The 72,089-nt window shown below is 38.4% G+C and overlaps 2 protein-coding genes and 1 pseudogene across 2 annotated transcripts; 1 reads left to right on the top strand and 2 right to left on the bottom strand.

The window, feature by feature from the left end:
* Nucleotides 1-29,462: 29,462 nt before the first annotated feature.
* LOC109238798 (NF-X1-type zinc finger protein NFXL2) lies at nucleotides 29,463-38,030 on the bottom strand. The gene is made up of 13 exons (XM_019405277.1): nucleotides 36,760-38,030; nucleotides 36,547-36,660; nucleotides 36,410-36,465; nucleotides 35,370-35,436; nucleotides 34,370-34,462; nucleotides 34,107-34,192; nucleotides 33,860-34,022; nucleotides 33,536-33,709; nucleotides 33,150-33,340; nucleotides 32,788-32,869; nucleotides 30,312-30,518; nucleotides 30,040-30,129; nucleotides 29,463-29,959 (listed from the first exon to the last, which is right to left on the bottom strand). Exons 1-13 carry the CDS (start codon nucleotides 37,903-37,905, stop codon nucleotides 29,804-29,806), a joined length of 2,625 nt encoding a protein of 874 aa, XP_019260822.1. The 5' UTR covers nucleotides 37,906-38,030; the 3' UTR covers nucleotides 29,463-29,803.
* Nucleotides 38,031-45,257: 7,227 nt separating this feature from the next.
* LOC109238786 lies at nucleotides 45,258-46,690 on the top strand (annotated as a pseudogene).
* An 18,163-nt stretch (nucleotides 46,691-64,853) lies between these two features.
* Nucleotides 64,854-71,506, bottom strand: LOC109238797 (phosphoinositide phospholipase C 2-like). Its single transcript, XM_019405276.1, has 9 exons — nucleotides 71,067-71,506; nucleotides 70,250-70,446; nucleotides 67,750-67,885; nucleotides 67,505-67,675; nucleotides 67,179-67,402; nucleotides 66,568-66,685; nucleotides 65,729-65,881; nucleotides 65,536-65,622; nucleotides 64,854-65,324 (listed from the first exon to the last, which is right to left on the bottom strand). The coding sequence occupies exons 1-9, from the start codon at nucleotides 71,367-71,369 to the stop codon at nucleotides 65,031-65,033; spliced, it is 1,683 nt and encodes a 560-aa protein (XP_019260821.1). The 5' UTR covers nucleotides 71,370-71,506; the 3' UTR covers nucleotides 64,854-65,030.
* Between the last annotated feature and the right edge of the window lie 583 nt (nucleotides 71,507-72,089).

The following is a 72,089-nucleotide window of genomic DNA, read 5'->3' as shown; positions in this document are numbered from 1 at the left end:
GGTCCCTTGGATCGAACTCTTGCCTTAAGGATGTTTCTTTTTATATCACTAGGGATAGCAATTGATAATTTAGTAAGATCCCATTGATGATCAGTGTATATATCTCCGATTGTGAGGAAGTAGTCATTAACTAATAGGGGACCCTCAATTGACTTCCTTAGATATTTTGTATTGGGGATCCAATTAGTGTCCCTATATTCATGTTTGAGTTGTAATGGAGACCAAGTAATCCCTTTTGCACATAATTCTCAGCCCTTTATAATGGCCTTCCAAATGAAGGAGTGATTTAGTTTAGAAATATTTCCCTCGTATTTGGTAATAATAAGTCTTGCCCATAGAGTTGTAGCATGTGTAGTAGTTGACCATACTAGACTTGCCAAATTGCACAAATTTTTAGCAATTGCATTATGGATTCCTAAGCCTCCAGTGGATTTTGGTTGGCAGATTTCTTTAGTTGTACCCCATATAAAATCCCTCTGGATTTTATCAATGTTTTTAAGGGTCTTTTTTGGCAGTAGAGTGTATTGCATATAATGGTTTGGTATGGAGTTTAGGAACGATTGGGCTAGAGTAGTTCTCCCTGCTATATTGATAAATCTCATCTTCCAGGATGCAAGTCTTGCTCTCATTTTGTCAATTATAAATTGATAATCCGTCGGTTTTGGATTTTTCATTAATATTGGATAAACCTAGATAGTTTCCAAATGTCTCACTTTTTTTATTCCTAACATATATGTTTTTGATAATGTTAGGAGAGCAGTTTTTTGAGAAGAGGATTTTTCACTTAGTATTTATGCTCTGACCTGACAGGGAACAAAAATAATCAAGTCCTATTTTAATGGCTTGACATGATTTGTTATTGGCCTTGGCCATTAGTGTCAAGTCATCAGCAAAAAATAAATGGAAGAAACTAGGGCTTTTTCTTCCTATAATGATAGGATTCCACTTACAGATATCAACTTGGTGATCAATATATCTAGACAACATTTCTAGACATAGGATAAAGATATAAGGTGATATAGGATCCCCTTATCTTATACCCCTACTTGGCTCAAAAATTTTGTGATGGAGCTATTAACAAGAAATGCAATAGAGCTTGTTGAAATACAGCCAAGAAAGAATTTTGAGAATTTAGGGGAAAACTTAAAGTATCAAAGGGTGCGGTAGACAAAGGACCATTCTATACGATCGAAGGTCTTTTCCAAGTCTATTTTTAAGATCATATGGCCTTGTTTGCCTTTTATTCTCTTAAGATTTGAAACTAATTCTTGAATGATGATAGCATTATCCGAGGCTCTTCTATNTACTGGCATGGTCTGGGGTACGAACCGTGGCAAAGGACTGGGGAAGGGATCTCCAGGGGCATTACTAAAACCGATACAGCTGAAACGTCACGACACAACTTTCGGGTTGGGGTACCCGGTATACATGGCAAGAGTATAATGATTGGTCGCCACCACGGGCTGGGTCCTTATTACCCTCTCGAGCAACCAGTGCCACGTCTAGGTCAGACCTTTCATCAGGCCGATACAATATGGGGGACTGTAGAAGAAGAAGCTTTAGCTGGGCTGAGAAACTTGTTCCTGGAAGACGAGGATATGGATTGCAGTGTGATAATTGAGGAGGAGGAGGAAGAAGGCCTCACCATTCAGACTATGGAAAAGGGAGCTGTTCTCAGGAACTGGACTACCACACCATCCCGGGCCCTCCGAGTCCCTGGGTAGCTTGGCACTTAGGTCTCACTTTTTTATTCCTAACATATATGTTTTTGATAATGTTAGGAGAGCAGTTTTTTGAGAAGAGGATTTTTCACTTAGTATTTATGCTCTGACCTGACAGGGAACAAAAATAATCAAGTCCTATTTTAATGGCTTGACATGATTTGTTATTGGCCTTGGCCATTAGTGTCAAGTCATCAGCAAAAAATAAATGGAAGAAACTAGGGCTTTTTCTTCCTATAATGATAGGATTCCACTTACAGATATCAACTTGGTGATCAATATATCTAGACAACATTTCTAGACATAGGATAAAGATATAAGGTGATATAGGATCCCCTTATCTTATACCCCTACTTGGCTCAAAAATTTTGTGATGGAGCTATTAACAAGAAATGCAATAGAGCTTGTTGAAATACAGCCAAGAAAGAATTTTGAGAATTTAGGGGAAAACTTAAAGTATCAAAGGGTGCGGTAGACAAAGGACCATTCTATACGATCGAAGGTCTTTTCCAAGTCTATTTTTAAGATCATATGGCCTTGTTTGCCTTTTATTCTCTTAAGATTTGAAACTAATTCTTGAATGATGATAGCATTATCCGAGGCTCTTCTATTTTTCATGAAACTAGCTTGGAAAGGACTAATGATTTGTCCTAAGAATGGTTTGAGACGATTAGCAAGAATTTTACAGATTGTTTTGTAAATAGTGCGACAAAGCCCAATTGGTCTAAAATTCTTAATATTATTAGCATTGGTCATTTTGGGGATGAGGCAGAGATATGTTTTATTTAGTTCACTAGGAATTTCTTCCCTTTTGAAAATAGCGTGACAAATATTCACAATAGATTGTCATATGATATTCTAGTACCTTTGAAAAAAAAGGGTGAAGTCCATCCGGCCCCGGGGCTTTGAAGGGTTTGAAGGAAAAAATAGCCTTCTTAATTTCACTGTCTAGAAATGGGTTGTCTAGTGAGGTGAGATCAATTTTGGGATGACTAGATTGATTTACTTTTATATAACTCCAAATAGTAGATGAGTGGGAAGTGGTAAACATTTTACTAAAGAATTAGCACGTGGGACATAATCAACTGATGGTCGTTTATCCAATTTTCAGCCTCATCTTTAAAGTAAGTAATTTTATTTTTCCTTTTTCTATTTGAGGCAGATATGTGAAAAGATTTCGTATTTGCATCCCCTTCATTTAGCCACATTATTCTAGATCTCAATTTCTAGTAATCCTCTTCTATCTTAACGATGTCATTGTAGTCTTTTTTAAGGTCACATTCTAATGTTTGAAGGAAAATACAATGAGAATAGTTTCTAGAATTTTGTATGCCCTGGAGCCTTGCTAAAAGATTTCCTTTCTTTCCCATTATATCACCAAAAGTCTTATCTCTCCAAGGCTTAATACTATCTATAAACAGTTTACAAGCACAACAATAGTCAACACCATGCCAATTATTTCTAACAAGAGATTTGAATTCCGGATGTCTACACCAATAAGTCTCTAAACGGAAGGGTTGAGTATGGCCTTGTCTATTTCTAGGAATTAGTTCTACTAAAATGGGATTATGGTCGGAATAAGTTTTTGGCGGCTGAATTATAGAGCAATTTGGAAACAATTCACACCATTCTTCATTTCCTAAGACTTTGTCTAATCTTTCCATAATAAGACCATTATTTCTATGTGTATTGTTTGACCATGTATATTTACACCCTTTGTAGCCCATATCCATAAGGTTACACTTGCTAATTTAGACAATAAGAAATGTGCCCTATTGTTATTTATAGGTCTCCCCCTGAATTGTTCGTTTGAGCCTAAGATGTCATTAAAATCACCTCCTAACATCCAAGGGCCTTTATTATTGTTACAAATATTTTCTAGATTTTCCCACATAATTTCTATATTAATAGTTAGTACTAGCATAAATAGAAGAAAATAACCAAGTTTTACGTATAGGAAGTACCTCAATTGTTGCATGAATCTCTTGGTTCTTACTGGTGAAGATATGGACAGTGACCACTTCATTATTCCACATAACGACCATGCCACCTGACTGACCTTCTGTTGGTACCTCTATCAGCTCCGAGAAACCAAAATGATCAAGCATTTGCTCATGGTTTATCATCCTATCTAGTAAAGTCACCATGCATGGCTTGTGAGTGTCTATCATTTCTCTAAGATTTCTTTTGAAGTTATCATTATCCCCCCCCCCCTTACATTCCAGATGACGAAGTTAGTTGGGCGATTCATTGATTGATTTAGGTTCATGTTCGCTGGTTTCCCATTCTCCCTCACCCCTCCCAGAAAGACAGGGTTCCTTCTTAGAGATGGTACTAGAATCATGGCCCCGTTGCCCGCTGTAGGATCCTGGGGTGGCTTGATATCCATTGAGCACTTGTAAAGTTCTAGGGGGAAGTTGAGCACATGCCTCTTCTCTTGCATCTCCGTGAAGAGATACACTTTTACCCCGTCTAGGTTTGAGAAGTCTAGGACTTGCTTTGAGCCTAGGTTGTGGTGTTCTTGTATCTCTTCCTCCATTACTGCTTCTGCCTGACCTGGTTCTTGCATTGCATGGGGTTGTGGTGGTGGTGCTTCTGGGTTCACTTGGTTGATTAGTTGTTCTTGTGCCTGTTGGGTGGTCTCCCAAGGCATGAAGATGGGGTTCAGGCGGGTTAGCATTTCTGATGGGAAGAAAGGAATGTCTGGGAGGATATTTTGTGATTGAATTGGGTTGAAATGTGGTGGCATGTTCCACTTATTTCTCATTGCATGCACTAGGTTTAGGTTCAACGATGGTGCTAATGGGTGTAGGATGTTGTTGAGCCAAACTTGGTTCAAGTAATTGCTCGTTGCAATCCACATTCCCTCGGTTATTAGTTGTGCTAGGTATTGAGTATTTTGGAGGATTACTATCGATTCTTGACCATTGACTTGGATACTGAATGAGACTACATGTCCCATTAGACCCATTTCCATCCATGAGAGGGGTTGGTAGTTCTGAGCCTGAGGGGGTTGGACAAAGATGATTTGAGGATTTTATGGATGTGGAGGGAATGTAGGTAATTTTTCCATCGTTGAACTCTGTCTTGCCTTAGAATTTGGATGATCTATGTCTCTTTCTTAGGGTTCATGGGATTCTTGGCATTATGAGAAGACTCTTGGTTATTGAAGAAGTTAATAGCAGGCATGGGATTAGGTTATCAGTAGGGAGGGTGAGATTGGTGGCTGGGGTAATGATTGGGATTTTATTTTTCATGCCCTCTGAGTGGCCAATACTTAGATTTATAGAGAGATAGTCCATGGGTGTAGTATCCTTTACGTGCTCAAGGAAGGAAGCCATTTATTCATCCTTGAATTCTATAAGGGACATTTGGAAAACATGCTTTGGGGGGGTAAAATTTTCATATCTTTGGGATATGTCTTTACTTGTAGAATCGGTGATAGGGTGATTAGTACTAGGCTTTTGTGTTGATTGGTTGGTATGCCGTGTAGAATTAGTATTAGTGGAGGGGGTAATATCATTATTAAAGTTGTCTAATTGCATGTCACAATTATCATTAGTAGTAGTAGTAGATATGTAGGAGTCTACTAATACCATGTCATTTGTTTGAGAATCCAAGTGTCTATTTGCATGGATATTTTTTGAATAATTTTTATTTTCATTATTGGTGGTTTTGTTCAAAACCATTTTCTCATGATCTAAGAGTGAGAAGTTGTTTTGGAGTGGTATGGTAATTTTGTCAAAACTCATTGTAGCCGAAATTTTCCTAACATTGCTAACTGAATTTTGAGTAGATTCTATCGCTTTGTATTGTAAGATTTGAGTATCTATGTACTTACACGTATTGGCATTGAATAACTTTACTGAGATACCTGGGCCATCAAACTTCTCCCTTGGAATGGTGTTGTTTGTTGGACTATTTTTTAAAATCTGGTTTTTGCCTTTTTTGAAAGAAACGCTTTTCCATTCTCCTTCTTGATTTCCCACTTTTGAATTTGGTTGATCATTGCTTGTGTAGGGGTTTTCTTTGGTATCCTTTTGGATGTAAATACATTGAGCAACTGTGTGCCTCAGTCGTCCGCAATTCTTGCATAGAAGATTTTTCCCTTCATAGTGTATATATTGTTTATGGTTACCAATAAAGATGAAGGGTTGTACTGGAACCTCCAATGAAATATCCAGACAAAGTCTAGCATAGTGACCCCTCATTATTGTGCAAACATCAATTTTCAGTAATCGTCCAATGGAGTTACCAATTTTTTCCAAAATTTTCCCGTCATAAAACTCCGTTGGTAGTTGTGGTAGCCTAATCCATATTGCTGAGGTTGTCAATTTTTCTTTTGTGGCCACGAAATTTGGCTTCCATTTGGCAATTGAGGTTCATTTGTGGCCATTAATGAACCATGGGCCTTGGTGAAGAGCTTTCTCCATGTTTTCTTTTCTTTTGAATTTGATTATAAAATAATCTTCCCCTAGATCAATCAATGAAAATTCTTCCGTTAGGCGCCAAAGCTCTTGAATTTTCTTTTTTAGGTATTGATGTAGTATACGTTTACCAAAGAGTTTAACAATGATTGAGCACTTCCATGGCTCGTAAATTCTTTGTGTATCCTCCTCTGTAAGTGTGATCAGTCTAATGCCTCGTGTGGAAGAGCTCATTAATTTGTCCAGTGACTCTTCTTCCTCTGGGACAATCTCTGATACCTCGATGTTAGATTGGGTCACGTTTAGTGCAAAGTTCATAGGGTCTGAGGATATTAGCATATCCCTTTATTCTCTATACCAAACTGTTTTGGTGTTGGTTGATCAATATCAGGTGGTTTAGGTGGTATTGTATATAAAGATTCATAGGGTTGAGGGTTCATTCTAGAGAGTAATATTGAATTTAGAACTTATTTTTTGAGAACACTTAAGTTTCGAATCAGAAAGAGGAAGAGAAAGGAGAGCGGAGTTGGGGATACAGAATTATAAAAATGTATAAAAAATAACAAAGTAAATTACATGTTAACTTAAAAAGATTTTTAACTGAGAAAAATCATAAGGTATAGATACCCAGCTTATTATTTAGCTTTTGAGTATTTATTTGAACAGGGCTGGATATCCAACCAAATGAGAGAAGCAACTGGCTATGTAAGTGTGATGACTCGACCGGTCGTTTTGAGCTCTAGCACATCGTTTGGCGGTTTAAGGCCCTGAGTAGCTTCACTTAATGTATTATGACTTGTGCGTAAGGTCGGAATTGGATTTCGGGAAGTTCAAAGTGGATCCCGATTGAAAGATTTAATTTCGGAAGCTTTAAGTTGGAACAATTGACTAAGGTTTGACTTTTGAGTAAACGACCTCTGAATAGAGATTTGAAGGTTCCAACAGGTTCGTATGATGATTTCGGACTTGGGCGTATGTTCGGGTTGAGTATCGGGTAGTCCGGGAGCATTTCGGTGCTTATTATGGAAAGTTGGCATTTTGAAGGTTTAAGAATTTCCTATGTTTGATTTGAAGTGGTTTTTTATGTTATCAATGTCCGTTTGAGATTCTGAGCCTTGGAACGGGTTTGTATTATGATTTATGACATGTACGCAAAGTTTGGCGTCATTCCGGAATGTTTTGGTATGGTTCGGACGCGTTAGTCGAAATTTGAAAGTTTGAAAGTTAAAGAAGGATTCCAATCATCAAATCGTAGTTCCGATGTTGTTTGATGCGATTTGAAAGCTCGACTAAGCCCATGTGGTGTTTTAGGACTTGTTGGTAGGTTTGGTTGAGGTCCAAGGGGTCTCAGGTTGGATTCTGGATGGTTACATGATCAATTTTTGGACTTAAGGAGAAGCTGGAAAATATGGTTGCTGGTGTAACCACTTCTGCGGAAGATTCATCATAGAAGTAGCCTCGCAGATGCAAAGTAGTGGATCACGGAAGCGGAAGGGAGTGAATTAGGCAGAGGCCGCAGGTGCAAAGGATTTCTCGCACCTGCGAGATCGCAAATGCGACCGTTGGAGCGCAGAAGCAGAGGTTGGCCAAGAAGGCCTGGACCGCAGAAGCGAAAAAGGAGGCGCAGGTGCACGAGCGCAGAAGCGCTTGAGGCCCACAGAAGCGGAAGCGCAGGTGCGCTACTTGCGGCGCAGAATGTTGGGTTGTGCTGAAGCCGCACCTACGATGGATTATCCGCAGGTGCGGAGCCGCAGAAGCTGCTATTGTTTCGCAGGTGCGAAGGTCGGGTTGGCAGTGTGTTCTTTTAAAACAGCGGTTTGGCCCATTTTCATCTCATTTTGCCCCTGGAAACCAATTTTGGAACATATTTGGAGTGCCATCTTCATCAACTATAATGGGGTAAGTGATTTCTTCACATTGTGAGTTAAATATATGGTTTTTACATGGATTCAAGCATAAAAATTGGTAGAAATTGTGAGATTTTGAAAGAAACCTAGAAATTGTTATTTTTGGATTTGACCACGAAAATGGACATGGAATTGAGAATAAATTATATATTTGAGTTCGTAATATTATGGGTAATTTTTATCTTCTAAAATTTTTGGAATTCGGGCACATGAACCTGAGGGTTGACTTTATTGTCTTTTCGAGCAGAGTTGGAAATTATTATAAATTTAACAATTATGGATATTAGAGTATATTTTTATTGGGTTGCACATTGATTGACTAGTTTTGGAGCGACGGCATCGGTTTGAGGTTGTAATGACCCGGCCGGTCGTTTTGAGAGTTATAGCCCTGATCCCCTATTAACTGCTTCTCTCGTATCTTTTTCTTCTTATGTGACTCGATGGGAGGTTCCGTTTTGGTTTTTGGAGTGTTTTAGGAAACTTTGTCCCCAAATAGAGGCTTAAGTCGTAGGAGTTGGACCGTAGTCAAAACTGTGTGAAGACGACTCCGGAATGGAGTTCTGTCAATCCCGTTAGCTTCCTTGGGTGATTTTGGACTTAGGGGCATGTCTGGATTGTTTTTTGGAGGTCTGTAGCTTATTTAGGCTTGAAAAGGCAAAAGTTGAATTTTTGGAGATTTTAACCAATAGTGGACTTTTTGGTATCGGGGTCGGAATCCGATTCTGGAAGTTGGAGTAGGTCCGTAATATTGAATATGACTTGTGTGCAAAATTTGAGGTCATCCGGACGTGGTTTGATAGGTTTCGGCATCGGTTGTAGAAATTTGAAGTTCCAAGTTCTTAAAGTTTGAATTGGAGGGTGATTTGTGATTTTTGGGATGTTTGATGTGATTTGAGGGCTCGGCTAAGTTTGTATGGTGTTTTAGGACTTGTTGGTATATTTAGTTGAGGTCCCGGGGGCCTAGGGTGTGTTTCGGATGCTTAACAGATTGAGTTTTGGACTTATGCAATTGATGAAGCTATCTGAGTTCTGGTGTTCTCGCACCTGCGGAGGGGAGACCGCGGGTGCGGGTTCGCAAGTGCAGAGAGGCAAGTGCAGAATCGAAAAGGAGAGGAGTTACCTGGGGTCGCAGGTGCGAAGGATGTGCTGCATCTGCGATGCCCGCAGAAGCGCTCAACCAACCGTAGGGGCGGAAGAAGACTGCAGAAGTGGACATGGGTCCGCAGGTGCGCACACGTAGGTGCGAACCCTTGATCGCAGAAGCGGACTCTAAGTTTTTAAGTGGAATCCGCACATGCGATGGCAATTCTGCAGGTGCAGTGACGCAGATGTGATGGCAGGTCCGCAGATGCGGAATAACTAGACAGAAAAGAGAAATTCGAGGGTTTGATTCCCATTTCGATTATGGGACTTTGGGAGCTTGGTGTGAAGCGATTTTTCAAGGTTTCTTCGAGAAGATTGTTGGGGTAAGTGATTCTAACTCGGATTGGGCTATATTTCATGAATCAATTGCAATTTTCATCTTCTAATTAGGGATTTGAGTTGGAAATTTGGGGGAAAATGGTAGAAACTTCATAGACTAAAATTTCGAGTTTTGGAAGGCGATTTGAGGTTAGATTCGAGTAATTCCTGTATGGTTAGACTCATGAGTGAATGGGTGTTCGTATTTTGTGACTTTTACCCGATTCTTAGACGTGGGCCCGGGGAGACTTTTTAGGGCGATTTTCCAATTTCTTGATTTAGCTTTTATTTCATTAGCTAGAATAGTTTCTTGTAGTTATATTTATGATATGTAATTGATTTTTGCTAGATTTATGCCATTCGGAGTCAGATATTCGTGGAAAGAGCATTGTTACGAATTTATTTGAGCTTGGTTCGAGGTAAGTGGCTTGCCTAGCCTTTTGTGGGGGAACTCCCCTTAGGATTTGGTACTGTTTTGATATGTGAGTGCCGTGTACGTGAGGTGACGAGTACGTACACAGGCTAATTATTGTGAAAACCCGATTTCTACTAAGTAATAACCTGTCTTTTTTCCTATTTGAGTTTTATCAGCATGTGTTGTATCCCGTTAACTTAGAATAGCATGTCTACTTGCCTTAATTGTTTATCTGAATTCTGTGCAGCATGTTTAGTGAATTTCCTATTTTTCCCTTGACTTGAACTTAGTCCAAACTGTAGGTTTACTTGTTGTAACTGTTATTTCTGTTGTTTGAGCTGCATATTTACTATAGGACTACGGAACGGTATTCCGGGAGATCCCCCTGCACATTTACTTTGGGACTACGGAAGGATATTCCGGGAGATCCCCCTGCATATTTACGTTTAGGACTACGAGACGGTATCTTGGGAGATCCCCAATTGTTATCTCTACGTACTGAGCTGTTACCTTCTATGATTTCATTCTTGTTAAATTTCAGTCTTTATGTTAGTGCGATATTTCATTCTGTCTTGTTTTTATTATATATATACTGGTAGGGCAGTGACCTGACCTCGTCACTACTCGACCGAGGTTTGGCTTGGCACTTACTGGGTACCGTTGTGGTGTACTCATGCCCTTCCCTGCACATGTTTTTCGTGTCCAGATCCAGGTATCTCCAACCAGCCTCGTTTTGAGTACATCACTATTCCTGAACAAAAGGAAACAATGGAAATAAATACAATAGAAGGTGACTTCGGTACCTGCGAACGCCTAGTAGATGTACCTTGAAGTCTCCAGCCACACCAAGCATAAGTCTCAAATCTAACCCGTTCTGAAGTGCCTGGTTCTGCACAAAAAGATGTGCAGAAGTGTAGTATGAGTATACCACGGTGGTACCCAGTAAGTATCAAGCCTAACCTCGGTAGAGTAGTGACGAGGCCAAGTCAAGACACTACCGAATATATAACCTGCAGGATATGACTTAAATCTAACAAGAGAGGACTATCAGAGTAATACCAATAGCAGAAGGATATCAAATTGCAAACAACGATAAGAGGAAAACACGAATGACAACGAGAATTAACCAAGTAACTAAACAACAACTTAGTTGGGGTCCGGATGAAGCATAAATGAGTTCAAGTAGGGAAAACGATGTTAACTCAACCAATTGAATCGTTTCTAATACACAATTCCAACAATCCCAATCCTCGTAATCTCATATCATAATCATAATTTCCAAACCTTTAACACACATGGCACCTTGTGCCCACGTATTTCCATCTCACTTTGCACGGCAAATCCACGTGCTACTTAGTACATAATATCCGTATCACATGCTAATTAAGGTGTCCGGGAGATTTTTGCTTATATATCATAAAGTAATAGTACAGTTTCTAGACCAATTAGGAAATCAGTGAGAAAGATGGGTTTATTTTAGAAATCATTTGAGTGAAGAACATTTCAAAATAAAATACAACATCGAATAAGCTATTGAATTTAACATAGGGTTTATTAGATTAAGACATAATAAAGATTCCTTTTTAAGTGAAATAAAAACCTTAGACAGGTAAGGATATTAAGTTGAGAAATTAATTTAAATAAAATGTAACAACTATTAGAAATAGTAAATACCAAAATATACGGCGAGTCTTAATCTAGAAGTCACACAAGGTAGCATGATATTAATTTTTTTATTTTATATTACTATATTACTAACAGCTAAGTAGGGCAGGAGGTAATGACTCAACATAGTAAATTCACTTTGAAAATCAATTCACTAGAATAATGGTGTTAGGAAAAGAGCTCAAGAACTGACGGCAAGGGAATAAGTCAATGACAATAACTCGATCCTCAGAACACGGTGAAAACTAGAAATACAGATTATCAGAGTCTCGTACAAAGGAACTGAAGCCAATACAGTAAAACAGAGGATACCAAAATACAAGATATGTTGCAGCGCGCAACCTAATCCCACCATATAATATCAATTTCATAAGTCAGCCTTATTCCACCATATCGATTCACCCTTATTACACCTGTTGTGGCGTGCAACCCGATCCTACCGTACAATATCAATATCATAACAATAAACATAATATGTTGCGGCACGCAACCCGATCCCACCATATAATATCAATATCATAATTTACCCTTATTTCACCATAACAATCCACCCTTATTTTACTTGTTGCGGCGTGCAACCCTATCCCACCGTACAATAACAATATCACAACATGAATATCCTCCCTTATTCAACCACCTCCATTATTTCACCTGTTGCGGCGTGCAACCCGATCCCCCGTACAATAACTTAAATCAACAACAACAATTCAATAACTAAATTTACCAGAATCTCTACAATCAAGGGTATGGGTACACGGCAACAAAGGAACCACGTGAAATCAAAGGAATACAACAACCTTTACAAAATGACAAGACATGTAAGGCACATGATAACTAAGCAAGCAATCACAACAATTTCGACATGTAGCAGATATTCACATAGTCGTAGAAGAACTCAACAATTAAGAGGTAACAAGACAATAAGGAAGGAAATTACTTCAACCAACGCATATAGGGGCCAAATAATAAGTAAGAGGTAAATAAGTGCTAACAACATCATATAGAGCATGTAAGAGTAGTCTAACAACGAGATACCACATGTTATGACAATTTAATCAAAAGCATGGAAAGAGACTAGACAATCTAAACCGGTCAATACTACATATAGGCTGTGCCACTCGTCATCTTGCGTACACGGCTTTAACATAACAAGATAACACAATTAACTCAATTCTTATGGGGTGGTTTCCCCCACACAAAGCTAGACAAGACACTTACCTCAATTCGGCCAACCCAATACTAAATTTATCTTTTCCTTTACCAATTCACCATCGCTCGGTCCAATCTAGCCAAAGAATACTTAAATACATCAAACAATGCAAGAGAAAATAATTTCAATTAACAAAGCTATGATCCTTATATAATTTGTAAAAAGTCAACAAAAGTCAACTCTTCGGGCCCGCACCTCAGAACTTAACAAAATTTACAAAATCCGAACACCCATTCAATTACAAGGCCAACCATACTAGTTTCACTCAAATCCGACTCCGAATCGATATTCAAAACTCAAAATTTCACTTTATGAAATTTTAGAGAAAACCCCCAAATTTCACTTTGAAATCATCAATCAAATGCCTAAACCGAAGTTGGATTTATGAAATATAACCAAAACTGAGTATAGAACACTTACCCCAATCCATATAGTGAAAATATTCTCCAAAAATTGTCCGAATGCTCCCCAACTCAAAATATGAACAAATGAACAAACTTTCGATATTATGTATTTTTGCTCAGTTGTTCTACCTCGTTTTGCATGCCAAATCATCCTGAAACTCGCTTTTGATGTCTCTAATGGATTCCTTGTGAAATTTCATTTAATCTAGGCTTTCGAATCATTCCATTTGACCTTATAATGAAGGAGATATGTTGCTTTCAATATTTGAAAATAGTGCAGATATTTAAATACGAAGTCAGTGGCAATTTCGTAATTAATCTAAAAAAATCTAGCACCCCAATTCTTAGTAAAATGACCATACAATCCTCATACGATGTCCAAACTTGACGATTCTTTTTGCTATGGATCTTTAATTACGATACGGATCTAATGCTTCAATCAAAATAGAAATCGGAGCTCATTTGTTTAATGAGGTACCATTCATGCTTGAAGAAACGACGTCGAAACATAAGAAAAACGAGTGCAACACAGCCCAAACCTATCTGAAACTCACGCGAGCACCTCGGGACCCCTTCTGAACATATCAACAAGTCCCATAACAAAACACAGACCTACTCGAGGCCTTAAATTACACATAAAAACATTGAAACGACGGAACGCACCTCAAATCAAACTTAATGAACTTTCGACTTCCAAAAGCTCGCGCCAAAACATAACAAATCAACTCGGAATGAACTCAAATTTTGCACACAAGTCCTAATACATCATACCAAGCTACTTGTGCCCCCAAACTATCGAGTGAAGTGCAACCTGATCCGAAGTACCTGGTTTTGCACAAAAAGATGTGCAGAAGCGTAGTATGAGTATACCACGATAGTACCCAGTAAGTATTAAGCCCAACCTCGGAAGAGTAGTGATGAGGCCAGGTCAAGACACTACCGAATATATAACCTATAGGATATGACTTAAATCTAACAAGAGAGGACTATTAGAGTAATACCAATAGTAGAAGGATATCAAATTGCAAATAGTAGTAATGATAAGAGGAAAACACGAATGACAACGAGAATTAACCAAGTAACTAAACAACAACATAGTTGGGGTCCGGATGAAGCATAAATGAGGTCAAGTAGGGAATGTTAACTCAACCAATTGAATCGTTTCTAATGCCCAATTCCAACAATCCCAGTCCTCGAAATCTCATATCATAATCACAATTTCCAAACCTTTAACACACATGGCACCTTGTGCCCACATATTTCCTTCTCACTTTGCACGGCGAAATCCACGTGCTACTCAGTACATAATATCCGTGTCACATGCTAATTAAGGTGTCCAAGAGATTTTACTTATATATCATAAAGTAATAGTACAGTTTCTAGACCAAGTAGGAAATCAGTGAGAAAAATGAGTTTATTTTAGAAATCATTTGAGTGAAGAAGAATAACATATCCAAAATAAAATACAACATCGAATAAGCTATTGAATTTAACATAGAGTTAATTAAATTAAGACATAATAAAGATTCATTTTTAAGTGAAATAAAAACCTCAAACAAGTTAAGGATATTAAGTTGAGAAATTAATTGAAGTAAAATGTAACAACTATTAGAAATAGTAAATACCAAAATATACGGGGAGTCTTAATCTAGAAGTCACACAAGGTAGCATGATATTAATTCTTTTATTTTAAATCACTATATTACTAACAGCTAAGTAAGGCAGGGGGTAATGACTCAACGTAGTAAATTTACTTTGAAAATCAATTCACCAGAATAATAGTATTAGGAAAAAGCTCAGGATATGACGGCAAGGCAATAAGTCAATGACAATAACACGATCCTCATAACACAATGAAAACCAGAAATACAGAATTATTAGAGTCTCGTAGAAAGGAAGTGAAGCCAATACAATAATAGGGGATACCAAAATACAAGATATGTTGCGGCGCACAACCCGATCCCACCATATAATATATCATAAGTCACCCTTATACCACCATATCAATTCACTCTTATTTCACTTGTTGCGGCGTGCAACTCGATCCTACCGTACAATATCAATATCATAACAACAAACATAATATGTTGCGGTGCGCAACCCAATCCCACCATATAATATTAATATCATAATTCGCCCTTATTTCACCATAACAATCCACCCTTATTTCACATGTAGCGGCGTGCAACCCGATCCCACCGTATAATAACAGTATCACAACAAGAATATCCTCTCTTATTCCACAACCTTCCTTATTTCACCTGTTGCGGTGTGCAACCCGATCCACCGTACAATAACTTAAATTAACAACAACAATTCAATAACCAAATTTATCAGAATCTCTACAATCAAGGGTATGGGTACACGGCAATAAGGGAACCACGTGAAATCAAAGGAATACGATAACCTTTTACAGAATGACAAGACATGTAAGGCACGTAATAACTAAGCAAACAATTACAACAATTTGGACATGTAGTAGATATTAACATAGTCATAGAAGAACTCAACAATTAAGACATAACAAGACAATAAGGAAGGCAGTGACTTCAACCAAGGCATATAAGGGCCAAATAATGAGTAAGAGGTAAATAAGTGCTAACAACATCATATAGAGCATGTAAGAGTAGTCTAACAACGAGATATCATATGTTATGACAATTTAATCAAAAGCATGGAAAGAGACTAGACAATCTAAACCGGTCAATACCACATATAGGCTGTGTACCCACTCGTCACCTTGTGTACACGGCTTTCACATAACAAGATAACACATATAACTCAATTCCTAAGGGGTGGTTTCCCCCATACAAAGTTAGACAAGACACTTACCTCAATTCGGCCAACTCAATACTCAATTTAGCTTTTCCTTTACCAATTCACCATCGCTCGGCCCAGTCTAGCCAAAGAAGACTTAAATACATCAAACAATGCAAGAGAAAACAATTTCAATTAACAAAGCTATGATCCTTATACAATTTGCAAAAAGTCAACTCCTCGGGCCCGCACCTCGAAACCCAACAAAATTTACAAAACCTGAACACCCATTCAATTATAAGTCAAACCATACTAGTTTCAATCAAATCCAACTCCGAATCGATATTCAAAACTCAAAAATTCACTTAATGAAATTTAAGACAAAACCCCCAAATTTGACTTTGAAATCATCAATCAAATGCCTAAAACGAAGATAGTTTATGAAATATAACCAAAATTAAGTATAGAACACTTACCCCAATCCTTATAGTGAAAATCACCTCCAAAAATTGTCCAAATCCGAGCTCCCCAACTCAAATTATGACCAAATGAACAAATTTTCGATATCAAGTATTTTTGCCCAGTTGTTCTGCCTCATTTTGCGTGCCAAACAATCTCGAAACTCGCTTTTGATGCCTCCAATGGATTCCTTGTGAAATTTCAGTCAAGTTAGGCTTTTGAATCACTCCATTTTACCTTATAATGAAGGAGATATGTTGGTTTCAATATTTGGAAATAGTGCAGATATTCAAATACGAAGTCAGTGGCAATTTCGTAATTGATCTAAAAAAATCTTACAGCCCCAATTCTTAGTAATATAACCATAAAATCCTCATACGATGTCCAAATTTGATGATTCTTTTTGATATGGCTCCTTAATTATGATACGGATCTAATACTTCAATCAAAATAGAAATCGGAGCTCGTTTGTTTAATTTGGTACCATTCATGCTTGAAGAAACGACGTCAAAACATAAGAAAAACGAGCGCAACATAGCCCAAACCTATTTGAAACTCACCCGAGCCCCTCAGGACCCCGTAAGAATATACCAACAAGTCCCATAACAAAACACGAACCTACTCGAGGCCTTAAATCACGCATAACAACATCGAAACGATGAAACACACCTCAAATCAAACTTAATGAACTTCCGAAGTTTCGACTTCCAAAAACTCGCGCCAAAACATATCAAATCAACTCGGAATGAACTCAAATTTTGCAAACAAGTCATAATACATCATACGGAGCTACTTGTGCCCCCAAACTATCGAGCGAAGTGCAAATTCTCAAAACGACCGGTCAGGTCGTTACACCTTTGCCTCATATTGATGACCTATTTGATCAGTTACAGGGTGCCAAGGTGTTTTCTAAGATTGACTTGCGTTCAGGTTATTATCAGTTGAAGATTAGGAGCCACATATCTCGAATATTGCTTTCAGGACTTGGTACGGTCATTACGAGTTCCTTGTGATGTCGTTTGGGCTGACCAACACTCCAGCAGCATTTATGCATTTGATGCACAGTGTATTTCGGCCTTATCTTGATACATTCATCATTGTGTTTATTGACGACATTCTGGTGTACTCCCGGAGTCGGGAGAATCATGAGAAGCACCTGAGGACTGTGCTTCAGACCTTGAGAGAAAAGAAGTTATATGCAATGTTCTCAAAATGTGAGTTGGTTGGATTCAGTGGCATTTTTAGGTCACGTAGTGTCGAGTGAAGGGATCAAGGTGGATCCGAAGAAGTTAGAGGCAGTGCAGCATTGGCCCAGACCGTCCTCAGCTACAGAGATCCGGAGTTTTCTTGGTTTGGCGGGTTATTACCGTCGATTTGTTGAGGGATTCTCATCTATTGTAGCACTTATGACCAGGCTGACCCAGAAGGGTGCTCTATTTAGGTGGACAGAAGAGTGTGAGAAGAACTTTCAAAAGCTCAAGAAAGCTTTTACTACAGCCCCAGTATTGGTATAGCCTATAGGTTCGGGGTTTTATACTGTTTATTATGATGCGTCACAGATTGTTCTGGGTGTGGTGTTGATGTAGGACCGTAAGGTGATTGCCTACGCGTCTAGGCAGCTGAAGGTGTATGAAAAGAGCTATCTTGTCCATGACTTTGAGTGAGCAACTATTGTTCATGCCTTGAAGATTTGGAGGAACTATCTGTACGGTGTCCCTTGTGAGATCTACACTGATCACCGGAGTTTGCAGTATGTGTTCAAGTAAAAGGATCTCAACTTGCATCAGCGTAGATGGTTGGAGCTTCTTAAGGATTATGATATCACCATTTTGTACCATCCCGGGAAGGCCAATATGGTGGCTGATGCCTTGAGTCGCAGGGCGGGGAGTTTGGGGAGCTTAGTATATTTATTAGCAGCAGAGAGGCCATTGGAGTTGGATGTTCAGGCCTCGGCCAACCAGTTTGTCAGATTGGATGTTTCTGAGCCGAGTCGAGTTTTGGCTTATGTGGCCTCCCAGCCTTCTCTTTATGATCGTATTGGGGAGCGTCAGTATGATGACCCCCATCTGCTTGTCCTTAAATACACAGTTCAGCACGGTGATGCTAAGGAGGTCACTATTGGAGATGATGGTGCATTGAGGATGTAGGGCAGACTATGTGCGCCCAATGTAGACGGATTGCGTGAGCTGATTCTCTAGGAGGCTCATAGTCCGAGGTACTCCATTCATCCGAGTACCACGAAGATGTATCAGGACTTGAGGCAGCATTATTGGTGGCGTAGAATGAAGAAGGACATAGTGGAATATGTAACCAGGTGTCTAAATTGCCAGCAGGTGAAGTATGAGCATCAGCAGCCAGGTGGATTGCTTTAGAAGTTAGAGATTCCGGAGTGGAAATAGGAGCGAATCACTATGGATTTCGTTGTTGGGCTCCCACAGACTCAGTGAAAGTTTGATGCAGTTTGGGTGATTGTGGATAGGCTGACCAAGTCAGCTCATTTCCTTCATGTGATGACTACCTATTCTTCCGAGCAGCTGGCTCAAGTTTATATCCATGAGATTGTCAGGCTTCATGGCGTACCGGAATCTATCATCTCAGACCGGGGTATGCCGTTTACATCACGATTCTGGAGGGTCGTACAGCATAAGTTAGGTACTCGAGTGGAGTTGAGCACAGCATTTCACCCTCAGATGGAAGGACAGTCCGAGCGCACTATTTAGATTCTAGAGGATATGCTCTGTGCGTGTGTGATGGAGTTTAGAGGTTCTTGGGATCAGTCCTTGCCCCTTGCGGAACTTGCCTATAACAACAGTTATCAGTATAGCATTCAGATAGTACCGTATGAGGCTCTGTATGGTAGGCGGTGTCGGTCCCCGATGGGTTGGTTCGAGCCGGGAGAGGCCAGATTATTGGGTACGGACTTGGTTCATGATGTCTTGGAGAAGGTTAAGGTGATTAAGGATAGACTTCGCACAGCCCAGTCCAGACAGAAGAGTGATGCGGATCGGAAGGTTCGCGATGTTGCATTCATGGTTGGAGAGCGCGTCTTGCTCCGGGTTTCGCCTATGAAGGGCGTTATGAGGTTCGGAAAGAAGGGAAAGATGAGCCCAAGGTTCATTGGTCCATTTGAGGTGTTGTGGAGAGTTGGGGAGGTTGCTTATGAGCTTGCCTTACCTCCCAGTCTAGCAGGAGTTCATTCGGTATTCCATGTTTCTATCCTCCGAAAGTATCACGATAATCCGTATCACGTGTTGGATTTCAGATCAGTCCATTTGGACAAGGATCTATCTTATGTTGAGGAGCCAGTGGCTATTTTGACAGACGGGTTCGAAAGTTGAGGTCAAAGAACATTGCTTTAGTGAAGGTTCAGTGGAGGGGTCAGTCGGTCGAGGAGGCGACTTCGGAGACCGAGCAGGATATGCGCAACTGTTATCCTTATCTTTTCACCACTTCAGGTATGTCTCTATGCTCATTTGAGGACGAGCGATTGTTTTAAGAGGGGGGGATGTAACAACCCGGCCAGTCGTTTTGAGAATTATAGCCCCAATCCCCTGTTAACTACTTCCCCTGTATCTTTTTCTGCTTATGTGTCTTTCCAGGAGGTTCCATTTTGGTTTTTGGAGTGTTTTGAGACATTTAGTCCCTAGACGGAGGCTTAAGTCTTAGGATTTGGACAGTAGTCGGAACTGTGTGACGACGACTTCGGAATGGAGTCCCGTCGATTCCGTTAGCTTTGTTGGGTGATTTTGGACTTAAGGGCGTGTCCAGACTGTGTTTTGGAGGTCTGTGGCTTATTTAGGCTTGAAATAGCGAAAGTCGAATTTTGGAGATTTTGACTGGCAGTGGAATTTTCGATATCAGGGTTGGAATCTGATTCCGAAAGTTGGAGTAGGTCTGTAATATTGAATATGACTTGTGTGCAAAATTTGAGGTCATTTGGACGTGGTTTGATAGGTTTCGGCATCGGTTGTAGAAATTTGAAGTTCCAAGTTCTTTAAGTTTGAATTGGAGGGTGATTCGTGATTTTAGCGTTGTTTGATGTGATTTGAGGGCTCGACTAAGTTTGTATGGTGTTTTAGGACTTGATGGTATATTTGGTTGAGGTCCCGTGGGCCTCGGGTGTGTTTCGGATGCTTAACGAATTGAGTTTTGGACTTATGCAATTGCTGAAGCTATCTGAGTTCTGGTGTTTTCGCACCTGCGGTGGGGAGACCGCAGGTACACGATCGCAAGTACGGAGAGGCAAGCGCAGAAGCAGAAAGGATAGGAGCTGCCTGGGGTAGTAGGTGCAAAGGATGTGCCGCATCTGCGGTGCCCGCAGAAGCGCTAAACCACCCGCAGGAGCGGAAGAAGACCGCAAAAACGGACATGGGTCCGCAGGTGCGACCCCTTGATCGCAGAAGCGAACTCTGAGTTTTTAAGTGGAATCCGCACCTGTGATGGGAATTTCGCAGGTGCGATGGCAGGTCCGCGGATGCGGAATAACTGGGAAGAAAAGAGAAATTCGAGGGTTTGATTCCCATTTCGATTTTAGGACTTTGAGAGCTCGGTGTGAAGCGATTTTTCAAGGTTTCTTTGAGAATATTGTTGGGGTAAGTGATTCTAACTCGGATTGGGATATATTTCATGAATCTAATGCAATTTTCATCTTCTAATTAGGGATTTGAGTTGGAAATTTGGGGGGGGGGGGGATGGATGGTAGAAACTTCATAGACTAATATTTCGAGTTTTGGAAGGCGATTTGAGGTCAGATTCGAGTAATTCTTGTATGGTTAGACTCGTGAGTGAATGGATGTTCGTATTTTATGACTTTTATCCAATTTCGAGATGTGGGCTCGGGGACACTTTTTAGGGCGATTTTCCAATTTCGTGCTTTAGCTTTGATTTCATTAGCTAGATTAGCTTCTTGTAGTTATATTTATGATATGTTATTGATTTTGGCTAGAGATGGGCCATTAGAAGTCGGACATTCGTGGAAAGAGCATTGCTACTGATCGATACTAAGGTAAGTGGCTTGCCTAACCTTGTGTGGGGGAACTCCCCTTAGGATTTGGTACTGTTTTGATATGTGAGTGTCGTGTACGTGAGGTGACGAGTACGTGCACGGGCTAATTATTGTGAAAACCCAATTTCTACTAAGTAATAACCTGTCGTTTTTCCTATTTGAGTTATATCAGCATGTATAGTATCACGTTAGCTTAGAATAGCATGTCTACTTGCCTTAATTGTTTATCCGAACTTTGTGCATCATGTTTAGTGAATTTTCTATTTTTCCCTTGACTTGAACTTAGTCCAAACTGTAGGTTTTCTTGTTGTAACTGTTATTTCTGTTGTTTGAGCTGCATATTTACTTTGGGACTACGAAACGGTATTCCGGGAGATCCCCCTGTTTTGTATATTTACTTTGGGACTACCAAAATGGTATTTCGGGAGATCCCCCTGCACATTTACTTTGGGACTACGAAACGGTATTCCGGGAGATCCCTCTACATATTTATGTTTGGAACTACGAGACAGTATCTCGGGAGATCCCCTGTTGTTATCTCTGTGTATTGAGCTGTTACCTTCTATGATTTCATTCTTGTTAAATTTCAGTCTTTATGTTACTGCGATATTTCATTCTGTCTTGTTTTTATTATATATATACCAGTAGGGACCTGACCTGACCTCGTCACTACTCGATCGAGGTTAGGCTTGGCACTTACTGGGTACCGGTGTGGTGTACTCATGCCCTTCTCTGCACATGTTTTTCGTTTGCAGATCCAGGTACCTCCTACCAGTCTCGTTCTTAGTTACACAGTTGTTGCCATCCCGAATACTTCAGGGTATATCTGTTGCGTCCGCATACCTCGGAGTCCCCTTCTATCCTTCCTGATGTTGCTTCCCTTTTATTTATTCTAGTACACATGTATAGAACAGTTAGAGATTCGTAGAAGCTTGTGACTTACGGTATTCCGGGTCTTGGCAGAGTTGTGTATATTTCGGGAGTTGATTATTGTATATGCCGAGCGCCATCTCAAAAGTTTAAATTATCTGTTTCTGATAGTTGTTGATTTTTAAGTTTTTCATTTTTTTCCGCAAATGTTAGGCTTACCTAGTCGTAGAGACTAGATGACGTCACGACAATTCACGGAGGGAGAATTTGGGTCGTGAAAGAGGTGTTAAGAGAGGCTTTGGAGCCGGTTATGGAACTTCGGAGCGAGGTAAGTCTCCTGTCTAACTCTGTGAGGGAGAAACTACCCCTAAGTGATGTATTTGATATGTGTTACTTGTTGCGAGGGCTAGTACGCACGAGGTGACGGGAGTCCATACGTAGCTAGATTCATGTTATTGTATGGGTAGACTTAGGTTCACACCATGCTATACTTGTACTATAGGGGTTATCTTTGCTCGTTTAATTCCTTTATTTCGTATTACGACTTGAGACTAGACTTACGTAGAGTGATAGACTTGCCATTGTAGAGATTTGACGAGCTTCATGATTATTCATAGAATAATTGTACTCCTCTTACGAATTTCTCCCGCGTTATGTGTCCTCATCGAAAGGTTTCCCCGGAGCTTCTTATAACTCACATGTCCCTTCGTGAGTGGGGTCAAGGACCCGTCAAAGCTCTTATTCTAATAGGATCGGGCCGTTCGCTTCGGCAGGATAAATACATCTATGATTCGTGGCATTCGACCCTCAGCAGTGCGCACATTATGATGGATCGGGTCATACGCCTCGGCAGGATTACGTACCACACTCTCATGGGAGCGGGCCGTTCGCCTCGGCAATGTAATAGATTTATCTATGATTATGTACTAGATTATGATGGGATCTAGCCGTAGGATCCGGGTCTGTTTGCTCAAAATGTTGATCGAAGTCAACTCAGATGGATTTTTAAGGCAGAATTTCATATTCTATCAATTTTTAACATAAAAGCCTTTCGGAAAAATACTCGGACTACGCACGCAAATCTAGGAAGACTTAAAGAAGCTATTGGAGGCTTCGAAACATAGATTTAAGATTTACAACTCTAGATGACCTATCAAGTCATCACATTCTCCACCTCTAAAACAATTGTTCGTCCTCGAGCGGACATAGAAAAGTACCTGGACTGGTGAAAAGGTGTAGATATCTACTTCGCATGTCCGACTCGGACTCCTAAGTAGCTGCCTCGACGGGCTGACCTCTCCACTGCACTCGAACCGAAGGATATCTCTTAGACCTCAACTGTCAAACTTGTGGGCTAGAATAGACACCGACTCCTCCTCATAAGTCAAATGCTTGTCAAACTGGACTGAACTGAAATCTAACACATGGGACGGATCAGCGTGATACTTCCGGAGCATGGAAACATAGAACACCGGATGAACTGCTGACAAACTAGGTGGCAATGCGAGCTTGTAAGCCACCCCACCCACTTTCTAAAGAATCTCAAAAGGTCCAATATACCTAGGGCTCAACTTGCCCTTCTTTCCGAACCTCATCACACCCTTCATGTGTGAAACCCAGAGCAATACCCTCTCTCCGACCATGAATGCAACATCATAAACTCTACGGTCGACATAACTCTTCTTCTTGGACTGAGCTGTGCGAAGTCGATCCTGAATAATCTTGACCTTATCCAAGGCATCCTGTACCAAATCTGTACCCAATAATCGAGCCTCCCTCGACTCGAACCATCCAACTAGCGATCGGCAATGCCTCTTGTATGATGCCTCATAGGGAGCCATCTGAATGCTCGACTGGTAGCTGTTGTTGTAGACAAACTCCGCAAGTGGCAAGAACTGATCCCACGAACCCCTGAAATCTATAACACAAGCGCGGAGCATATCCTCCAATATCTGAATAGTGCGCTCGGACTGTCCGTCCGTCTGAGGATGAAATGATGTGCTCAACTCAACCTACGTGCCCAACTCACGTTGTACTGCCCTCCAGAAGTGTGAGGTGAATTTCGTACCTCGATCAGAAATGATAGACAAGGGCACACCGTGAAGACGAACGCGCGGATGTAAATCTCAGCCAACCGCTCTGAAGAATAGGTAACTGCCACAGGAATGAAGTGCGCTGACTTGGTCAGCCTGTCCATACTGACCCAAACTGCATTGAATTTCTTCTGAGTCCACGGGAGTCCAACAACAAAATCCATAGTGATACGCTCCCACAACCTCTCAGGAATCTCTAACTTTTGAAGCAAACACCAGGTCTCTGATGCTCATACTTTACTTGCTGACAATTTAGACACCAAGCAACATATGCAACTATATCCTTCTTCATCCTTCTCCACCGATAATGTTGCCGCAAGTCCTGATATATCTTGCAACACCCGGATGAATAGAATATCTGGAACTGTGGGTCTCCTCAAGAATCAACTCACGAAGTCCATCTACGTTAGGCACACAAATACGACCCTGCATCCTCAAAACTTCGTCAACTCCAACAGTAACGCTTGGCACCACCGTGCCGCACTATGTCCCTAGGACAAGCAAATGAGGGTCATCATACTGCCGCTCCCTGATGCGCTCAAACAAGGAAGATCGAGCGACTGTACAAGCTAGAACATGATTGGGCTTTGATACCAACTTGTCACGACTTGGAATTCCCACCTTTGAGACCGTGATGGCGTCTAACATTTCACTTGCTAGGCAAGCCAGCGTTAGAGGATCTTTAAGGCAATTTTAATAAATTCAAATAAGTAAAACCAATTAAACTGAAATGAAACCAATATGGATTAAATAAATAAGTCTTAATCCATTGGGCTAGCCCATTTAATTGGGCTAAAGTGATGAGTCCACTTCATGAAGCCCAAGATATCATTTTCCTAGAGGCCCAGTTTGGTGACACGTGTCAAATGACATGGCGCGCCAAGTCACACGAGAGAGCCAACAGGATTGTGCCACGTGTCAAAATGCCAAGGCATGCCAAGTCAAATTAAAAGGCCAATGAAACTGTGCCACTTGTGCAAGTGACATGTTCTGGCCAATCAAATGCGGCCATGTCACACTTCAATTTGATTGGTAGGAAAGAGTTTGTTCTTATCATAACTCTTCTCTACCACAACTATAAATAGGGGTCTTCATAACCCAGAAAAGACACCAGAAGTTATAACAAAAAGCAAGAAAGAGCTCGTGGATCAAACGCTGCAAATTCCTCCACAAGTTTCAAGCTTCAAGCAATCAAGTTCAAGTTCAGGAAATCAAGTTCAAGCTCAAGAACGAAGAACAAATCAAGTTCAAGCTCAAGAACAAAGAACAAATCAAGTTCAAGCTCAAGAACAAAGAACAAATCAAGTTCAAGCTCAAGAACAAATCAAGTTCAAGCTCAAGAACAAAGAACAAATCAAGTTCAAGCTCAAGAATGAAGAACAAATCAAGGTCAAGCTCAAGAACGAAGAACATATCAAGATTCAAGGAGTACGAGTTCAAATTAAAGTTCGTGCTAGTTGAATTCAAGATCATCGTTCGTGGCAACAAATACAGATTCAATATGAAGCCCAAAGGCCCTTGAATTTATTTACTATTGGAAAGAAGAATCAGAGGATTCATAGAGATTGTACACTCATATTATTGGAAATCAAATACTACGATTGTTGCGATATTTTTCGATCTTGATTTTATTTTCTCGACGCAATTTATTTTCTACAATACCAATGTATAGTATACCAAGAACATTGAGAATACTATTTATTATACTCAAATAAAGTATATCATGATTCAACAGTAATCATGGTATACTACACATTAGACTAAGAATATTTGAATACCACTTAACATACACAAATAAAGTATACCACAATTCAACACTAATAATGGTATATCAATGTGTAGTATAACAATAATATGAAAATACTATGATTCAAGTAATCATGGTATACCAACATTAGGTATATCACTTAATATACTCAAACAAAATATACTATGATTTAACACTAATCATTACGTATATACCATGTGTAGTATATCAAAAATATGAGAAAACCATGATTCAACAGTAATTATGAGGTACTAATGTGTAGTATACCAAAAATATGAGAATACCATGATTCAATAGTATACTAGCATACTAAATATTATGTTATTCTTTTTTTAGCATAAACCTAACTCAAAGGTATACCAATATACTAAAATGGTATATTATTATTTAATTATGACAAATATTTTCCAATTTTAATAGTATACTGCTATACTAAATAGTATATTATTTGTTAAATATAAACTTAAATAAACTATATACTGAAGGGTATCATGCAAAAGCATTTTTGTTGTATCATGCATGTTTATTTCATCATCAACTAAGCTACTATAATTTAAAAATATGTTTAAAAAAAATTGCCAATTATACACATCATTTAACCTTATTAGCTTCCAATATTAATTACTAAAAGAATTTTCCACCAACAAAAATAAATAATAATGACCTTTTAAATATTTCACGGTTGGTCATATATTTCAAGTAAATTTTTTATCCATTCACAACACAACTCTTAAATACTCTGTTGTTTAAAATACATTTTCTACCTCAATTAAATATTGTCTGAAATTCTATTTTTTTTTTTTAAATGTTTTTCTAGTTAGGATAAGAAATGTTAAATTGGTCAAATATTTCAACAAAGAGAAAATTCGTGACAAATGTTTCTTTAAGAGTCTGTTTGGAAAGCCACCCTATAATTGGAATTGGTGTAATTACTAGGGTAGTAATTACACAGCTTAGTAATTACACAGTTGTGTAATTACGATGACCTGTTTGTTTGTCATAGTATAATTACAGTGTAATTACAAGTTTACTGTTTGGTTACACAAGTGTAATTACACAGTTAGATTAAATTTTAAATTAAGTAATTATCAAAACTTACAAATAAATATAATAAAGCATATAAATTTTTACAAGTATAAATGATATTATATTTGACATATAAGATGTATATTTTTTCGTGAATATACATTTAAAAAATAATATATATATATATATATATATATATTTATATATATATATATATATTATTAAATTAATAACATTTAGTTTAGATACTTACAAAAACTAAATATACGTTTTGTAAGAACATCATGGAATTCATGATTGATAAAATAAATTAATATTTATAAATATAGTGTCATAACATTATTCAAATGTTTGACAAAACTAATCTATCAATTCTAACTAAAAAATGAACAATATACAATGTGAACCAATACTACTAAAACAAATCAATTTGAACCATGAATATAACATAATTTCATAAATAAATAAAAAATAGTTTAACATATGTCAAATTCCAACATAATAATAGTAAGTCCCACTGCAACATAAGATTAGGAAACATGATAAGTTTGTGACCAAATTCAACAAAAAATTCCACTTTAATTGCATCATTCATTATATGCCAAGTTATTAATGATTCATTATTTTTAATATTAGGAGGTGTAGTTTCAAAATATAGAATAATAAAATAAATAAAAGATAAAATATAAGCAATTACATGGAATCACAAAAAGTAAAGATGGAGAAATAAAAGATAAATAATGTACAAAGAAAAATATATTTAAAATTTCAAAAGAAATTAAAAAGTAAAAATAAAATTAAAAAATTAAAATGATAGAAATAAAAAGTTATAAAGAAAATAAATTAAAATAAAAATAAAAAAGAAAGAAACTAAAAAGCAACCTTGTAATTACACAGTGTAATTACCACCAATTCTCACCTCCCCCTTGAGAATTGGAGAGTGTAATTACACCCCTCCAATTACATCCAATTCCATGCTGTCTAAGTAATTACTTGGTCAAACAAACATGCCAAACTGTGTAATTACACCCAATTACACCCAAATCCATTTTTAAGGTGGCTTTCCAAACAGCCTCTAACTGTTTCTTCATGATAAAATAAAATTTATTACTAGTACTTTATGGAACATGACAAGTGGTCTTGTCAGTTTTGAAAGTTCTGTAAAAGAACAATGTAAAGGATAGAGAATTACTACTCTTAATACAATTACAATGCCTCGGATTGGAGTGTGCAATGACAGATGTTCCAGCTTTTCTTTTGGCAAACAGGCGCACCAACCGTTATTATTTTACTCCGCCTGGGTATTTATTTGTCCTTCTCCCAAAAAAATCGTGTCTTTAGGCAGAATTACAAGTGCTAATTGAAAAATAGCCACAATTTTAAAAGTAATTAAAATTTAATCATTTTTCATATAAAGATAAATTTGAATGAAAAGGTTGTTAAAAATTCGGAAAATATGCCTGCATAATATACTGAAAATTCCAGCATAATATACTGGACTTCCAGCATACATACACATGTGCTCCAATCTCTAGTATATTATGTTAAAACTTTTCGTGTGTTAGAGTTCCAGCATAATATGCTGGAAGTTCATACACATGTGCACCAATCTCCAACTATTATGCTGAAACTTTCCATGTTACAGCAAAATAGTGGCTATTTTTTAATGACTTTGCAAACATTGACTATTTTTCAATTACCAGTCCGAAAACTGGCTAGCCTGTGCTATTTTAACCAATTTTCCACATCACTATCACACCTTTTTCAAAGATTATTGCAATTCAATTTCCAGACCGTTGAAGCATCACACTATTCAAATTACATCCAAAAAGAAATGTGAAAATTGGGAGAAATTCAAAAATAGCCAGATTTACAACTGGTCGTTCAAAAATAGCCCAATTTCAAAAGTAATCGAAATTTAGCCACTTTTCATGTAAAGATAAATCTGAGTGAACACTGTTCAAAACCCGAAAAATACGTCAGTATATTATGCTAGAGTTCCAGGATAAGTATGCTTGAACTCCAGCATAATATGATGGAGTTCCAGCATAAGTACACTAGAACTCCAGCATAATATACTGGAGTTCCACCAAGTATACCGGTCCAGCATAATATACTGGAGTTCATACACGGGTGCACCGAACTCCAGTATATTATGCTGGATCGGTCTCTGTTGCAGCAAAATAGTAGTTATTTTTCATTGACTTGGTAAACGCTCTATTTTTGAATGACCAGTCCGAAAACTGGCTATACCGTGCAATTTTTACGTGAAAATGATGAAAAACAAAATCCAATAGTGAGTAAGCCCAGCAATAGTAGATGTCAGAAAGTAAAAAGTAGCACTCCTATCCTACCATTTATCACAAACTCAAAACTTGTCAACTCAATAAATATCCCCATATTCAGAGTTCCCTTTTCCACAAGTAGTTCTTTATATGAGATCTATGACAAGCATAATCCCATAAGTGGATATATGCGTCCTTTTATTATTATATAGAAACCTTGACAAACTCTAGCTTACATTGATTCTTTTAAGGGAAAATAAAGAATTCTTCTTCCTCGCTGTTCAGTTCAACCAAGATTAAACAATTCTGTATGAAGTTGATTCTGACCAACTATGTTCGCGAGTATCTTCTTTGTCGTTGTATTTCAGCTTCATTCATCCAATCAGAGACCCACAATAGGCCTTTATAACCCAAATATACTGAAGCAATCAGAGCTATTATGACGATAACAAATAGAAGAAATCTCTTGATGCCAGCAATAATTCTCTGTCAAGTTAAAAATAACTGCAGTTAAGCATTTGAAAGCTTGAAAGAAAAACTGATGCATCATTAATTCTAAGACAGACCTGCAGTGTTGAAGTTTTCTTGTCTTCGAGCGCCCTTCCTTTTCTCCGCCTTCGCTTCGTCACATTATCTTTTGTTTCAGGTTCCTTTTCCTGACGAAGAGCAAATTTGAGTTAAATTTCAACTAATTATGGGGGATACTTTGGATCAATAACCTATTGAACGCAATCATTCTCATTCTCAAAAAATAAACTTATTCAACGCTAAGGCAAGAGAAGTAACCCTCTTTCTTGTTAAACTCCAGAAAATACAGCAGATCATGACATGCATTTACCTCGGGCGCTTTTGATTTACGATGTTGCAACTCCCCCTCAGCAGCTTTCACTTTGCTCCTGCAATCTGAATTGCAAGGAAGGATGCCAAGTCCATATTGGTTTCTAGATACATCTTTGGGATCAGTACCATTACTTCTATAGGCTGCTTGCACATCCTTACAGACCAACTCTTTTTTCAAAGTTTGGCATCCACACCGAGCAGTAACCTAATAAAAGAATCATTAAACGTTAACAGTAGATAGGCAGAAAATAGTGGATAGGACATGGAAAAAGAATTGATAAAAGTGACTCAGTAAGCTAAATAACTGGAACTTTTTTTTTTGGGCTCATCAACTATGAGCCTATACTATATGCCATAAATCAATGAAAAAAGAATTGATTTTACATTTTGGAATAATAAGTTATCTGGGTTAATAGAGCTAATAGAAAGGAGCTATCTGGCTCACTAGAAAATTCCTGTTCAACTTTCTGGGATAGAGTTTAGTTGTATTTCGGATGAGCTCATAGAAGTTGAAATCTTTTTTTCCTTTCCTGAAATAGTAAGTGTAGTCACAGAAATTAAATCTTTCTCTTTCTTTTCTTTTATCCAGTTTTTTCCTTTCTCACTGACAACGGAACTCTCTTTCTTTCGTGGTTTTTAAATATAGATAATTGACACATGCAAATAAAAAGTAGCTGATGAAAAGCAATGGCATCTCAGACAATTGGCTTTCATGCAGCTTCATAAAGATGATTTTCCTTGTACACACCAGTTAGTGGAATGTTTAATGGCATCGAGTGAAGCCCATTCAAATCCTAACTCGATGCTTTGATAGAATAGCGTGGCAAAGAAAGTAAAAAACAGAAATCAGTTTGTGAGCTAATAGTCAAATATTAATTAATTTGTTTATTCTAGTCCATAAGTAATAAACTTATGTAGATATTCCGAATCAGCATATACATAGTATAGACCAAACAGCCCTTCGCACATGGGTAGTATATACGTTGCTGAAACGTATCCCTGCTCCCTCAAGAATTTGTCGAATTGGGCAAAGATAGTTAAGTTAGCCAACAATTTGTGATAGAAAATGATTTAAAGCCCTTTTGTTTCAGCATAAAATAGAATAGTTTCAATACCAAGCTTGGTTTGATGCAACGGATATGCTTTTTTGGTCCTGGAATTGGCTGACTAACTAAAAGGTACCTTCAAGGAGGCTGCACACATATGCTTACTGTCGTGAATGGTTACCTAAGTTGCTCGGACACGGGTGCAGGTGTCCGACACGGGTGCGGATCTACAGGTCGGATCCTTCGAGATGTAAATTCTAAGATTCGGGGATACGGATCCTAGTACAGATACGGGTACGGGGATCTGGCTAAAAATAATTTAAAAATATAAAAATATCTCTAAAATATGGGAAATTTTATGGAATACTTGCGTGTAGCTTGTAAAGTGTGGATTTCTATTTTATTTTCAAGTTGTAAATAAGTAAAGGATTGATTTCCTAGGTAAAGTATGCTACTTTCTTCAACTTTACCCGAATTTTGGTTGTGAATTCGGGAATCAAGTTGTATCTCCTCTCGAATTTTTTCGTACGCCGTGGTCAAAGTACCCAAAGTTGTTTGATCAGAGCCGATACGGATCCCATATCCACACCCATACTAGTGTCGTGTCGACACGGGTGCGGCACCTAAATTGCCATGTCTGAGCAACTTAGATGGTTACTTTCTGATAATCTTTAAGGAAAAATGTCACATACGAGCAATGTTGATAGATATTGAAGTTAGATCCTTCCTTGGGCTCGAAAAGCATGTAATGAAGAAATTGAACAGGCAAATGATCCTTGTTTGAAAGCATCACGGAAATTACACCCTTTTACGGATCAAACAGGAAAAAATATTTCTTGATTTTGTTTTCTGTTTCTCCTTGCTCTATTTCATGTATACATGCATACATAAATACATACATATTCATATATGTATGTACAAATAAGTATGTGTTAATGTATGTATGTTTTTGTGTGTTTGTGTGTATATACATATAACACTTATATCACCCGAAGTTATACTTATTTGCTACTTCTCTGACCCAATGGCCATGCTCCGAGCAGGGAAAGGAGGTTTTCTCTCAATGTTGCTTTTCTTTTGTGGCGTTGGGGGTGGTCCGCCGATCTGCTCATTATAAGCTTCACAGAGTTCTTGGTCTGGGAGTGAATGGATATCAGAATGGGTACTGTACATCCCTGAACCAGTAATATGCCCTCCCCTCCCCCTCACGGGCTACTTGGCAACGAAAAGTAAAAAAGATTGAAAGAAAATTCACTTTCGTGGGAAATAGGTGCTATTTCCTACTTCAATATAAATATGGCCATAGGAATGATTTTGATTTAAAACAGGATGCTAAGAAACATAAGCTTTTTGTAATTCGGACCAAGTATAACTGACTGAGATAACTAGGTCAACAAATCATGCAGTGAGAGTATATCAATCAATTACCTTCTTGGAGCATTGATCAGGAGATGGACATTCACCAGGATGACATATCTCCGGGCAGAGGTGCGTACAATTAGGTAATTTTCTGCACATTTTGCATCCAAACAAAGAAGGGTTCATCAAGGTCAGTTAGAGAGTTTCAGGTGCATTTCAAATGCACATAATTCAACTTTATTATAAGCCTAAAGGGATGGGGGTTGTGCAAATAAGTTGATAAGCCAAATAGCCTCTGTAGCCATCATGGTGCACACCATTTTTGCTGAAGGTGATACAAAAAGAAATATAGCCTGCCTATAAAACAATGAAATTACAGCTTTCGTTTATCATAGATTTGAAGGAAAAGTGAGCAAAGTTCAATAAGCTACCTATGGCATGGTCCTCCACATGATCGAACAGTAAGTTGCTCTTTTGCGGATAAGCTGTTGTAGTATATGCACTCAAAGACATGAACCATGGAACCACAGTGACATGAACGCTTTATCAGTGCTTTGCAAGGGGGGCATTCTCCAGGATGACAACGCAAGGGACATGGATGAGGACAAGTAGGTTTTCTTTCCTAAAGAAGGATCAATAAAAGTAAATAGTTCATACCCGAACAACAAACTATAAAGTGCCAACTTATAAAGGAGTGCAATCATCAAAATGATAGAGGCACGAAACATGTCATCGGAAGTATTGATTGCTGAATTAGGCCCCAAAAGAAAAAACTAGTAAGTCCCACAGATGAGATGGATAGAAAATATATTAATACCTGTTGGCAAGGAAGAGTACACTCTTCACAAGATTCGGGTCTTCTACTGCCATATAATTTTGAAGTACTACTAACCAAGGCATGGCAAACTTTAGTGCAGTAGTGATTTCCACAAGGAAGAGGATTTCCACACAAATTGTCACAGGAAAATACTGTCCTGTCTGAGCAGACCATCTGAAACAAGAAAGAGCTCAAGTGAATTTCTGTTGGTAAGTAAATTTAAAGCTTTTGACAGAGACAAAAGAATAACAAATAGCTCCTGAAAAGAATATACAAAAGAAGATAATGTAAGTATTATCGACGAGTTGAGGATATGATACCCACCATTCTTTCTGCTCCTACATGATTACCCCAACAAGACCTCCATACAAGTTGTGGGCATGGGGGGCATGATGAACCAGGAGTAAGTTCAGTCTGATTGGTCAGTCTCCTTTTCTTTGGTTTCAAAGTGAACTCTGGAAGAGGAGGTTGTGTAGGGCCATGGCACCTGCTTAAAATCGACGATTAACAAAGATTCAGTGAATGAACCGGTATACAATAGTAGATATCCAGAAATGTAATAAAGGCAAACCTCAATTCACACTTGTGCCCACAAGGATATTCTTCATCACAAAGTAAACGACATGGTGGGCAAGCTCCATAGTGACACCTATGTGGCTAGAGAAATGAGTGCACACGTTAGCCTCCATGTTAAACAGTATTTTATTTCATGCTAGAAGTTGGATGAAAACCGAGGCGTCAAGTGATAACCCTGCTAATATTCCTAGAATAACGATATAAAATATTCATACAATCACCTAGTACATGGTAAGTAGTACATGCAACAAATACAACCTTGCAATTAGAAGCATGCCTGCATAAACGATCCACACGACATGGTTTACGACATTTTGGAGGTTTTTGTTCAGCTTCTGCACCACAAGGAACCTGACCAAAGTGAAGAAAATTACCAGAAACAAGTTAGCAAGAATCTTCACGAAAAGATTTACAATGTTAGTACCATAAAGAATCTTCTAGTTGTAATCTAGAGCCTTCTTGCTAAACTTTAAAATGATTTCTACTTCATTGCTTAAAGCATAAAAATTCCAGCAGAATTCGGAAAGAAGAAATCAGGCAGTGCTGAGAAGCAATGTGAGGATAGTAACAGTGCCATCATTAGAGAGATTGCAAGTTGATTTGTTTTATTGGAGCCGAGCATGGAGATGACAGAAATTTATTTCTTATTCTGATAAGGTGATGACAGAAAATTTGTTTACGACGTCAAATCATCTGACAAGATGAAAGAGGATAGATTGGGGAGGCTGATGTCATTTCAACAGAGGTAAATTGTCATGCTTTTAGTGTTGTGATTGCTTTTGGTGCATGCCAAGGAACATCAAATAATGAGCACCTGTTACCATCAGTCACTAGGCGCATCATGCTATCACAGAAGGCCACAAGTTATCAAATTAATGAGGGGATTATAAACAAGTGTAGGCAAAGAGGAATATAAGTAAGCACCATGAGTTACAACCTATTCATAGATCGATGTTCATTCCTAGGCTCCTTCTTCATCTCTTAAGCTAGAAGATTCAGATCTTTGAAGCATAAAGATATTTAAGTGAAAAGCTCAAGGATGTCGTTGACTCATCATAAAATACTGGTGAAGACTCCCAGTATAAAACAATGCTCACCAGACAGGAGGAAAGTCCTACGACTGGACAACAGAAAACTCGGCCACTTTTTCTAATCAGTAAAACAGAAAACAGATACTTATATAGAAAACACAACCATCTCTTCCACTATAGGAGATATAAAATTTCAAACAAGGTACATACAGTAACTGAACTCCTACCTCGAAATGTGTCACCCCGCATAAACATGAAATTGTGACCATCACTGGGCAGGGTGCACAAGCGCCTCTGCAGTAACCAAAGGAAATTGGTCACATATTTTTCAATAACTGATGCAAGGATTAAAAGATCAAGGACTGCCACAGTCACCCAAATATAAAATACATAAACAAGAATTGGATTATTTAGTTCATACAATTTTTTCTTTGCAAATCAACACTAAAGTAACAGCACTTTAAATCATAAGAGACCAACATATATAACTGTTAACTTTTCCTACATATGATCAGGCGTTTAGTTCGGCAGGCAATAGCATTGAAAAACAATAGGTGCCAAAATTCAATCCTTTTCCACGCTGCCTCCCGATGTCCTCATCCGAAGAGTCATGACAGGCTCCACTGTAGCAAGATAAATTATTAAATCACCCCTAGTATCTTTTTCTTTATGATGGTAGTGCCCAGGGCAGTTTGGGCACCAATGCAAATACCCGATAACCCAGCCACCAAGGCTTAGGAGAAGAAATCACCTAGCGGTTTCTGCCTCTACTGGGATTTGAACATGAGACCTCATGGTCCTCCTCCCATTTCATTAACCACTAGGCCACAACCTTGGGTGCCGAATCACTTCAAGTATCTTAAACTTCAAAAATGCTAAAGCTTATCCTTCTTAGATGATAGGTGTCTAATAAAATCCACGTGAATGATTTCTAATATTTACTTTTCTGAGAAAGGCAAGAGGAATGATTTCTAATATTTATCATGTTTGTCCTTCTCAGTTCTCATTTCACAAATTTGTAACGATTTTTGTTCCTAAAATATGGAAATATGCATCAGAGACACCACAAGTACACATATCCAACACACGTACATATTAGGAAAGGAGCTTCACAAAATGGTATACACTCTTTCATGTACTGAATCTACAAAAAGCTGATATATCAATAAGACAATAACTTTTCCTGTAAGAGGAATAGCATGAAAATTCTCTTCCATTTAATGCCTGGGAATCGCAACTCAGGAAAACAGAAAGAACTATATCAGACCTGTGGCAAGGAGCTGGACACTTGTGATTCCTACAACGGAGCTTCCTGTCACACATCTGTCACTTGACAGATTTAAGTACACATTAGGAATAATAGTAAGTAACAAAATTGTCAAAATATGAACCGGCCAAACACACCTCAGAACAAGGTGGGCAATCCCCATCACAGCATTTGCGCTTACAGGCATGTCTTCCACAGTCCCGCATTTTCTGACACTTCCTTTCACATGTCATATCTTGATAGCAAGGAACCTATTCTAAGTTCAATTTATTGTTGATAAACTTAGAACCGAAAGAAATAATCACAAAAGTTCAAGTAAATTAATCAAAATAAGTACAACTAAATCTTACCTGTTTCCTATAACTCCCACACCTACACGATTTAGTAACAACCACCCTACAAGTTTCAATGCAGGGGCCTCTGTGGCACCTTTCAGGGCACCTATGAAATCCACAGCTCAGCATTTTACCACACGTTGCTCCACATACCGAAACCGGAGCATCACAAGCAATCCCTTCATAAACTCTCTTCCCACAAGGACAAGTCCTCTTCCCTTGAAGTGGACAATCTCCACAATCACCCTCATGACAACCTCTCTCACACTTATGCCTCCCACAACCAAGTAACTTATCACATGGATTTTCACACCTAAAGAACCTATCAAAACACTCTCTTTTCATCTCCAACTTCCCACATTGACAGTTATAAATGCCTTTAGCTTTACAAGGAGGACAATTACCCTCATGGCAAGTTTCACTACACCTATGAGTCTTACAATCCAACAACTTTTTACAAACACCGTTGCACGAGAAATTCTTGAACCCGCATCGTTTGACATCTTCCACGGCCCCACAAAAGCACTTGGATTTCACCAATTTAGGACAAGCCGGGCACGGTCCCGGGTGGCACAACAATAAGCAATGGTGTCCACAATTGTACTTCAATGGCCTCCCACAAATTTCATTACAAGAATGTGGTAAAACCCAAGGATCATGAGGTGGGTCCGGGAGTTTCCCACAGAAACAATAGTAATTTTTAGGGATCTGCGATTTGGAATACTCTACTCGGCATTTGGGGCAGTGCCATAAAAGGGAACTGTCATTCGGAGTGGCGGCACGCGTGACAGCACGTGCGGCGGCCAAATTGGAGCATTGAACGCCCCATGATTGGATACAATGGAGATGAAAGACGGCGAAACAGCCAGAGGAACATGACCATGTGGGATCGGAAGGACGGATTCGTTCGAGGCAAATGAGGCATGAGAGGGCACCGGAACGAGAAGAAGTGAGGAAAGATTGGATTTTGATGAGGTCATGTTGTTGCTGTTGTTGGTTGTTGTGGTCGCCGCTGGAATGTTCGAGATAGGATTTGAAGATGGTGGAAGAGAGGTCGGAATGTCGGTGGTGATGGGAGTCGGAGGTGGTGGCGGAATCAGAATCGGAGTCGGAAGATGGCGGTGAGAGAGGTGGTGCAACGGTGGCGGACCAGGAGGTCATTTTGGGAATTTAGGAAGTCAGAGCTTGGACTTTCGTTGGTTTTGAGGAGGACGTTATAAGTTACTATGACCCAATTCTGTTCTCTGTTTCTACAAAACTTGCCATTTGTCGCTCATTTTTTGTGAAGTACGAGAACGAGATTATACTATGTTCGTCTCATTTTATATACGTATAATAATTTATTTATTGCTTTAATTACACACAAAAATTTGAATAGTTGTAGTTTGATCGATGCGCCATTATATTAATGTAGTTACCGGAAATATTTAAGTATTTATTAAAAGTTAGTGAACAAAGTTAAATTATATCCAATTCTAAAAAAATAAATAGTTAAATGAAGTTGAAAGTTGTACTAATTGTCTAAGAACTATTAATACGTCATCAATCAGAAAGACATCAAATATTAAGATGGAGAAAGTTTTGCATTAGAAAAAGGAACCTCACATTTCTAAACTGATTTGTGATTACTAACTTTGCACATGTAGTCAAAAGCAAACAAACTTAATACGGCTCGATGTCCAGAAAAAAGTTGAAGTTGAAAGAAATTAAATCACAAATACAAAAGTTATTGGCTATTTGATGTACATAGGAGATTTTATAATGTTGGATAATTGTTTGTAATTAATATATTTGGAAATTTTCTTTAATCCTAGACATGTTGGTTAGCTACAAAGAAAATAAAAGATATTTGCAATGAACAAAGACTTTATTTATGCTTGTGTATTAGAAAGTTGATAATTTTGATATGTTAGTATGTTTTGATTCAGATTTTGCAGGTTATCTATATAGCATGAAATCAACATATAGTATATTTTTATGTTTATTAGAGATGTAATCTTTTGTAAAAGTGAGAAACGAAATATTACTATCACATTGTGAGTAGGGGTGTCAATGGTTCGGTTCGGACGGTTATTTTATAAAATTTATACCATACCAATTTCTCGGTTATTCTATTATGTATAACCAAAATTTGTTAGAATGGTCAATGAAAATCTGACGATTACATATCGTGCAAAGCTAAGTCCAGAAAATCTATCTTCTTCAGTTACCGCAAAGCATGAAACTAGCAAGTTCCAATCTCATATTCTATTTGTAAAGGCTTATCTCAAACACTAACTACAGTGAAGAGCAAGAACTGTGGTATTGAAGAAGAAGAAGAAGAAGAAGAAGAAGAAGAAGAAGAAGAAGAAGAGGAGGAGAAGGGGAGGAGAAAGGGAAGCTAAAGTTTTTTAAAAAATGGGTACAGGTGCAAACAGAAAGACAAAGCGGCTACAGGTTAAAAGGGAGCGCCCAAATAGGGCGCCCCGTGCAGTTTTTACGACTTGGTCTATGAGCGCTTAATTTTTGCCCCACTCGAAATTGCTCTTGAAAAGTCCAAAAATAGTCTTCTAATTAGATTTGAGTTTTATAGAATATCTAAGGATTTTTCTCTATTTTTGTTGTGTGCGTTTTTATGGCATTTAGTTGCATTTTCATAATTAGAAGCATTTTAAATCATGAAAAAATCAAAAATATTTTTTCTTTAACATTTTTGGATTTTAATTGCATTTCCTTAAGATATAAAAAAATCACAAATAAATAATACTTTCAATTACCATTATTTTCTGGTTTTTAGGTTAATTAATTAATTAAATTCATTAGGTCACAAGTTTGGTTAGTAGGTCAAATCTGCAAAAATAGTTTCAAGTAATATTAAGTTGGCTAGATTTGAAAAATGAAACAAAGAAGAAGAGAAGGGGCTCTCAGCCTTCGTTTTGGGCCAAGCAGCTCCAATGGCCCATTTGCATTCCACGTGCACGCCCAAACTCGTTCCCCAAATGGTCCACTCCCTATATTAATCCGAACGACCCCGTTTTGTAACGCTCAATCCCCACCCTTCATCCCCTTCGATCCAACAGCCCGGAACTGATCAAGACTTTCCTTATAACTGTCCTAACCCCTCAAACCCTAGACCCATCTTCCTCACCTCACCTCTCTTTTACTCGCCGCCGTCCGCCACCCACCAGAAATCGCCTGTGGCGGCACCTCCCCTAAATAACCCTATCTTTTAACCGGACAATCCCCATTCGCCCATCTCCTCAAATCCCATAATCATTTCCCTCAAATCCCTCTAGGTCTCTCCGATTTTTAGATCTAAAAACCCAGAAAACCTAGTTTTTACCCCTTCTCTGAATTTGTTCGATTTGGCTCACAACTCACGTTGGTCGATTGCTCTTGACCGGAGCAATCCATTAACGTTAGTTTTGGCTCATTTCGAAGTCAACGGATTCCGCCAACTCACCACTGACCGGCCAAAGCTTCATGATCATCGGTGTTCGTCGTTTTGCCTTAATCGTCGGCTCATTATTGGTCTGAATCAGTGTACCTCTCTTCTCCTACTCCTTTGTTTCTTTTTCCCTTTTAGATTGTTAAATAGGTTTAATTTTGATTAGGTTGGTTATTGATTGCATGATCATTAGTTTAATCGCATGTGTTTAGGCTAACTGAATCAATTTTAATTAATTTAGTGATTTAGCTAGGTTGAGTTAGTAGATTATTTATGTTTTGTTGTCCACTTGGTTTAAACGAAAGAAGAGATCTTTCTAGCGATCCAGTTCCTAGAGGGTTCTAAACCTAGCCTTCCAATATGAAAGCGAGACAAGCAAGCCTGTTTGTTCTCTGATTTTGTCTTAATTGGTTGATTTTTTATGTTTGAATGACAATTAGAAATTAGGAGTTGAGATGGTAATGGCAGAAACCCTAAAGGGGTAATTGAAACCAAAAATTAGGGAATCTGAATAGTTTGCTTAGGAAGCTTCTAGAAAAAGGGCTAAAATGCAATAACATGAAAGAATTAGGTCAAATATGGGTAAAAGGGTTAGTTTTCAGAAGATAAAATGGCTGAAAAAATATGAAGAAATATCTAAATGGACTGCAGTCCAACAGCTGTCCAATTTAGTTTTAAAAGATGTCTTTTCTCCTTATTTTCAGGGACTGCATTCATCAGAATTATTCCCTCACCCTTTTCCTATATAAGACCTAGCATTCCTTCACTCACACACACACTAATTCTTGCTTTTTCAGAGATATTCAGCTTGACTCATCTTTACTCTCGTTTTTTCTCACACAAATTCTAAAATTTCAGCCTTCTAATTTCAAAAAGAATATCAGAAAACTAAAAAAAAATCTCCATTGTCAAGCTGTTGGTTGAATCTGATTTCTAGTTACATTTCTCAATAAATCGGAGATTTATTTTCTCTCTTCCTAGCTACTTTCGCTGTTGTTAAGTTTTATGGGTTTGAAATTGAGATGAGCTGCACTTTCTGCTTGTTTGCTACTGTTCTGTCAAGCTGTTAGCTACTCCCTCCGTTCCAGTTTATGTGAACCTATTTTTTTTTTGTCCGTTCCAAAAAGAATGACCCCTTTCTAAATTTGGAAATAATTTAGCTTAAACATACAATTCTACCCTTAATGAGAAGCTTTTATAACCAGATAAATACTCTGGACCCCTTTTTGACTTGTTTAGGACCACAAATTCAAAAAGTCTTTATTTTTTCTTAAACTTAGTGCCCAATCAAACAGGTTCACATAAATTGGAACGGAGGGAGTATTTCTTTCTGTTTCAGTGGCTTATTTTCTTCTCCTTTATTTATGTTGCTTGCCACGGTATTCTCTTTAATTCTAATTATGTAATGCAATTTGTAGCACTTAATGTTTATAAAAATGGCTGCATAAAAGTACATGTTTGTTGTTGTTGCCTTGATGACTGTGAAATTATGTGTTCTTCCCTATTGAATTAGTGATTACCATCATAGACTGGCACCCTTATGTTCCTCAAAGTATGAAATGGATTCTGGCACAACCTGTGTGTTCAAATCAACTATGTAAGCTATTTGTTGCTCACTGATGGTCTTATACTTATCGCTAGTTCAATACTTTGTGCAAAAATGATAATTTATGTTTGAAGGAATGTTGAGGATGCCTAAGTTGGTAAATCTGACCACCAGCTGATAAGATCCACCTCTAAGGGATGCCGAGCACGTTGATTCCATTTCTGCTCGTCCCAGTGATCTAAGCAGTAGGATATGTGTTTTGCTCTAAAAAATTTTCTCTTTCGTGTGAGATTGTAAACAATAGTTGTAATTGAAAGGGATAGTTTCTCCAATGTAATGGGTTCAATTTATCCTTGTTATGAGCTTTCAAGTGTTCCAACTGATTATAACTTAGTATAGTATTTGATTAGTTTTGGAAATATCGCGAGTAATTACATATTTTTGATTTGAAAGATTCAATTTTTGGGTACAAGGGATTTGTGGTTGTAATTTTGGGCCTGATGGGCCGGCAAGCCCATTTCGCTCTTTCACTGATAAATATGGCATTTGGACTTCATTATGATATTTTCACCAAGAGCTTGGCCGGCTAAAGTCTGACAGGCCCAAATCCCACGAGGATTTCGATTAGGGGTTAAGTTTATGTTTCTTCCATGTTCTTCCATTGAAAAGCTTATCAAAATTGTAAATAATTTGAATTTGAAGTTGGCTTAATTTTCTCCCCTTATATACTCTGTCATCGTCAAATAACTAAGGTCACAGTAATCATGTATTTATTTTAAGACTTTGGAATTGAGGAATGATGTTTCGACTTTCGAACAAGACGTCTATAATATCTAGACCTCCACCAATAACCTTGAACCTTAGGAAATTAGATAACTCATAAACATTCATAGAAAGCTTTAGGAACATTTATAATCTACTATCGTGATTATGTACACGTTCGCGTGACATAATTATGATATAAAAAAAATAAATCCATGTACGCGTTCGTGCGACTTTGGCCAAACATCTTAAGAATAATAAAGCGTGATTAATTGTGCACACGTTCGTGCGACATGATTTTAGCGCCCCAAATAGAGCGAATTTACACACATGTAATCCATTTTCGAAGATTAAATCCATAAACGCCATATATTAAAAAGGTAAAATGTACATAGGCTCTAAAATTCATAATTAACGAATTTAATTAAGCCATGTATGATTAAAAGCGACCGTGCTAAATACGGAACTCGGGAGTGCCTAACACCTTCTCCCGGGTTAACAGAATTCCTTACCCGGTCTTCTGTGTTCGCAGACTTTAAAACATAGTCAAATTTCCTGGATTTGGGATTTAAAATAAACCGGTGACTTGGAAAACCATAAATTATTCCAAGTGGCGACTCTGAAATACATAAATAATCTCATTTCGACTAATGTCACTTTAATTGGAAAAATTTCTTATTCTCTCGGGAAAAAGGAGGTGTGACAGCACCGGCGACTCTGCTGGGGACTTGAACCCAGAACTTCTGGTTCAGGGTTCAGAATTCGAGTTATTAATTTAATCTGTACTTGGCTTTATTGTTTGTTGAAATTAGTGTATTTGTGAGCCTAATGTGCTAATTGCCGCTTATTTACCGCTTTTTATTATTTGAACTGTATTAAACTGTCTTTTTACGCCTCCCTTCCGAGTCTTCTAAAAATATGGTGGACACGTACATGTGGCCCACTTTTCTATTAGAGGTCGTACCAAATAGAACGAGGTTGGATCAGCAACTAGGCCGGGTAGACTTTCGTGCTCCCAGTACATTGCCCCCACCTCGGCTCGAGGTGTCCGCTTGGGTAAGCCATGTCTAGAACACCCCCAAGTTTAAACCTAAAATAATATAGCCTCATGCCGGATCCCTAGTAGGAACGTTTGTTTGCATCACATGCATTTGACTTTGGGGACTCAACACAGGGGTTGGGTCCGTCTAGGACAGGTGTACCCGAAATAAAAGACTATCCTGATGCATCTTACGTGCTAATTGTACATTTATTTGTTTCGGCTTGCATGTTGATCGGCTAGGGAAAGAATATCAATTGAAAAACCAAGAGTGAGGTAGGAGAGAAATTAGCCCGGTTTTGAAAACCTCGGTATTTGGAAAATGTCCAGAAACTCCGCTGAAATTTTTCAAAAAAAATAAAATAAAAATTGAATAAAAAAAAGGAGTCATTTCAAAATGAGTCAATATCATGTTTTCCCGGTAATGTCAAAATTAACTGAACTACGTAGGTCTGATTCTCACCGGACGTGAGATACGTAGGCAACCTACATAGGGTTCGGCCTCATTATGCAAAAAATAACCAAATAAAAAAAATGTGTGTCCGACGCTTTGGTCAAAAGAGTAAGCCGACCCACCTTCGGTTGCGTTTTGAGCCATTTTTTCCGGAATAGCCTTAGAACTAGAGCTGTCAATATGGGCGGGGCCGGGCTAGCCCAACCCAACCCATGTGGGCTTTAGCAATTGACGGGCTGGGCTGGGCTAGCCCACCATTTTGATGGGTCTTGCAATGGCCAGCCCACTCCAGCCCTATATCGACTGCGGGCCCCCACGGGCAGGCCCATCATTTTTTAAAATATAATTTTATATTTTTCTTTAAGTTCTAACTTAAAAAAAAAAGATAAAAGTTAAAAAGTTAAAAAAATCTTATTGGAAATTTTTTACAAAACTTATTAACTTTTTATACAATTCCAATATATCACAATAAACATTGAAAAAAGTAAAAGACAAGGCTATATTTCATTCTCTAAAAGTCAAATCTCAAAACAAACTATTCAAGAGAACGTCCATGATGCTTATGGGATATCCAACACATCATCTTCATCAAACACATTTGAATCCATTTGTAAGAAGGTTGTCTTAACTTCTTCACTTTCATCTACATCTATAATTCGTATGCAATATTAATTAGTTAAATATTAAGAACAACTAAAATTTCAAAACTAATTAACGTTTTAACACTTTGATATTTTAATATGACGAGCTTAATAAACTTTAAGCTTGGGATACTCTTCTTGTTATTTTTTATGTCATATACTTTTTATATTTTATATATTTTGAAAACGTATTTTTATGAGGCCTACGGGCCGACCCAGCCCAGCCTCTGTCAAACCTCACGGGCCACAGGCTTACTTGGGCCAGGCTTAAAAGCCTCGTTTTAAATGGGCTCTAATAATTCTAGCCCAGCACTGCTAAATCGCGGGCTGGGTTGGGCTGACCGAACGGGCCAAGCCCATATTGACGGCTCTACTTAGATCATCTTCAAGTTGTTGAAGGGCTATTTTCGCAAAAAACAGACATGTCTGTCAATGGGACATCACTTCTTCCATAAGGTGTCCTTCCCCGGCCTCAAACTTTATTTGAAAGTGTGAAGGGGCCATTGTTGCTAAAATAGCCACCTTTTGCTAATATTACATAAGTAGCCACCCTCATTTGATATTTTCCTTAGAAAATTGAAAAGTTGTTTTGCAAAAAAAGTCCACTGGAGTCAACCCTAACCCTAACCATTCACAGGTACAAAATGAACATGGTCCAGAATCTGCCATTAACAGTCGTAGAGCAGGCTCCACTGCAGCTTCAGATGTGGTGGTATGACTTAGATAAAGATGGTCAGGATTGGGTAACAAAGCAATTGGGCGCTCTTATAGATATTATGAAAGTAACCGTGGGATGATCTAATTAAGGCCCTGACTTTCTGGGATCCCGTCCACAACGTCTTCCGCTTCTCGGATTTTGAACTCACTCCCACTTTGGAGGAAATAGCCGGATATTCTGGTTTCGGCCGGAACTTGAGAAATCAACAACTTATATTCCCAATGCCTCCCTCTGTGCACCCATTCTTTGATCTCCTGAACATCAGTAAGCAAATAAGGAAGAACAATGTAAACAATGAATGTTGTTCCTTTTACTTCCTGTATTCCAGATATGGGCACTCAAATGGGTTTGAAATACATGAAAAGGGATTGAACAACAAGCAAAACAAGGACGCTTGGAGAATTCATCGTCGCTTTGCTTTCATAGTGGCGTTTCTGGAAATTATGGTCTTCCCAAATAAAGAACAAAAAATTGATATCCGCATGGCCAAAATTGCGCAAGTCCTCACTACCAAAGAGGATCACACGCTTGCTCCACTCATATTGTCGGACATCTATCGAGCGTTGACATTGTGTAAATTCGGGGCGAAGTTTTTTGAAGGGTGAAATATTATTTTGCGAATGTGGTTAATTGAGCATCTTCGCTATCACCCCAAATTCATGAGTTACGGCTCGAGCAAGAACAACTTCATCGAGAGTTATGAAGAAAGGGTAAAAGATTATAACTCTCCAGAAGGGGTTGAAGCCTGGATCTTCCATCTAAGAACTTTAAAGGCGAGCCAGATTGAGTGGACTTTGGGATGGCTCCCGGTAAAGGAAGTCATACACATGACGGCTACAAAAAGCTATTTGTTGTTGATGGGGTTGCGAAATATCCAACCGTATACACCGCAGAGAGTTCTAAGACAATTGGGAAGATACCAAGTGGTGTCCGAAGATGAAGATTTGGGTGTCCAAAGTCATTGAGCTACACCCTGAAGCTCCACTCCCTGAGGATTTAATCTAACATAATTGGAATGGCTGCCGATATCTGAAAGATGACACCCAGGTACCGGATCCTGTGAGAGGTGAAGTGGACCCAGGTTATGCCATATGGTTCGAGAAAAGATCTTGTGCTAATGATGAGACCGAGCCCGAGCCCGAGCCCGAAAGGCCCGCCAAAAGACCTCATATTCAGGCTTTTGATGATAAAATCCGAGAACGGTTGGTCCGGGGAGAAAAGGAGAAGAAATATCAAGCCATCATTCACGCCTTGGAAGAAAAGTTGAGAAACATCGCATTTGATAATGACTTACAGGCGCAAGAAGCTGAAGGTGAAAGGAGAAGGTTGACCCGGGAGAACGAGGCGCTCCGAGCCTAACTCCGGGACATGAGGATAGCTGTTGAAATGCGTGTGAGGTGTAAGAAGGATGAGAAACTCATAAGCAACTTAAGGTTAAAGGTGCATGATTATGGGACCGACCTAACAAAGTCCGAGAAAGATTTGTTGACGACTCAAGCACAGTTGGAAAAATGTGCGGAAGAACGGACAAGGTTTGCTTACCAACTGAAGCAGAGATACGATGAAGAGGTCATAATTTTAAGGAAGAAGCTGTCCATCCTTGAAAATGAAATGGTACAGCAGACAAAGGACTTCAAAACGGAAAGAGAGCATTGCTACGCATTGATTTCCCGATTGGAAGAAGGCATGTAGTAGTTGCAAGACCAAAACCACACGGCCACGCAGGTGTTAGAGGCCCGGTCGCAGTAAATTGGACGCCTGCTTCAAGAAAAGGGTGTCAGTAGAATGAGAATTAAGGAAATCGTTGATTATGTGGCAATGAAGTGCCATAAATGTGAAGATATGACCAGGTCCATGTTGATATTTGTTCGCCAGGTGATGGCTGATTTACAGCACCTTCAAGAAGAGATTGTGCGCAGGCCCGTGCCGAGACCGGCTGATGTCCCGCGGGCCCTCGGAGTAGCACTGGACGCTCTTATGTTTTCTTGACTATTTTTGGCCTTGAGTCTGTATTCTACTTTTTTTCGAGTCTGTTCGTCTTTTTCAAGTCTGTTGTTCTTCTGTTTTGAGTATGTATGTTTTTTTTTAATCGTCAGTATTTCCGAGTCTTTGTAATAGAAAACCCCAAACAGATTTTTTATTTAATGAAATATTGAAAAACCCAAAAAATATTCTTTTATTCTGCATTTATTTTCTGAACTACGTAATGGTCTGATTCATGCGGCGTCATGATACGTAGGCAATCCCCATCGAATTCGATCATAGCCATAAACAATTTGAGTGAAAAAATAGACCAAAAGAATAAAGAAAAAGAAAGAAAAAGAGAAAAATTGAGTGAAAAAGAAAGAAAAGAGAAAAAATAAATATAAAAGAGCGAAAAACAGCAAAAAGAAAAGGAAAAGAATCAGGATTTGAAATTTGAGAAAAGAGATAGTAAAAGTCGGGATGAAACACACAGCCGTTGCAAAAACAGTTAGAAACCTTTAACTGTTCAAGTGCATTGCATCCCCAATATGCGATTTCCTATCTATTAAACATCTCAAACTGACAAGGTTGTTGTGTGTGCAAAATAAGACAAGTCTTGTTTAGGTGGTTGGTTTTGTTGGTAATCTGGCTTCCCATCCCTACTTCACAAGATACAAAGGTTGTGTTCCTGTGGCCTCCGAAAGTCATCTACCAATTATCGATCCTGAGGATAGCCCGATATCAGCTATTCCACAGCCAGAATCAGCAGCCGCTGAAGAAAATAGGAGGTTGCATGTCCGCATACTAGAGATGTGGGAAGCTTGGTCTAACGGCAAAGAACCACCCAGTACAATCCCCGGATTCCTGAAATGCTCCCCAGGACGGGTGGAACCACCAACCCATTCGTCCCATTTTGGTACCCCACTATATCAACCAACTTTACCGGTATGCCTTCTAAGGTCCACCCCCAGGCACCGTTTTCAGGGGTACCTTCTACATTATTCACCGCGCCACCAGTCTCTACTATGGCACAGCCAACAGTGCCCAGGCCATGCTTCGAGCCTTCAGCTTTCACTTTTCAAAGCCCACAATTTCAGCTGGACACAACTCATGTTACCCAAAACTCTTACCCTCAACACCCGCAATATGAGTCTCCAATGGAGAAGGAAAGAACAGTGAGAAACCCCGAGCAGGAAGAAATAGCTCGGAAGATGAGAAGCCTAGAACAAAGCCTGAAAAGCATGCAAGGCCTGAGTGGCCAAAAGAGTGTCTCATACTCCGACCTGTGTATGTTTTCCCATGTTCACCTGCCTGCTGGCTTCAAAATGCCAAAATTTGAAAAGTACGACGGGCACAGAGACCCGATCGCTCATCTGAAATGATACTGTAACCAGCTGAGGGGTGCTGGTGGAAAAGAAGATTATTGATGGCTTATTTCGGGGAAAGCCTAACGGGAATTGCTGCTTCAGAATGGTACATGGACCAAGACATCTCCCACTGGCATATATGGGATAATTTGGCCCGCGATTTTGTCAGGCAATTTTAATAAAATGTTGATATAGCTCCAGACAGGAATTCCCCGACTAATTTCAAGAAGAAAACCGCGGAAAGTTTCCGTGAATATGCTATCAAGTGGCGTGAGAAAGCAGCCAGGGTAAAACCACCTATTGATGAGGAAGAAATGGGTTTCTTACAGGCCCAAGAGGTCGATTATTTCCAGAATATGATGTCTGCCATGAGCAAACCGTTCGGAGGCCATAAAAATAGGAGAAATGATAGAAAACGGTCTGAAAACTGGTTGGATAATAAGTCAATCTGCTTTGAGAGCCACCTCCCAAGCCATCCAGAACGGCTCGGGGGGTTTAGCCATTCGGAAAAGAGATAGGAAGGAGCCATGATGGCTTTAGGTTTGAGAGGGCCCGGTCGGTCACATGATCACTCCTACATGACGCCCAAAACCCCGCAACATTACTATCCCCACCAAGATGCAGCGTATGCCGTGACACCGCCTCCCTATGAGGTGATGAATGCCCAACCCTATACACAGCCACAGCAGCACTACAACCAAAACCGAGCTCCACCTCCCAGAAATAAACATCCTCACCAAGCTCCATATAACCCTCGTCCACCACAAAATAACTACCAACATAATTCATGCCTTCGTGAGCCTCCGGGGAGAAATAACTTCACTCCTATTGGTAAACCCTCCTCTAGCCTGTTCCGAAGTTAATCCAGATGGGTCTATTTCAACATATGCCCCCGAAACGGCAAAATCCCGAATCTCTATCATACCGATCCGGTAGCAGGTGTGCCTACCATTCGGGAGCAGAGGGTCATGATACGGAGGACTGTTGGACCCTGAAGAGGGCAGTTGAAAGTTTGATAGAACAAAAACGAGTTGTGCTGAGGGACGAGGAAGTCCCTAATGTGACTAACAATCCATTACCGGCTCACAACAATAGGCCGGTCATTGGAATGATTTGTGATTATAAAGAGTTTAATCTAGCCTTGAAAGCCATCATCGCCATCTCCAACTCATAGGCAAGACCCAAAGCGGTGGCGAAACAAGCCAGAAATGAGAAGAAAATCACTCCAGTTCCTCAAGTTGTCGAAAAAGATGTAGAACCAAAAACTGGGGCAGCACCTGTTAAGAACGCAATTCTCTATGTTCCTAAGGCCCCAAGGAAATAACAAATCATCTTGAACACTCCTAAAGACTCGATCAAAGGAAAGCCACCTTCAATGTGCCGAAGATGTATGTGCCAAAAAGGACTTCTGTGGCGCGGGGTTCGGTAATTCCACTAAGGCTGACTGAGCCTATGGTTATCAGCCGTGCACCACAGAGCCCTATGAGAGACCCCACCACAGTCCCCTGGAATTACAACAAGAAAGTAGTTACTTACAAATGGAAAACGGTCATGGGAGAGGTAAACGAAATGAATCAATCTGGGAAGTACCACAACCTAGAAGAGTTAAAGAAATTATAATTGAACAAGGATAAACGGTTCCCACCCAAGAAGCTTGTGAGCACTGAAGAAATAGAAGAGTTTTTCCGAAAAATGAAAACTTTGGAATACGTAATAGTTGACCAGCTTTGGAAGACTCCTTCCCAGGCCTCGCTTTTATCTCCAATGTTGAGCTCGAATGAACATCAGAAGGTACTCTTGAAAACATGGAACGAGGAATATGTCCCAATTGAAACTTCAATTGAACAATTGGAGAGAATGGTTCTTCGAGGTCAACAGGACTTCTTTTAGCCGCGATGATTTTCCCTTAGAGGGAGCCACCCACAACAAAGCCCTTCACCTGACTGTCAAATATGAGGGCTATTATTTAAAGAGAGTCATGCTAGATGGTGGTTCCGGGGTCGACATTTGCCCTCTCTCAACGCTCCGAACAATGGAGATTGGAACATAAAGAATCCGACCAAACAATGTCTGTGTGTGGGCTTTTGACGGTGTCAAGCGAGACACAATACGGGAAATCGATTTGATTTTGACCATTGGCCCCGTGGATTTCGAAGTGACTTTCCAGGTTCTAGACATGGATAACTCATATAATTTTCTCATAGTAAGACCATGGATTCATGGTGCAGGAGTTGTGCCCTCCACTCTCCACCAAATGGTCAAGTTTGAACATGAAAGCAAGGAAATTGTTGTCCATGGGGAGGATGAACAGTCCATTTACAGGGAACCTTTAGTCCCGTGTCTCAAAGCTAGAGAAGGAAATGAGCACATTGTATACCAAGCTTTTGAAATTGTGGTCGCCGACCAATGCGAAGAGGGGGCCCATTCCCTCAACCCTGCTAATTTAATGCCTCGGTCATGGTCGCCACTGAAATAATTAGACATGGGTACAAGCCCGGAAAGGGGCTCGAGGCATCTCTACAAGGCATCACAGAGCCCATCACTTCGACCGCCAATGAGAAGTTCTTCGGCATAGGTTTCCGAGCTACAGAGGCCGACAAAAAATGGGCTAATGAGCGCAATAAAAATGGGTGGGTCCTGCCCCAGCCCGTTCCGCATCTCCACAAGTCATTTGTTAAACCCAAGTATGTAGAAGAAGAAGAAGAAGAAGAGGCCTTCACGGCCGAAGAGATTGAGGATATTTGTGAATTCATGAAACAAATGTTGTATGAGTCTCACATGGTCCAGCCAGGGGTAGTCACGAGCACTGCTGAGGTGCTATACATGGGACCAAATGCCAAGCTTTAGAATTGGAAAGCTACCCCATTCTCTGTCAGGCGGGAATCCCGGTAGTCCATTCTTGCCATATTTTCTACATTACGAGTTATTTCAGGGTGTAACTCGAATGTTTTTATTTATTGTCATTGATTTTGATGTAAACCCTCATATCTTTAATTCAATGAAATGGAAAAAATATTTCATCGTCAATGGATATCTCCTTTTCTTTATTCTGATTTTGCCATTTTTCTTATCTTTTTCTTTTCAGTTCTAATAATGCGGACTTAAATAACATAACATGCTTGCAGACTTCATGCATAGATCCTAAAAACGTTGTCTAACTATGAAATAATGAATCAAGAACCAGAATATGATGAAGATGAGGCTTTTAGGGAAATAACTCGAGAATTGGAACAATTTGAGAATAAGCCTAAGCCAAATTTAAATGAAACCGAGCAAGTTAATTTGGGCAGTCCAGAAGAGGTCCGAGAAACCATGATACGCATTCATACTGATGAAAGAACTAGGGATACATTGATCCAACTTTTGTATGAATTCAAAGATGTGTTTGCATGGTCCTATGATGATATACCAGGGCTGAGCGTTGATTTGGTGGTACATAAATTGCCAACTTATCCCGGTTATCCACCTGTCCAACAAAAGCAAAGAAAGTTTAAAATAGACATCAGTGATAAGATCAAAGAAGAAGTCACCAAACAATTGAAAGCTGGTGTGATCCAAGTGGTCCGATACACCACATGGTTGGCTAATGTGGTCCCAGTACAGAAGAAAGACGGGAAAACCCGAGTGTGTGTTGATTATCGGAATTTGAACAAGGAAAGCCCCAAGGACAACTTTCCATTGCTAAACATCCACATTCTTGTTGGCAACTGTGCCAAACCTGAGATACAGTCTTCCATAGATTGTTATGCTAGATATCACCAGGTTCTGATGGATGAAGAAGACGCAGAAAAGACGGCTTTCACCATACCATGGGGCACTTACTGTTACAGGGTCATGCCATTTGGCCTGAAAAATGTTGGGGCAACCTACATGAGAGCCATGACTGCCATCTTCCACGACATGATGCGCCGCGAAATTAAGGAGTATATGGATGATATGATCATTAAATCCAGAACGCAGGAAGACCATGCGTGGGATTTGAGAAAGTTCTTTGAGCGTCTGTGCAGGTATGACTAGAAATTGAATCCAGCTAAATGTGCATTCGGAGTTCCATCTGGGAAACTTCTGGGGTTTATAGTCAGCCGAAGGGGTATCGATTTAGATCCAACAAAGATAAAATCTATTCGAGATTTGCCACCTCCAAGAACCAAGAAAGAAGTCATGAGTCTGCTAGGAAGATTGAATTACATCAGCAGATTCATTGCTCAGCTTACTACCATGTGCGAGCTCATATTTAAGTTGCTGAACAAAAGATGTGGCGATCAAATGGACAGATGAATGTCAAGAGGCTTTTGATAAAATCAAAGAATATCTGTCTAATCTGCTAGTGTTGGTTCCACCCGAGCCAAGAAGACCTTTGCTCTTGTATCTGACAGTCTTGGAAAATTCCTTCGGTTGTGTCCTGGGGAAACACGATGTGACCGGGAAGAGAGAGCAAGCCATATACTATCCCAGCAAGAAGTTCACCAATTATGAAGCCAAGTACACTTTGTTGGAAAGAACTTGTTGCGCCCTAACTTGGGTCGCCCAGAAGCTCAGACATTATCTTTTGGCCTACACCACATATCTCATAACCAGAATGGATCCTCTGAAGTACATATTCCAGAAACCTGCCCACGGGAAGGTTAGCAAAAGGGCAAATCCTGTTCACTGAGTTCGACATTGTATATCTCACCTGCATGGCGATAAAAGCCCAAGCATTGGCAGATCATCTAGCTGAGAACCCGATTGATGATGAATACCAAACCCTAAGTACTTACTTTCCGGACAAGGAAGTAAACTCGGTTAAAGTAATTCCAGAGCACACTAATGCTTGGAAAATGTTCTTTGATGGAGCTGTAAATGCAAAAAGTATCGGGATTGGAGAAATTCTGATTTTGCCCATAGGTCAACACTATCTGGCCATAGCTCAGCTTCGGTTCTTTTATACAAACAATGCTGTCAAGTATGAAGCTTGCATCATGGGCATGAGCATGGCGGTTGATTTAGATGTAGAGGAATTGTTAATCATGGGGGATTCTGAATTGATCATTCGGCAAGCCCAAGGTGAATGGGAAACTCGAGACATCAAGCTTATCCCGTACAGTCAACATGTGGAAGATCTTAGCAAACGGTTCAAGTCTGTTGAGTTCAGGTATATTCCTCGATTCCACAATGAGCTAGCTGATGCGCTAGCTACTTTGGCCTCAATGCTGCCGTATCCGGGCAATGTCCACATTGACCCGTTGGAATTCCATGGTTATTGTAATGCAATTGAAATAGAACCAGATGTTCAGCCATGGTATCATGATATCAAAAGGTATTTGAAAACAAAGGAATATCCCGAGTAGGCCAGTGGAGAGAAAAAAAGAACTATCAGAAGGCTTGCCAGCAATTTCTTTTTTAGCGGAGAGGTCTTGACAAAAGAACTCTAGATCTGAATCTTTTGAGGTGCGTAGATACCCGAGAAGCTGAAAAGATCATGAACGAAGTGCATTCAAGAGTATGTGGGCCTCGCATGAACGGATACGTCCTTGCAAAGAAAATCCTCTGGGCAGGTTATTACTGGATAACCATGGAAAATGATTGCTTCAGTTTCGTCCGGAAGTGCCATCAGTGCCAGATACAAGGTGACCTGATTCATGCACCGCCTTTAGAGTTACATCCTATGTCAACGCCTTGGCCCTTCATTGCTTAGGCATTGATGTCATTGGGCCAATCGAGCCGAAAGCTTCAAATGGGCACAGATTCAACTTGGTTGCCTTTGATTATTTCACAAAATGGGTCGAAGCAATTACTTTCAAAGTCGTCACCAAGAAAGCGGTGATGGAGTTTGTGCATTCCAACATTATTTGTCGTTTTGGTATTCCTAAAACAATCATTATAGACAATGCAGCAAATCTGAACAGCCATTTGATGAGGGAGGTACGCGAACAGTTTAAAATTACGCATCGTAACTCTACTCCTTATCGGCCCAAAGCTAATGGCGCTGTTGGTGTTGTAAACAAGAATATCAAGAAGATCCTTAGGAAAATGATTCAAAGTTCTAGACAATGACATGAGAAGCTGCCTTTTGCATTATTGGGATATCGTACAATCGTCCGCACATCAGTTAGGGACACGCCTTACTTATTGGTTTATGGCACTGAAGCCGTAATACCTGCAGAAGTTGAGATACCCTCTCTTCGGATTATTGTTGAAGCCAAGATAGAGGACGAGGAATGGGTCAAAACCCGTTTGGAACAGTTGACCATGATTGATGAAAAACGGATGGCCGCAGTTTGCCACGACAGTTATACCAACAAAGAAAGGCCCGTGCCTACAACAAGAAAGTGCGGACCAGGAAATTCGAAGTGGGGCAACTCATTCTGAGGCATATTCTCCCGCACCATGAAGAAGCCAAAGGAAAATTTCCTTTGAATTGGAAAGGTCCGTACATTATAAGAAGAGTGTTGCCAAAAAGAGCATTGTACTTGGGAGACATTGAAGGAAATGACCCCGAAGCAGCTGTCAAAGTAGATGCGGTCAAAAGGTATTATGTTTGACCCTTTACGCAACTTTAGTACTCTCTGATTGGGATGACGAAGGCTTTCATTCCCGCTACCCACACACTACCAACCCTCGAAAAACCCTTTGAGCCGGTTCCCTTTTTCTTCGGTTACCCTCTTTGGAACCCGGAAGTTATTATGAAAAAAAAAAGATAAAAAAAGAATTGAAAAGAAAGAAAACAAAAGAAATCAAAAACAAAAGTTGCTTGAACTACGTTCGACTTGATTCCGAAAGGATACATAGATAGCCTCTCTCTGGGGTTCTGTCACACCAAAATAAAAATTCAAATCCCTCCAAAAGTTGAAACAGGGGTAGAAGTTACAATGATTCGGCGATGGTTTCGCCCGAAAGGTTCCAAAGTTTTAATTCAATCCAAATTCCTTTAACCCAAATCCTTTTCAAGCCTTTCCGATCGAATGGCAAAGATGGTCAAATTGGAGGACACAGTTACTTGGATCTAATACAACAAAATGATAGAAATAAAATGAGAGAGTCTTATCGGTGAAAACCCTCACGGGCTCCGTAAGGCGATGGTAAGTAGAGAAATTGAAAATGAGAGAGTCTTGTTAGTAAAAACTCGCAAAGAGTACTATAAGGCGACGGTGAGAAGAGATATGAGAGAGGTCAATTGGTGAAAACCCGCAAAGGGCGCCAATGATCAAAAAGGGGATCCTCACAGCCATCGGCATCGACAGAGTCCTGGCAAGGTTTCTCGATTTTGAGGCATAAGTTGTGATGAATTTCTGAGAGTTGGACGATTTACATAGATCAGGCATCTAGTCCAAGAGGCATGTCATGTTCATTGAAGTCCGCATGCACTCCAGATAAGTCCTTCTTTCCTTTCCCCGAAAGGGATACCTCTTGTCTAAATTACCTTTCCATTCCATTGTTTGTTTTTCTTTGAATCCCTTTCGGTCTAACTCTGTTTCGAAACTAAGGCAAAGAAGGGATGGAAAGACTGATTTACAGGGTTATCGCTTGATACGAGCTAATATGCAAAAAAAGGTACCTAGCGCTCGGCAGGGGATCAAGTCAACTCCGACTGGCCATGGTGACCGATGCTTCGAAATCAAAAACTCTTGAAAGAATAAAATCAAAGTCAAATGACCACAAAGGAAAAATAAAGTCGAAAGGGTTAAGTCCCACGTGACTGACCGTTATGGCAAGGTTTGGAAAAGCCAAAGGGTTCTCCGGGGACAGAAATGAAATCACTCTTCAGGAAACAACCAACTGCAGTTGAAAGTATCATCAAAGAAGCCGGGCCGAGATCAAGTGATTGAAATAATCAAGGCCACAAAACCAACCACCGTTTCAAACTGACAAATTGTTCTTTGTTTGAAAAACCGGAAACAAGTGAAATCCAAAAGCAACCTTGCAAGAAGCAGGTGCAACCAAAAAAAAAAATGCGCAAGGGCTAGAAATAGCTTTACAGCAACCACTCCAAAAAGGGAAGTCTCCTCCAAAATTCTTTCCTGCATTTACTCATTCCCTGAAATAAAAAAAAAAGAGAAAAAATGATGGGAAAAAAAAAGGAAGAAAATTCAAAATCATGGTAGTATAGGGTCTCCAATCCCTAGCTGCATTTTTCAACATATGGTCTCCACTCCCAAGTTGATTTTATTTTAGACATAGGGTTTCCACTCCCTAGTCGCTTTTCCATCATAAGATCTCCACTCCCTAGTTGATTTCATTTTAGACATAGGGTCTCCACTCCCTAGTCGCTTTTCTAACATAGGGTCTCCACTCCCTAGTTGACGTTATTTAGACATAGGGTCTCCATTCCCTAGTTTCTTTTCCAACATAGGGTCTCCACTCCCTAGTTGATTTTATTTTAGACATAGGATCTCCACTTCCTAGTCGATTTCCCAACATAGGGTCTCCACTCCCTAGTTGATTTTGTTTTAGACATAGGGTCTCCACTCCCTAGTCTCTTTTTCAACATAGGGTCTCCACTCCCTAGTTGATCTTTATTTTAGACATAAGGTCTCCACTCCCTAGTCGCTTTTCCAACATAGGGTCTCCACTCCCTAGTTGATTTTATTTTAGACATAGTTTCTCCACTCCCTAGTCGCTTTTCCAACATAGGGTCTCCACTCCCTAGTTGATTTTATTTTAGACATAGGGTCTCCACTCCCTAGTCTCTATTTTCTCAGGGTACACCAATCCCGACTTTTATTGCTTTCAATAATGAAGTAGTATAGAGTTTTGTTACCAATAACTCACGAAGTTTTCCCAGTGAAAACTGGGGCAGAAAATTTTTGTTAGTTCGTTCGTTTGTTTTGGTGTCTGAGCAGGTTTTTACCTCGAGGCACAGGGTTCGAGATGACCAAAAGAAGAAGTCTCAATCCGAAATATAGAAAAGAAAAAGAAAAGAAGTGAATCCAAAATGCAGAAGCGGATGAAAAGATGTGGACTGCTCAAGGCATGACTGAAGTCACGAGCATTGCATGTCCCGTTTTGATAAGAAAAAGCCATAGAAGAATGAACTAACACCTGCAGCTAACAAGCATCAAGATTCAGGTCAGAGTCTGCGTGAAGAACCAGCCAAGACTTGAGATCAAGCTTCAGAAGACTTATAGATAGGAATCTTGTAACTCATAGCTGATAGGCTTGTTTAGTTTCTTTTCATTTTTTTTTATTTTGGTGTAAAAAGGAGTCAGCAAGCAGTAACAGCTGTGAAATCACAGTTTTTTCGATAGTCCCAGCTACCAAAATTTCCAGAACTATATTGACCTGATTCCTCTATAGCCAAGGTTATGTAGGCAACCTCGGAAGCAAGGTTCGGTCAAACTTTTTAAAAATGCTTCCCATGGAGTATCAAACGGGTAAAAATTGATCATATTTGCTCACTTTATCTTTGCCCGAAAACTCTTCATGTTTCCGAGCAATGAGGGCAGCTGTGAGCACGTAATTTTTGCCCCACTCGAAATTGCTCCTGAAAAGTCCAAAAATAGTCTTCTAATTAGCTTTGAGTTTTATAGAATTACTAAGGATTTTTCTCTATTTTTGTTGTGTGCATTCATATGGCATTTAATTGCATTTTCATAATTAGAAGCATTTTAAATCATGAAAAAATCAAAAATGTTTTTTCTTTAACATTTTTGAATTTTAATTGCATCCTTAATTGCATTTCCTTAAGATATAAAAAAAATCACAAATAAATAATACTTTCAATTACCATTATTTTTTGCATTTTATGTTAATTAATTAATTAAATTCATTAGGTCACAAGTTTGGTTAGTAGGTCAAATCTGCAAAAATAGTTTCAAGTAGAATTAAGTTGGCTAGATTTGAAAAATGGAACAAAGAAGAAGAGAAGGGGCTGTCAGCCTTCGTTTTGGGCCAAGCAGCTCCAATGTCCCATTTGCATTCCACATGCACACCCAAACTCGTTCCCCAGTCGGTCCAGTCCTTATATTAATCCAAACGACCCCGTTTTGTAACTCTCAAACCCCACCCTTCATCCCCTTGGATCCAACGGCCCGGAACTGATCAAGACCTCCCTTATAACTGTCCTAACCCCTCAAACCCTAGACCCATCTTCCTCACCTCACATCTCTTTTACTCACCGAAATCGCCCATGGTGGCGCCTCCTCCAAATAACCCCATCTTTTAACCAGACAGTTCGCCCCTCTCCTCAAATCCCATAATCATTTCCCTCAAATCCCTCTAGGTCTCTCCGATTTTTAGATCTAAAAATCGAGAAACCCTAGTTTTTACCCCTTTTCTAATTTCTTCAACGTATTTGTTCGATTTGGCTCACAACTCACGTTGGTTGATTGCTCTTGACCGGAGCAATCCATTGAAGTTAGTTTTGGGTCATTTCGAAGTCACCGGATTCCGGCCAACTCACCACTGACCGGCCAAAGCTTCATGATCACCGGTGTTCGTCGTTTTGCCTCAATCATCGGCTCATTATTGGTCTGAATCAGTGTACCTCTCTTCTTCTACTCCTTTGTTTCTTTTTCTGTTTTAAATTGTCAGTTAGGTTTAATTTTAATTAGATTGGTTATTGATTGCATGATCATTAGTTTAATCGCATGTGTTTTGGCTAATTGAATTAATTCTACTTAATTTAGTAATTTAGCTAGGTTAAATTAGTAGATTATTTTTGTTTTGTTTGTTCTCTAATTCTTTTGTCTTAATTGGTTGATTTTTGATGTTTGAACGACAATTAGAATTTAGGGGTTGAGAGGGTAATGGCAGAAACCCTAAAGGGGGTAATTGAAACCAAAAATTAGGAAATCTGAATAGTTTTCTTAGGAAGCTTCTAGAAAAAGGGCTAAAATGCAATAACATGAAAGAATTAGGTCAAATTTGGGGTAAAAGGGTTAGTTTTCAGAAGATAAAAGGGCTAAAAAAAATGAAGAAATATCTGAACGGACAGATATCAAAATAAGTTTTAAAAGATGCCTTTTCTCCTTATTTTCAGGGACTGCATTCATCAGAATTATTCCTTCACCCTTTTCCTATATAAGACCTAACATTCCTTCACTCACACACACATTAATTCCTGCATTTTCAAAGATATTTAGCTTGACTCATCTTTACTCTCGTCTTTCTCACACAAATTCTGGAATTCTAGCCTTCTAATTTCGGAAAATTATCAGAAAACCAAAAAAAAATCTCCATTGTCAAGTTGTTGGTTGAATATGATTTCTGGTTACATTTCTCAAAAAATCAGAGATTTATTTTCTCTCTTCCTGGCTACTTTTGTTGCTGTTAAGTTTTCTGGGTTTGAAATTGAGCCGAGCTGCTCTTTCTGCTTGTTTGCTACTGTTTTTGTCAAGCTGTTAGATGTTTCTTTCTGTTTCAGAGGCTTATTTTCTTCTCCTTTATTTCTGCTTCTTGTCAAGGTATTCTCTTCATTTCTGATTATGTAATGCAATTTGTAGCACTTAATGTTTAAAAAAATGGCTGCATAAAGTACATGTTTGTTGTTGTTGATGACTGTGAAATTATGTGTTCTTCCCTGTTGAATTAGTGATTACCATCATCGATTGGCGCCCTTATGTTCCTCAAAGTATGAAATGTATTCTGGCACTACCTGTGTGTTTAAATCAACTATGTAAGCTATTTGTTGCTCACTGATGGTCTTATACTTACTGCTAATTTAATACTTTGTGCAAAAATGGTAATTCATGTTTGAAGGAATGTTGAGGGCCTAAATTGGTGAATCTGACCACCAGTTGATCAGATCCACCTCTGAGGGATGTCGAGCTCATGAGATCCTTACAGGAGATTAAACACGTTGATCCATTTCTGCTCGTCCCAGTGATCTAAGCAGCAGTATATGTGTTTCGCTCTAATTTTTTTCTCTTTCGTGTGAGATTGTAAACCATGACTGTAATTGAAAAAGATAGTTTCTTCAATGTAATGGGTTCAATTTATTCTTGTTATGAGCTTTCCAGTGTTCCAACTAATTATAATTTAGTATAATATTTGATTAGTTTTGGAAATGTCACGAGTAATTACATGTTTTTGATTTGAAAGCTTCAATTCTTTGGGTACAGGGGATTCGTGGTTGTAATTTTGGGCCTGATGGGCCAGCAAGCCCAATTTCGCTCTTTCACTAATAAATAGAGCATTTGGACTTCATTATGATATTTTTATCATGAGCTTGGCCAGCTGAAGTCTGCCACGCCCAAACCCCACAAGGATTTCGATTAGGGGTCTCCATTTGGGCTATAGTAACAAAGCATAATAGGTGTGAATTTAACTTTATGTTTCTTCCATGATCTTCTGTTGAAAAGCTTATCAAAATTGTGAATAATTTTGATTTGGAGTTGGCTTAATTTTCTCCCCTTATATACTCTGTCATCGTCAAATAAAACTAAGGTCACAGTAATCATGTATTTATTTTAAGACTTTGCAATTGAGGAATGATGTTTCGACTTTCGATCAAGGTGTCTATAATATCTAGACCTCCACCAATAACCTTGAACCTTAGGAAATTAGATAACTCATAAACATTTGTAGAAAGCTTTAGCCATGTTTATAATCTACTATCGTGATTATGTACACGTTCGCGTGACATAATTATGATATCAGAAAAATAAATCCAAGTACGCATTCACGCGACTTTTGGCCAAACAATCATAAGATTAATAAAGCGTGATTAATTGTGTACACATTCGCATGACATAATTTAGCGCCCCAAATAGAGCGGATTTAGACTCATGTAATCCGTTTTTGAAGATTAAATCCATAAACGCCAAATATTAAAAAGGTAAAATGTATATAGGCTCTAAAATGCGTAATTAAACAATTTAATTAAGCCATGTATGATTAAAAGCGACCGTGCTAAAACCACGAAACTCGGTAGTGCCTAACACCTTCTCCCGGGTTAACAGAATTCCTTACGTGGTCTTCTGTATTCGCAGACTTAAAACATAGTCAAATTTCCTCGATTTGGGATTTAAAATAAACCGGTGACTTGGGAAACCACAAATTATTTCAAGTGGCGGCTCTGAAATACACAAATAATTCCATTTAGATTAACGTCACTTTAATTGAAAAAACTCCCTATTCTCTCGTGAAAAAGGAGGTGTGACATGGTCATTTTACAATTTCAAGCCTTTGGGTTGAAGTTTGAAATTTTTTGCTTAAAGGTTTGAAGTTGGGAACTGGTAAGTCTAAGAGCCCGTTTGGATTGACTTAAAAAAATGACTTTTCAGCAGAAATGACTTTTAAGCCAAAAAGCAATAAGTTGGTGTTGCCCACCTTATTATTTTTGGCTTGTTTTAAGCAGTTTTTAACTTATTTTAAGAATTTTTTGCCTTCTCAAATATTTTAAAAAGCTAAAAAGAACTTAAAGCTGATTTGACCAGCTTAAAAGCCCATCCAAACACCCTCTAACTTCAGAGGTTGAAATTGGCATATTGCTACAACAGCTTCATCCATTCAGGAGGAGCCTACGACATATGTAGACATATGACGAGGCTAATGTGTATAGGAATGTTTTGTTCGTACTCTGTCAAATTCTAGTATAATTTATGATATCCCACAGAGATAGGATAATCTATGCTATAGACTTGAAATATTTAACTATTATTTGAGAGAATCAAAATGGTAAAAAGTGAGTGAGGTTTAAAACTTGTTAATTACTTAAACAAAACAAACGAAGATTTTTAATTTAAAAAAAATTTGGGAATCATTGAATTCACTTGATAATATTACTATAATAAAATCTCAATTTCTACATTCATTTTTTTAAAAGAATAATTATTTATTTCTAATACAATTATATCTTTCTCACTAAGAAATAAGCAATTAATAACACTCAATGAGGTTATGTTAATTAATCAATTTAAGACTAGTGACGATTAAACCGTTATATTTTTCTTGCTTGCATTGTGCTAAAAGATAGTAAAAAGTTCGTGAGAATATTTTTACTAAAGATCAATAATCTTGCCTACAACAATTCCTCCGTGAGAATTAAAACTGAGACAACCCAAGATTACAGACTTGAAATAATAGTTTATTAAAAGTTACTTCTACTATACTATTTTATCCATTGGTTATTATATATTAGTTTTGCTCCGTGAAAATTACAAAATTAGTATAAGAATAACTTAGAGATGAAATATGTAGACGTGATAATAGATTAATTAAAAATCATCATTCCAGCACGGTATGAAATGTAAATAAAAAGTTTCAAGCCAAGAATATATATATATATATATATATATATATATATATATATCAAGCTCCATCAACTATCCCAACAAAAAGAAATTACTCTATTATGGAGTAAGAAAAACTAAAAATTAAAGGATTTTTAGAAGACTAGAAATATTTAAAAGACTAAGTAAATATTTTTACTACAAGGAAAAGAAAGAGACCGAAACTAGTTCTTGCGTCTTGCAAAAGATTGGATGATCATTATACAAAGAGAGCTTGCTATTTATAGGAAAAGATGAGTAGCTTTTGTCATGTTCCACTTTTGCGAATGTGAAATCCATGTATGCAATGGTAGTCTTTGTGTATGTAGATTCCATATATGCAACTATGATACTTTTGCTTCACTCTTGACTTCATGAGTTAGTCTTGCAAATGTAGGTTCCATGTATGCAAATGTGACCTTTGCGTATATAGATTCCACATGCATCTATAGCTCTTTTACTTCCATTCGTGGCTTCATGGGTTAGACTTGCAAATGTAGGTTTCATGTATGCAAATATGACTATATAGATTTCACATATGCAGCTATGCTCCTTTTCATCTCTAGTTGTCTCTTTCCACAATTATTCCACATTTGTGAATATGAAGATGATGTGTGCAACTGTGGCTTTGCTTCATTCTCATGTCTTTTAGCCTCTTTCCTTTCTTTTTCATAATTTCTTCTTCCTACAAGATTTGTTAGAAAATATGCGAGGATCGGATATCATTATTTATATTTTATTTTAAGATCTTGTTTTTTTAGATATGAAGTTACATGAATAATTTATATCCATGAACATATAGTCAAGTGAATGTGCATCACTTGCTCTTTCGATCTCCATGGTCATAGCTACAATGCTTGTTAATGCAAACCCAGCACTGAAGAAGGCACTCCTTTTTGCAAAAAGTACAGGTTGAATTTCTTAATTTTATTTCCAGTTTTGTAAACAAATTTGTCCTTATTAATATAAGACAAGTTTTTTGACACGTGCGTTGCACGTGTATGCCGAATCATATAGTCAACAATTGTGTATTGACTAAATAATTATGCTTGAAGAAATAAAGTACAAATTCTGTGAAGATTAATATGAACTGTCGTATCTTGACTAGTCTGTTAGGGGTCAAGATGATTGGATATCGTTTGAATCTACAAAAAATGAAGAATCAAAATATAATTAGACTACATATAATTTTTTACTTATTTTTTAATTTTTGAGGTACAAAATGTAATAAACCGTGTTCCGCCTAATAGCTCCTTATAGCTGATATTCCTGGCGTATGTTCCTTTTATTCATTATGGTTGTTCTGTCATGACGAGGACATAGAGTTAAAATTATTGATGTTCGTAGCTCGGTAGCATTAAATTGACATATATTTTAACCAAAATAAATGATAAAATTATAACGACATGTTATTTATTTATTCCAAACTCACATCATTTAAAGTACTATTATAATGGTTATTGTGGAGTATTATTTATTATTTATTATGAAATGCTTTTACGTTTTTCTTCCTTGAGGTTGAAGGCATATTTAGTTATTCCCAGTCGACGTTTCTTGAGCTTTCCTTTCACACGTTTATTAATTGAATTAGTCTACATTTATTATCTAATGCAACTCTTCATACTATTTAAGGAGGAGGAATTTATTAATTTTCTTGAGGGTATTATAGTCTCTTAGTTTTATTTATAGGGTCATTTAGGTCTTTTAACTTTCACTTTAGGCTTCACAGTTTTTATAACATAAAATATGATATGATGATTTCGGTATTTACAGTTCACCATGTGGTAAGCAATGTGTAGTTTGAAGTTCATCAAAACTGGCTAAGCTTTAAATAGTTTTAAAAACTGGATATAGGAGTGCTCAAAGTGGCTACGTAGTGCCATTTCTACCTTATCTTCTATGGAGTTATCCAAATTGGGAGAGCATGATACATGGTGTATTATGGAATTCCAGCTCAAGTTTAAACATTGATCACAACAAATTCAGGTACCGACATAGTTAAAGGCAAAATATTTCTCAACCATAACTCGAAATTCTTTATTTATGTGTGTCTTATTGTAGATAAATAAATATATTACTATTGAATATGGGTGCATATAGTTTTACAGAATTTGCCATACATCACAGAGAAGAAACTTGCGAAGCTCCCATGTCAAGAACTACAATGGTTCAAAGTTAAATAAATTCGAAACGCATGAAAAGCTTCACAGAACTGTACTTCTCTCCCTTCCGATCGAAGAGTGGGACTGCTCGGATACCTTGTCGCAGCTCTGGCACAGGTAGACATGTTTGGCCAGCGAACTCATCCTTGTCGGACCTATTATAATCAAGAACTTTAATGCGAAGTAGAGCCAATTCAGGTACTGTTAGTGGAAATTCAAACTGTTCATCCCACGTTGGTATCCAATTGTCGTCCATTGTCTTTGTTTTCTTCTTTATGGCATCAGCAGGAACTCCAGCAATTCCTACCTGCACATAGTTTTACATCTTCACCGTTCATATTTTCCTATTACGATCCTCTTGAAACACAATAGGACAGAAATTTCGAGAAAAAAAAAAATTGGAAAGCTACTTCCTTTTAATCTTCTTTACTTTTCCCGTTTTCCCCAAACAAACTGAAAACAATTAATGCAATACAAAAAGACGACAAAGAATATTGAAGGATAACATATTAATCTACCTTTGCATAGAAATCTGGAGGTGAGTACGTATCAAAGTGTGTCTGATCAAAGTCCTTGTCCCACCCATCACCCATATATACAGTCACCTGCTTAATGCAAGTAAGGTTAAATCAGGTTTCAAGAACAATGGAACATAAGCAACAACAATGCCATCCGACAAAGTCAACTAGCAAATTACCATTCCCTATGTACCTTAAGTGTAGTTTTGACAGGCAATTTTTTTGTAGGATCGAAGACCTCATTGTTGGGACCAGCTGTCAACAGTAAATCAGGTTTCTTAACATATCCACAGCCACCATTAGCCCTGAACATACCATGCATCAACCAAAGTGATCTTCCGTAACCCTGCCGCAGGACACTTATTCAGTACCTATTTCTTCGGAAATTTGGTAAGTAATTACTAAAAGGAATAGAAGATGAATGACAACACCAATCAGGTCATAATTCATGTGTTACAGGAATTAAACCCTTCGACTCACGTAATCTATAGAATTTTAATCAAAGATTTCTTTAATCGGCTAAAACATTAGAAGGATGGAGAGTGTGGCAGATTCAATAATGGGTTTTCAGGTTCAGTAAAACCTAGTGCTTCGTGGTCAAAGCTTACATATATGTACGAAAAACAAGTACATATAAAGTTACACATACATTGGAGGACCTACTCTCTCAATCAGCACCCACAACGTCTAAGTTCTAGATCCGCACAACATAGACATTTGAATTACAGCTAAGAAATAAAACGAGACTAAAAAAATTAATTATACGTAGTTATTATAATATTACTACACTTCGGAAAAAACAAGGAAGGATCAATACTACTGCTTTCCTCTAAGAATCAAATGTTGCATCGAGATAATAGGAAAATAATCTTCAAGAGGGGAAAAGCCATGTTTGGAATCCATATTAATGTAATAGCAGCAATGATAAACCGAGTAGAGGAGAACTAAAATCACACGAGAATTTATTCTTTCAATCTAGCTTCATAATACCCGGTTCTAGTTTTTGTACAGGATCGGAGACAGAAGACCAACCTGCATATTAAATGCTACCATTTGAGCTCCATGCATCCACCCAACAAAAGGATCATAATTGGACGAGTCAACACGTATTCCCTTTGGGTATACTCTCAGCAAATTTTGCTGCGTGAACCTAAAAAGAAACATCATGGGAATACAGACAATTAATTAAAATGTTCACTACAGATATGTACAGTTGGCAAAGTTACAAATGGTATGGGTAAATTTCTTAGACAATTAATTACAAAGTTATCTCCAGATATGCACAGTTGGTAAGTTACATATACATGGTATAAGTAAATTTCCGAAACCTTCACATGCATGTATATGTAACATTGAAAATCAACTAGTATATGATGCAGTATAACAAATCATTTCTGATGTAACCCAAGATTTTGAATGTATCCAAGATTTTGAAGTATAAGATATGTTGAACTCGGTCATCTTAATTCTTTCAATTGATCATACAAAAAGGAAATAAAAAATGGGAGCAAATTTAAGAGGTGGACATAAACTCGAGGAGCTACTTAATTATTCAACTTCCAATCTGCCATTGGGTCAATCCACGAGTGTATAACATCACAAATAACAGAGGAACTTTCGGATGGATGAATACAGAGTTATACCTGATAATCTCTTTGCTATGAGTATCTACAGCCTTTTCAAGTGCTGGTTCACTGAGACTAAGCCGTCTTACGTTGTTGGGGTCAACCCTCAGCCAATCAGATAGTCCTCCTTTTCCCTTTCCAGCATGAATGGCAATTAAACGCTTGTATTCTGAAGCTGCATTCTTCTCTGACTTTGGATCTCCTTCATCATCTTCATCATCTTCTCCTTCATCAGAATCATCCTGCTGGGAAAAAGTCAATTAGGAATAGGGCAAACGAAGAAGTCGGTTAAAAAATGGACATGCTAAAAAATAGAGGCTTAATAATTAGAGCATTTATTGTACCTCCGCTCCTTTCTTTGAGGCATCTTTTTCCTTAACTTCCTTGGCTTGTAAGTATTCTTTCGGCGGCTTAGTTGATATCATAATACGTTTTTTCAGTGATTCTGGAGAAGGAAGCTCCTTCAAACACTCTGAAGGAGAAAACAGCATGTCTCCAAATGTTTGAGTGATCATCTAGTATGTTGTCACAAAAGCATTATTATGATCAAAGAAGGCGGTAATCATATCCAGAAAATGCACATACGCACCTCAGCTACTTTTGCCTGAAGATCTGGAGTTAGATGATCTTCAAGTGTTATTACAACAGGATACTCAGAAGCAGAAAAGGCATGCTCCTTAATAGACCTCAAGCATTTGATGAGTGCCACTGGAGTGGTCAGTGTCCTGTGTGAAAAAGCTAACACTCAAAACTACAGCATGAAAAAGTACAAGCAGGGGAACTCAATATCGAGATTCACATGTTTGAAGACCCAAGACTTCATTATGATAGCACCTAAGGTGGCTATCATGGGCTTGGAATCCTCCATCCAACCATCAAGAGCTTGGGATGCAATAGAAGAGCAAGGAAAGAAGACTTCAAGGTCCATATATACTAGAATGGATGTACATGAGAAGGAGGGCCAAGGCTCAAGAGAATAAATAGACTCCTTAGGGTTTATGAATTGTTGATGAAGAACTCTCCTGAGAGAGCCTGCCTTTGTGGGGATATCCCTTACCTCTTCAATTGAACCTCCCTTGGATTCTTCTAGTCAATATTCATGTATGAGTTCAATTTCTCTTCCCCACTGGATTGATTTGTTGTAGATAAATTGCTATTGGCAGGTTCAAGTATATATTACTTGGGTTGACTAGTTGTTTCTTCTATTAGATTCTATCTTTTCCTTGAGGTGACAGGCATATTTCACTAAAATTTCAAGCATTAAGGTAACCCAAGAGTTATTCCTTTTCTCTTTTAGATCATAAAAGATTGTTCGTGTATGCATAAGAACTACTCTTTTGTTAAATCACATTCTTGAATTCTGCTGTAATGACTGACCTAGCACTTAACAAGAAATTTTCATCCTGGATTACACGGTTTGGTATTTTGCTAAGTTTGGTAGTTCGCTTTTACAAAAGAGGCAGGCATAATTCTCTTTTACAGTTAAGGAAAACTCATATTGCTCTTAAATTCATAAATTCACAGCTTTGATTAGTCTATTAGAGTACTTTAATTTGTCTTATGAGTCACAAGAGAAAAAACTTGTCATTTCTCTAGCTTTCAAGTAACTTAGGATCAAGCATGTAACTGTGAATGTTGTTCTTTGACATTTCTGCCGACAGCTTATTATTTCAACTCTTCTCGAGCAATAATCATGACGACATCTTTAAGAAAATTCTTAAACGGGAAGTGCGTCCAGGATCATCCTGTAATCATCCATTTATATTGCACCATGTGACAAAAAATGAAATGCTTCTCCGTCCACTTTGCTTCACCACCAATCTACTGCCCTGATCTCCTAATGCCTGTTTGTTAACATAGTAACTCCTTTTGGCCTCCCCAACAGCCTTGCTAGTGATAAATGCAAGATGATGCCTACCATCCACACCACGTGTAGCAGACAATTAATGAAAATTTCCTCCACACCAGATTGAAGATGAACTTAAGTAGACTTAGTTTTCACCATTTAACTTAGATATAAACATTATATGAGATTTTCCTTGTCATTATTTCTCAAAAAGAAAAAAGAGATTTTCCATGTTATTATCTGTTCATTGGGTATTTGAATGGACACTGCATCGCTGACTTATTTATGAACAGAAATTTCTTGTACTGACAGTAGGATGTCCAGTTAATACAAGCCCAACAGCTTCAGTCTGGTCATAACTGCAGGTCCCTTTTTTCTTGGGTGTTGTACAGTCTAAACAGGTGCCTATGAATGGTCACTGTAGGCACTTTCAGTTAAATTTAATGAACCACCTCATCTAAAAGCTTAAACTGTACTTAGAGAGGAGCACTTCCATTCATTTAATAATCTGTTGACGCTTCCCTCCTGAAATGATTTACTCATCTTCATCTAACTAGCTAATGCTAAAATTCAGTATCTTAGTAATATCACGATCTGGAACTCTCGTGGTGTGTGTTATAGGAACATAAAATGCAAATTTCCTCCCAAAGATTAAAATTGAAAAGAAGTAGTTCATTAACAAAAGAAACAAGATGCCTAAAGCCCACTGCACAAGACTGTTACATGTAGCATTCCAAAAGCATTAGCACACTCATAATGTGGAGTTTGTTAGTGGAACTTGTTCATATTCCTGCCAGCTGTAAACTTGCACCTAATCAGTTGTGACAATTGCAGTGCTCTTGGTTTAGTACTTAGTACAGGTATACACGTGGATATATGTAAAAATGCATAAGCTTATTAATGGCTTCAGTTATATGAACATTCGGGTTTGTGCACCGGGCTGAAACAACAAAAAATAGATATGCATGTAAATTATGCGCAAAAGCATAACCTTGTTTATCAGGCTTCAGTCAGGAACCGGCCAAAGAAAGTGAAACATGAATGAAGTGCTTATATCTTCTTTAAAATTTTAGAGTCTACCTCTTGGTTTGTCACTAAGAAATATCCACGAACTAGCCAATTCTCTTGTGAGTATATTCATTTGACAGATCATATGGCAACCATAAACTCAACTGAACAAATACAAAGCTAAGGGCCATAGATTCCACAAATAAACTAGAACTTCATACATTAATGCACATACCTTCCATGTAGAACCTCTACATCATCTTCATCTGAATTTGGCCAAATATCCAATTCAATTACTCTGACACCTCTCTGCAGAGCTTGTATTATGGGAACATCACTGCAATCACTACTCAGTTGATTCCCAGTTAGATAAGAATTATGGCCTGTGTATATGTAGTAATGAGACAAAGGTGCAGTCATATCATGGTGAATCTGGAATCCAAAAAAGATCCATTACTCCATTAGTAAATTCATTAAGAATACATCTAATATACTACTTTATGAAGAAAGACATTAAAAGTACATGAAACTTCTGATATATTACCCCGCCATACCCATTTAGTATATGATAGTGTTTCGCTGTAATAAGAGTTTATATTAATTTAACAAACACATTAAATAAGTAACACTATTAAAACAACAAGAACTACTAGCCAATCTAAGAAGAAAAAAAGAAACATCAGATCAAAAGTCTAAAATTTGAGCAGTATGATAAAATTTTGAATTCTAGAAAGTTGTACAGAAATAGAACGGTGTCAAATATTCTACAAGGGCTAAAGTGATATATAAACAATTGAGACAGGTGTGGCTGGTATGGCGGAAATGTTTTCCCTTATATAATCGTTTCCTGGATCGTATTTCAGTATTTGATAAGACAGGGCATGATGAAAATATTTTTCGATATTAAATGTTGATCACAAAGTCTAACTGTTTGATTGAAATTAAAACATTCGTAAAGAAAGCTGACTTTTACTCTCATTTTGGTGCAAAATATATTCCAAATTAAACACTAAAAAGACAATTAAAAAAACTTCACAAAATTAAATTAGTACCCCGAGTTTAGGATCGAGAGGAGGATTAATATCAGAAAAGAGATACTTGAAGAAAGCATCGAGCTGGAGGCCTGTGTGCTTAGGGTCGCCGTGCTTATTGATTATCGCCTGAGCGTCGTCTAAGGTTACATTTTTCTCCTTCTGAACTTCAATTAAGAACCGATGAAAGTTGTTGACGTTCATGACTCCGGCACCGTCGGAATAATGTTTGAATGTGTTCTTCACGTCCGCCGGAGCCTCGGCGGCGGCCATCGTAAACTGCCGACGGAAAAAGAAACCGACTTTGTACGTCTGTTTCGACATTGTTAAGTGAAACGGAAAATGAATTCCTGATTTTCAATGCAACAGTTCTTGTCAAAGGCAGACAAGAATGATCCGATCGTCGTGAGACTTATTTTTTTAACAAACTTTTCGTTATGCGTGAGTATTTTATATTATTAAAAAATGTCTAATAGGGAGTGAGGAGTTGAAAAAAGAAAATGAATTGGGGTTGAACTTTTCAACGTGTCATAAAAATAAGGCGACCGACCATTTAACATAATTAGAGCCCGTTTGGATTAGCTTGAAATAGCTCATAAGCATTAGCTACTGAAAAATACTTTTAAGTGCTGAAACTGATTTAATAAATAAGCAGTTACGTGTTTAGGTACAAGTGCTGAAATTGATAATAAGTTGCTGCAGTATTTGATAAAAAAGTGCTGATAAGCTATTTTTCCGTTAAAATGACTTAAATAACCTTAGAACTGTTTACACTTATAAGGCCGTAATTTCTTCAAAATTTTAGATTCCAGATCGATTCAAATACGAAATATTCTATTTGTCATTTTATTTTAAATACTATTAGGCTTAGATAAGATAATTTTTATGATAAATATAATTTATTTTATGATAAACATATAATCATAAGTTATACTAATTAATAAATTGACAAAAGTTTCTCAGTAAAAAATAAACCTAAATAGGACAAATTATTTGAAGAGAAACAAACATTGTTTTCATCACCACAACACTTAGAAAGCAATA

The sequence above is a fragment of the Nicotiana attenuata genome, unplaced genomic scaffold (genome assembly GCF_001879085.1).
Source record: "Nicotiana attenuata strain UT unplaced genomic scaffold, NIATTr2, whole genome shotgun sequence".
Taxonomy (NCBI): domain Eukaryota; kingdom Viridiplantae; phylum Streptophyta; class Magnoliopsida; order Solanales; family Solanaceae; genus Nicotiana; species Nicotiana attenuata.
This window is presented reverse-complemented; position numbering and strand designations above follow the sequence as displayed.

Coding starts and splice junctions, on each gene's coding strand:
- LOC109238798 (XM_019405277.1), bottom strand. CDS start 37,905: ATGACCTCCTGGTCCGCCACCGTTGCACCACCTCTCTCACCGCCATCT. Junction 33,710..33,859: donor ATGTAGGAGCAGAAAGAATG/GTGGGTATCATA, acceptor TTCTTGTTTCAG/ATGGTCTGCTCAGACAGGAC. Junction 32,870..33,149: donor TGTGGAGGACCATGCCATAG/GTAGCTTATTGA, acceptor CAAAATGTGCAG/AAAATTACCTAATTGTACGC.
- LOC109238797 (XM_019405276.1), bottom strand. CDS start 71,369: ATGTCGAAACAGACGTACAAAGTCGGTTTCTTTTTCCGTCGGCAGTTT. Junction 67,676..67,749: donor TTCAGGCAAAAGTAGCTGAG/GTGCGTATGTGC, acceptor ACAACATACTAG/ATGATCACTCAAACATTTGG. Junction 66,686..67,178: donor CATAGCAAAGAGATTATCAG/GTATAACTCTGT, acceptor GTTTCTTTTTAG/GTTCACGCAGCAAAATTTGC.